The 67,691-nt window shown below is 38.6% G+C and overlaps 4 protein-coding genes across 4 annotated transcripts in view; all 4 read left to right on the plus strand.

Moving 5' to 3' along the window:
* Positions 1-5,463, plus strand: part of LOC124620131 — a 250,344-nt gene extending 244,881 nt beyond the window's left edge. Inside the window, exon 16 of the mRNA XM_047146805.1 lies at positions 3,040-5,463. Within this exon, the coding sequence (XP_047002761.1) occupies positions 3,040-5,162 (2,123 nt within the window). The 3' untranslated portion in view covers positions 5,163-5,463. The remainder of the gene's footprint in view (positions 1-3,039) is intronic.
* Positions 5,464-36,061: 30,598 nt separating this feature from the next.
* On the plus strand, positions 36,062-38,150 carry LOC124598727. Its single transcript, XM_047136021.1, has 2 exons — positions 36,062-38,037; positions 38,141-38,150. The coding sequence occupies exons 1-2, from the start codon at positions 36,062-36,064 to the stop codon at positions 38,148-38,150; spliced, it is 1,986 nt and encodes a 661-aa protein (XP_046991977.1).
* On the plus strand, positions 38,139-44,276 carry LOC124620142. The gene is made up of 6 exons (XM_047146816.1): positions 38,139-38,354; positions 38,750-38,848; positions 38,963-39,061; positions 39,175-39,273; positions 39,392-39,491; positions 43,868-44,276. The coding sequence occupies exons 1-5, from the start codon at positions 38,159-38,161 to the stop codon at positions 39,418-39,420; spliced, it is 522 nt and encodes a 173-aa protein (XP_047002772.1). The 5' UTR covers positions 38,139-38,158; the 3' UTR covers positions 39,421-39,491; positions 43,868-44,276.
* A 5,089-nt stretch (positions 44,277-49,365) lies between these two features.
* LOC124598743 (ARL14 effector protein-like) lies at positions 49,366-52,175 on the plus strand. The gene is made up of 2 exons (XM_047136023.1): positions 49,366-50,080; positions 52,111-52,175. Exons 1-2 carry the CDS (start codon positions 49,366-49,368, stop codon positions 52,173-52,175), a joined length of 780 nt encoding a protein of 259 aa, XP_046991979.1.
* Positions 52,176-67,691: the final 15,516 nt, after the last annotated feature.

A 67,691-nucleotide genomic window follows, 5' to 3' on the forward strand; every position in this document is an offset into this window, starting at 1 on the left:
ATAGCGGTTTAGTAGTCTAGACCTGTGTTGGTGCCACATGTAGCTTTTAGGTGGGAGAACTGAGATACACTCAGTAACTATATGACAGTCGAGGAACTGATCAATTAGCTTTTAGGTGGGAGAACTGAGATACACTCAGTAGCTATATGATGACAGTCGAGGAACTAATCAAAGGAGAACTACCATCTAGTGACACCGGGGGCAGAGGATGACACAGTAGCATGTGGTTCGTGATTTTCAGTTGTGATAACAGATGCGCTGGCATGCTAATTTTTTGATCTTGTGGTTTCCTCCTGGTAATTGGTAGTGTGTTGTGTGTTGTGACGTAACCCCCTCTCCCCTTTCCCACCCCTGTCCCATTCCTCAATTAATTGGTGCTTGACCTCCACGTGATATGATGGTTCGATGGTTGCTGGTCATGTCGGTTATGCTCTCACTCTAGGGGACCATTACGAACAACACTCATTGCCGGCTGGCTGCAGCATTTTCACTGCTGAGCTGGTCGCCCTCTTCCGTGCCGTAGAGTATATCAGCTCCTGCTCAGGTGAGTTCTTAGTTATCTGTAGCGACTCCCTGAGCGGTTTACGAGCTATCAACCAGTGTTTCCCTCGCTCTCGTCTGGTGATGGCTGTCCATGAGTTGCTTCATACTCTTGCCCATTGTGGCCGCTCTGTGGTCTTTGTGTGGACACTTGGTCATGTCGGCATCCCGTGCAATGAACTTGTTGACCGCCTGGCCAAACAGGCCACCAGTGAACCAACTCTGGACATTGGCCTCCCAGAGACTGATTTGCGAGCTGTCTTACACCGCAAAGTTTTTACACTTTGGGACGCTGAATGGCACGATCTGACCACACCTAATAAACTCCGTGCTGTCAAGGAGACGACGACTGTGTGGCAGTCATCCATGCGAGCCGTTCGCAGGGACTCAGTTGTCATTTGTTAGCTTCGCATTGGCCACACCCGGCTGACGCACAGATATTTAATGAGCCGTGAGGACCCGCCTCTCTGTCACTGCGGGGCGGCTTTGACGATGGTCCACATTTTGTTGGTCTGTCCGCTTTTAGCTGTGCTCAGGCAGACATTTGCGCTGCCTGATATGCTCCCTGCCCTTTTAACAGATGACACTGCCATGGCAGGCTTAGTTTTGCGTTTTGTTCAGGCAGGGGGTTTTTAATCACTTACTCTGAGTGTTTGTCATTTTTTGTTATGAGTCTGGCCTTTGGCCTACGATTTTAGACTGCGTTATTATTTAGTGTGTTCCTAGGTGGTTGGCTTTTCCTTTTTTGTCTCTATGGTCGGCCAACCACTGTCACACTCTGTGTGATTTTAATTCCTTTTGTCTGGTCTCAGTCTGCGTCTTTCTTGTCTTATGTCGTCTGTTGTTATGTCTGTTGTTCATTTTTATTCCATGTGGTGTTTGAAGTTTTTGAAAAAGGGACCGATGACCGTAGCAATCTGTTCCCTTTAATCCCACAAACCAACCATCCACATGATACACTCAGCAACACAGCCCCACTACAAAGTGGCAATTCAGAAAGATTTAGTGCAGCCTGCGGGGAAAAAACTGTCCTTTTTTCTCCCGACATCTGTGCATTTCAGCAATTACTGACAATCAGTTTTCCATCAGCAGTGTGCAAAGATTAGTCCAAGGAAATTAGAAGTTAGCTATTAGTGAAAGAGGCATTGCTTTATGTGATGTTCACAATATTGTGAAAACACTTTCATCATAAATAAAGAAAGAAACCCTTATAGGATCGTATGACCTAAATACAGCCTACAGGAGTACACTATATATATCTCCAGCAGAGTGGCCACCTAGCTTGCGCAATGTCACCTCGTCTTCCATTTAGGATACTGACATCCTGTCAAAATAATTCTTTGGCTTCACCAAAATTTCTCGTATCTTGTCTAGTTGGACCCATGTTATTGAAAACTATTTTCTTTTCCTAGAGAAAACACTCTCAAAGTGATGTTAGGGAGAACATTCACTCCACTGTATCTTCTAAAATAAAGCTGTAGGAAGTTTGTAAGTTTTACATGGTAGCTTGTGGGTTCTTGCTTACAGATGTAAAAACTCTTTGTTAGCAGATTAATCATTCTACAGAACTCCCAATCCACACGATTGTGAAATTTAGAAGGATGAAAATAGAATGGGTTGTTTATATACCAAAATTCTGACTCTGATTCCAGATCATTGAAAATATTTCAAACTGTTTGCAGGAGCATGTTTGCAATCAAAATATACATCCTGGCTAAATTTGTAGTGGAAGTGGCACATTGAAACCTTACTCATCCCCAGATAACTCGAGAACTATTCCGTGAATTTAGAGAAAAGTTTTATTGGATGCAATTGGATCATTCTTGTTTGTTAAAACAGACTGAAATAACAAAAACCTATGAGTTTTCCTGTCACCCTAAATAACATACGGCTGGAAGTGAAAAAAGATGATGTAGAGTAGCTTACAAGTAACCACCCTAGTAGAAACGGAGATATCATACTACCAATACAAAATTTTTAAAAAAATTGTAGGCTTTCATTAGAACTTTAGAAATTTCTTACCGAGGTGAAACCGTGTACTATCACCCAAAGACCATACTACAGGGCAAAACACAGTAATGTGAAAAAACTGGTAATGCATTGTTTGTTTATACAAAACCTCACTTGTATGATGATGTATTGAGGTGAAATGTTGTTAAATAGTAGTAATGTTAATGATTCTCACCATACGTTATCATTAGCATATGTGGGTCATCCTGAAAGCCATAAGCAACTCAAAGACTAAAAATTCATTTACACAAAAATTTATTTATCTAAATGGTGCCATTCAATCAGCTGGAGTTTGCTTTTAGGTTTATAAAGATGGAGCCAGGTTTCATTCACAGAGTGTTCCCCCCTCCCCCTACACACACACACACACACACACACACACACACACACACACACAAAAAGTTAATATCCTATGCAAGATCAATATGTCAATTATTAATCATATATTTTAAAAGTGGACAAATTGTAATGACTTTTTCTTTGTTCTAGATTCGAGTCGAAGTAGTACACGTCGAAAGAGACGTGGAAGAAATGCCATGTCATCTGTTGTGCGAAAATCGAAAAAAGAGGTAAGAACTGAGGTAGCATCATACGATGACAATGTGTCTGATGATTCCATTGGATCTGCAAGTGACCTTCGTGCAATGAATGAAGATGATGCAATTGGAGATATCAGTGATGATAAGAAATATGTCAGGGAGAAGATGAAGAAAAATGATGAAACAATATCTGAAAGCATAATGACATGCGGTTCTTCTGCATACCATGCAGAATGTGAAAGTGTCACAACTCATGAAGATGACGAAAGGAAGAGGTGCAAGATATTTATCAAAACGAGAGAGTTACAGCAACCGACTATAGAGCAAGAAGACGACGAAGGCAGTGCTTGTGCTGATGACATGCTTTTTGTCGGCCACCAGTACGGTGACAAGCCACTGTTAGCCGACGATGAACTTGATACGGAAGATGAGAATTGTGGAGAAAAAAGCCCCACCCCTCCAGAAACTGAGAGCAAAAGTGACTTGTGGAAAGATGCTGCCGAAATGAGTGTGCCACCAAAATCAAAACTTGTGAAAGATACCAGCTGTGATGTCTTTGCCTTAGCTCCTTTTCAGAAACCCGCATCAGTACGATCGCTGACTAGAACGACTGGGAGGAAGTCTTCTCATTATCAAAGTCGCAGCCAGCCGACGAGTCAGGCAGTTTCCCCAATGGACATCGTATGCGGAGGTCGAAAATCTTCACTCCTCTTTACGTCTTCTTCACCAGTTCCTCATCTTGTGACTCCACCAGAAGAGAGAGCTCCTGTTACATTACCCACAGAATCTTGCTTGGTTGACCTTGGAGGGACAGACACTAAGGAAGGTATTACAAGGGAGAATTCAATCTATGGAAGTAAAGGTGATGACAGTGTTGATCACATGAAAAAGATTCGCTGTCATAAAAATGAAAATGTAGGGGATATAGTCGGCTCATGTTTCAAGGACAGTATTGTTTCAGATGTCATTTCTAGATTTGAAACTCCAGCAGCACACTTTGCTACAACTGTGCCTCCAATTGCAGAACAGGATGAGACCTCAGATGGGCTTTCCAATGGGAAGGATCTCTTTGGTTCATCTCCATTTAATTCTGATTGCTTTTCAAATCCATTTAGCCATGGACATGGAGATGATAACTCAATTATTGAACATTCACCATTTCAGGCAGCTTCAGTGAGTCCTATGGTCTCACCAAATATTAGTAGAGATGTGACTCATTTCAGTAATCCAAATTACTTTGCTGTTCCTCAGAACTATAATGTTGGTGCTGCTGAACTATTATCTGTCGAGTTTGAGTCTGCTGAAAGTTCCCGAATGGTGGAATCTCATAACGTGAAATTGCCAGAGTCCAATCCTGTCAGCCAAACTGTACAGAATCCTGTCAGACCAGATGGTCATGAGGAAGATTTGTTTGGGGCAATTCCATTTTGTGAAATGACATCCCAGATGCTGTTAAAACCGCAAGCTGCCAGACCAAACTCCTTAAGGCTGATCGAAACTACAACAGTGCCCGAATCCGGAAGAACAGACAATGAGTTCAAGCGACACCAGCACCACTCGTCAGTTATAAAAAGTGTAGCTTCAGGTTTCCTGTATCTCGCGCAGCCTGAAGTGTGCCAGACTCAACATTCCTATCCTGCCGAACCTACTCTCAGCCTCGATAGTGTCAGGACCAAAGCTGAACACCCAGAGTCACCAAAGCACTTGACAAAAAAAGAACGGTCTAAAAATAGTGATAAATCAAAATATCATCTCATAGAAAATTCGGGTCCAGAAGATAAATTTGACGACATTCTATCGAAACAGTCACACAAAAGTTCTAAGACAACATCGACAGCTTTACACAAGAAAACTTCTAAATCTTCGAAGAAAATTGGTAGCGATAAGGCTCATAAAGTGGCACCAGTTGGTTTCAGTAATATGAGTTTTGAGGATTTTTCAAGCGATGGTGCTGAGGACGGTGTGCAAGAGGCAGTGACTGTGCCATTCGAAGTTTTGCGAAATGATAAACAACTTTATGAGGCTGAGAAGAAGTTCGGTTCACTGAAGAGGCGTAGCAACCCTTTTTCGTGAGGGAGGTTTTGCATGAACCACGTGTACTATTTCCTGTCAAAAACATACATGTGGAAGCAATATTCTAGTTGATATATTTTATGAAATAGTATACTGTTGTATTGTTATGAGCAAATCAGTATTTTTTCAGCAAAGAGCTATACATAGTTGTACAGACTGAGACTTATGTTTATTAAATCCTTTTTACATATCTGTCGTATTACTAGCTTATAATAAGAAAGTTGTTTGTGTATTGATGTATGTAAATGTTCTTGTTGTTTGTTGAAATCTGAGAAGTGGTTGAAAAAGACGTTGTTGTTAAAACACTGTTAAAGGTATACATGTTTATTTACTGCCTATTGCACCCCAGCATGAAGGCTAGTTATTTTTAGTAGCATTTATTACCTTACATTTGAATTCTTGTTCTGGGAAAATTTTCAGGAACACACTTACTTTCTTGTGTGTATTGATGAATGTTTCTTTGAGGTGACCAATTAATACGCTAGCTAAGTACTTTGAATTTCAAATCGAGAAAGCTACTCCATTTTTTGGCAAGTTTTGCCACATCATAATAGTATGCATGTAAATTCATTGTGTACAAAGTGAAAGAGAATGTAACTTAATAATTTATTTGATTTTTATGCATGATACCAAAGTTAAATCATAGTATATAAGCATTTATTTATTGTTTCACAGGTTGTTGCGTAGGTATGAATGATTGATTTGTTGGGGTGCAGTGAACTGATACAATGATGTTATGTTGGGGAATCAATACTCCATTTTAAATGAAGCACTAAACTTTATGTATGCAGCAGCACATAACTATTTATGTGTGGGGACACACACACACCACACACACACACACACACACACACACACACACACACACACACACACCTTGTCAATTACAATTTCCTAGATAGCATTCCAAAGTAGAAACTTTATTTTGTACTTTATATGGACCAAGGATGTTTGTCTCCTTAAGATGTTGTGACTTCTGTTTAATATTAGCTTTTCTGTGTCTTTGATTAGAATTCTGTGTAACATCCATTTATTTGCCACTGCTTACTGCAACTTGAGGCCTGCTAAAGTGTTTTCAGAATTTAGAATTACAACCGAGTAAAATGTGTGGTTAAATACCTACCTACAATCACCCCCCCCCCCCCCCCCCAAAAACAAACACACACACACACACACACACACACACACACACACCATTTATATCTTGGTAGACTTTCAGGGTAATAATACTGATCTGTATCCCTGGAAGTGGAGAGGTTCATAAAGAGAAAGTAGAAGGTAGGAATTTAAGTCTGTGCCACATACCCATAACAGCAGCAAGAGGAATTCAAATATTAGTCGAGTCAAGGACCACTTGCTAGTTGGTAAGAGGACAGAAAGAGAAGTCATGTGGATGGAGACGACCTTTATTCTGATTTCTTTCACGTTTTTCTTTATTCCCTATTACGGTGTTTTTCACACCGCAACAATATCATTTCTGCATATTCTGTCCATCGAACATGTTTCACATCTCGGTCTTACTTTTGTCTTGCTGCATTCTTTCTGTATATTTCTACTCGATGCACACCATCATTTTCTCAAATGGCAGCTGCGGTTTTCTGCGATTCCCCCCCTCTTAACTTTATGAACTTTCTGTAATCCACAGATTCTGAATTTTTTTGGCTCTGTTTTTTGTCGCTTATTTTTCTAGTTACTTTCAATTTTGTTATCTCATATTTTTGAGATGATGCTCACATACAAACAGTTCAATTTCTACATCAGTATGAAATGCACTACATCCAAATGTCATAAGACCAAACAAACATTAAATAAAATACATTTCAAATAAAATAATTTTTGTAATGAGGATAATCTATTGTAGTTCTGCTAAAGAAATATATATTAATGGCACTGAAGTGCATTCAGCATATAAGGCTTCTGATATTTTGAGGTACTTTGAATTTCGCCATAGGCAAAACTTTTTAGTATTGCTGGAGACACATTTTCTTTTCACCTCAATTCGCAAATGTCATATTGGTGGAAACTGAATGACTGATAACAAACAGGACATCTGTGTCACCAACTCGTAACTATTGTCGTTTAAAAACACTTCAGCATAAGGGGAGCCATATCGGCGTTAATCAGTTTTTTATCTCTAGACTTGGGGTTGTGTGAAACCTAATACATTTTGATGTAGTAATGTATAAAATGTTATTTATTTTACAACACAATTTCTACTTAATTGCTTGATATATTTAAATATTTATTACCTTTTCATACCATTCCTGTCATTTATAATACTACATTAGGGAAGCATATCCCACTCCATCTTTGGTGCTCCTCTCCTTGTAGCTCTCTCTCTCTCTCTCTCTCTCTCTCTCTCTCTCTCTCTCTCTCTCTCTCTCTCTCGTTGCTGTTGAAAGGAGGAGAATGAATTAGTATTAAAAGTAGTTCCTCACAGCTGTCAACAGTTTTCTTCTTCATTTTTATATTGTGATAGTGTTTGTTTTAACTATTTGTATCCATAAACAGCAAGACATTACTTTTTGTCCTTGCATAAAAAAGACGCAATATATTGGAAATTCCAGTCAACATAATATTTTTGTATAGTACATTGATATATTTGCACCATCACTGAAGTGACCTCTTGCATTGCACTGGAGCTCTCCAGTTTCTTACAAGAGTTTTTTTTTTTACTTTACCTTTGTCCTCAAGTCTCTTAAAGAGAAAGAGAATAAATAGCACAGTGTAATCCAAGTTCTTTGGTTCATCTGTTTTGCAGTTTTATGAACGTGTCACAGGAGAGATACTGTATTCACTCATTCAAAATATCTTCAGCATTATCTGCTGACGGTGTAAACAGTTGTCATTCTGTGATTATATGCTCCTGTTGCAGATAGTCTACTTGTTAAAATGTGAAATGTTCATGGAAGTGAAAACAGAAAGGGATGATCTATTGAAATTTTGGTGTTGATTGTATGTTGGGTGATACAGACAATTCAGAGGAAACAAATGACAATGAAAGTATGTTACATTGAGGAAGGGGAAAAAGTCAGTGTTGTGAGAAGTACAAGTAACAGGAAGAGGGACTGTAGTAGTTATGCTCACATTTCTGAGTTAATAATGATCTGCAGATAGTTGATTAGTCAAAACAAGTTTATAGAAAATTGGATCTTAGGAAAACTGTTTTGGTCCATTGCTACTGCCAAATACTGTTCTGGACCACATTTGTATGACTAACTCTTCTTTTCCTACACCATTTGCACATCTTTTACCTCAGCCTTCTGTCTTTTTTTTTCCTTCTCTCTCTCTCTCTCTCTTTCTCTGTTTTACAGAAATTGGCTCCTGCCATGGTAGTGTGACCCCATGTATATTTTAATTGCTAATATCTTCCTCAGTTGCTAGTTCAGCACTATTTATCTTATAGTGAAGAATATCATAGTACATTTATTTTTTGAAACATGCCCAGTAACCAGTCTTCTTCTGCAATGTGCTGTCCTATTTGATTTACTGGCCTTTATGATGTTGTGTGATATCACCTTCATATTCCAGACAATATTACATTTGTAATTGTCATGTGTAACAGAAATGCTTGAGGTCCATCAGGTTTTATAACTTAAACACTGCCAAAGCCAACTTTCAGTATTAAGGCCATAATGCCTCGTAGTGTTAAAGACATTTTGCATGTCATTGTCTTTGATGACTTTCATACAGAAAGACAATCTGTGTTACACAAAATAGTAGCCATTAAACAACTTTTGTATAATGTGAAGTATCATATGCTCAGCAACAACAATAACAGAAACCAATTTGTCCAGCTAAAATGTCTTGCTGACAGTATAGAAAGTAGTCTTCAACAGTAAAGTTCATATGGTTCTAGTCTGTCTGGCTGATATGTTATGTGTAAAACTTTGTGCTGAGGTCCACTAAGGGAAAGACAGAAAGTTCTGGAAACCATAAAACAATGCAAGTACTAAGTGAAATGTGAAGTCTTTTTTATTAACTATATGTTTCCTTAAAGACTGAGTTCCGCAACTGTAATATTAAGAAAATAAGTGTAATTATGCGTAGATCTGTGGTGAAGCCAGCATCATTTCCAGCTGCTGCTTTCACTAGCTTTTGAAAAAGTGAAATAAGCATGAAAGCTACTCTTATGTAACAGTTTTTGCTAAGAGTGTTGATAATGTGAAATGAATATTCTGCTCATTATTAGTAGCAATCACATTTTTTTGTCATTTCTTTCAAGCACATGTAACATCAGAGTGGCCATAGGCACATAACAGGGCAGTGTCAAATAAATCTTCATTTCAGAATTCTGAAACAGTGACTGACAGTTTAGTGAAAAGTTTCAACATACTGATTTTCTTGACAAGTTCATTCTTCAGTAAATTAAAACTTCACACCTGTCAATTTTTGAATAATTGCTGTGAGCAAAATGCAAAGTTGCTTGGTTTCCACAATATGAAACTAGTTTAATAAAAGGATTTGACAGGTATACATTTCAAATGCAATATATCATGTAACAACTAAGGCAGATGAATAATATTTGGACAATACTTTTATGTTATTTGTGGAGCAAGTCATTTAGTGATTCAATATTGTTGGTTCCCTGGTTCACTCTTTATCAAAAGCTTTTGAGTCAACTTCACGAACACATTTGTTAGAAAAACCAGTGTGATCTACACTCAGCACCTTGCCCTTGCTTTGAAATCCCTGTTCTTCAGTCTTTTGGATGGGAATAAAGTTAAGGCTTGTGACATGTCTTTTTTCGTAGCCTTGCACGAGTAAATGCTATGCATTTTATACTGTCAGTTATTTTATATGTTCCTGTGTGAACAAACCATACTTACATTCAATAGTACACATCGCATTGTTTAGGCTCACAGTGTATTTACGTACTGCTTAAAGACAAAAAAATTGATTACTTACATTTGCTGACATTTACTCAACCAGATTGCAGGAATTAGAATGGCTTGGAGTCAGTCAGAGATATGTAACTGCTAATCAATTTCCTCAAGTGGCCGTAGTAGATTGAGATAAGATATACTTATGATGTAACTGCTGCTTGTGAAGTCTCAAATATCTGCAGATGTATGGTACGTATGGTACGTATTTGATTATGGTGTTGAAGATGAAATTATTATTCTTTTTTCAGTTCATAAGTTAATAAATACCATGAGCCCAAAAATGTGTTCCTTAAGAAATTTTTTTGCAATTAAGATCTCTCTTAATGCACTGCAACATTCCTTTAGTTAGAATAAATACCCAGACATACAAAAATGCTAAAAAAAGTACACCTTCTAATTTTATTGGAAGGTCTTCATCCTACTTTATAGCTCCATTGCTATTCCTACAGTTATTTTCAGTGATGATTTTTTCATGTGTTCCCAGTTCTGCATTTTTATGATATAAGCATTCCTGTATTCTTAATGGGAACATTACTTAAAATATTATTTCTCCTCCTGGCTTAGTATGGTAAAATTGAGCCTATTACTTATCATCAATTATGGTTTTCAAAGTCAGCCAATGTTTGTGAGAATTAAATTTTGCATTGTGTCATTCACAGTTGTTAAGACAGTAACTTACGAATTGGTTACTTTGGTGTGTGGATGTAGATGATTAGTCTCTCCTGCAACGAAATGAAACTAGCTATTGTTAAATGATCCAATATTTATCATATTAGGGGCATTTTTTTAAAGTGGTTTATTTTTCAGTTGTTATTAAATTCTTTCATTAAAATATTAAGAAATATGATAGCATAAGTAAAATTGTGTAAAAGGACATTGCAAGTGATTTATCACAACACAATGTGGCACCAAGTAAGACAGTGACAGTTGCAGGAGCAAGTAGCAGCATGCAGCATGATACTTTTGATAATGATTGTGTGATTCTTAAGAATCAAACACACAGTTTTGCTTGCTAGGAAATGAATAATTTCAGTTTTCTGAAATGATTCTTACCTCTCGTTATTAAACTGGAAGAGGTGTGCAAACCTGTTAACTTGCTTGCGCTACCGATACCTACAAAGGGAAAAAATACGTAGTTTCACCTGCACTGCAGTTATGTAAATAAAGCTTTCTTCTGTTCTACGTAACTGATTCTTTTGCCAAAATTTGTGGGACACATCATCTTTCTTTGTGTCACATATAAATGAGATGGCTGCTAGTCCTCTGCAGGTTTCTTCAGTTTAACTTAAAATACTGTCGTAAACAGCCAAATTGAAAATTGATTTGTCATGTAAGGGATTTTGAAGGAATGGCAGTTACTGTACTGATTGTTGATGTGGTCTTCAGTCCGAAGACTGGTTTGATGCAGCTCTCCATGCTATTCTATCCTGTGCAAGCCTCATCTCCGAGTAAATACTGCAACCTACATCCCTCTGAATCTACTTAACAGTATTCATCTCTTGGTCTCCCTCTACAATTTTTACTCCACACACTTCCCTCTGGTACTAAATTGGTGATCGCTTGATGTCCCAGAATGTGTCCTGCCAACAGATCTCTTCTATTGGTCAGGTTGTATAACACATTTGTCTTCTCCTCAATTGCATTCAGTATCTACTCATTAGTTACATGATCCACCCATCTAATCTTCAGCATTCTTCTATAGCACCACATCTCAAAAGCTTGTATTCTCTTCTTGTCTAAACTATTGACCATCCATGTTTTACTTCCATACAAGGCTACACTGCACACTAATGCTTTCAGAAAGGACTTTCTGACACTTAAATCTCTACTCATAACAAATTTATCTTCTTCAGAAACACGTTTCTTGCTATTGCCAGTCTGCATTTTATATCCTCCCTGCCTCAACCATCAACATCTATTTTGCTCCCCAAATAGCAAAAATTATTTACTACTTTGTCTCATTTGCTAATCTAATTCCCCCAGTATCACTTCATTTAATTCAACTACATTCCATTATCCTCATTTTGCTTTTGTTGATAGTCTTATATCCTCGTTTCAAGATACTGTCCATTCCATTCAACTGTTCTTCTGAGTCCTGTGCTGTCTCTGCCAAAGTTCCAAAATCATCAGCAAACCTCACAGTTTTTGTTTCTTCTCCCTGTACTTTAATTCCTACTCCAAAGTTTACTTTTGTTTCCTTTACTGCTGCTCACTATACAGATTGAATAACAACGGGGATAGGCTAGAACCCTGCCTCACTCCCTTCCCAACCACTGCTTCCCTTTTGTGCCCCTCAACTCTGATAACTGGCCTCTGGTTTCTGTGCAAATTGTAAATAGCCTTTTGCTCCTTGTACTTTACTGCTGCCACCTTTAGAATTTGAAAGGCAGTATTCCAGTCGCTGAATTGAACAGATTCCGTATAAACAGACACAAAAGTTGATGATTTCCAGTTCTATTTGCTCATTCACTAGGAGCCAGAGTAGCAACAAATGTGTAAGTTGGTGCAGTCAGTACTGTTAGTATATGTTAAATAGTAATTTGTAGATTTTATTTATTCTTACTCCTTCCCTCGTTTTTAACCCCTCCTCCCTCTCTCTGCCTCCGTCTCTTCAAATTAATACGTGTCATAGACAGTAATAACATTTGAGGATTGCTGCTCATGTTTTCTTGGTTGCTCTGTTGTACAAGTTTCAGAGGGGCATATATATTCTCTTTCAGTGACTGTATAATCTTTTGATTCTGTGATGTGTACAGGATTAACCAATTTATAGAATGTGATGTGAACAGCGGAATTTTTAAAACTGTAAACAAAAATATCATACAAAAGGCTATGTTTATCTGCCCTGTTAAATATTTGAACTGTTTTAATGTTATACTACACTGACTGGCTTAATCCACAGTGTAAATTTTTATGTCATATTTGAGCTATTGCTGCTGTTGAAGAAATGTTGGTATTTAAACCAAGTGCCTGTTGGAAGGACATAGTTTTTTACAGAGTAAATTTTAAATGATAATTTACAATGTTCTATATCTGCAACTTCATAGTGTACATGTTTATTCTTTTATCACAGTAAAGACTTATGAATATGATTTTAATCTGATAAATTATTAATTCAGTAATAGTTCATAGAACATTTATTTACAAGACGACAATTGTTACCTAAATTTTATGCATATATAATGGTGTCTACCATAGACAAGCTCACCAGCTCCACAAGTTTTAGCAAATCAGTTATTAAACACATTTTGAGAAGCAGAATGCATCCAACCATGTAAAATTTCTGTTATTTTTCCATATGTGATGTTACTGAAAGAGGATTTTTTCCCTTTTTTTCTTACAAGAAATTGTCTGCCTATATTTCTTGTAGATGTCTCAATTGTCTGCTAATATCCTGAAATCATTTGACATTTGTTTTTCATGTTATATTCAACCTTTGCATTTAATTGCAGATGAGAAGAAAGTCAGTGCCTATCATTTCATAATTTATTTCTATCATTAATTTTGTTTCACAGAAAGATTGAAATATGTATGTTATTTATTGTGCAGCTCTTCCATATGTAGCAAGAACTGCCAAGACAATATGTATAACTACACATGCATTAAGAAAATAAATATTCATTCATTAAATTATTGGTTTCATTTTATCGACCTTATTAAGTTGTAGGCTGATACTTTCCAGCTTGTGTGCAGCACACATGTAGATACTGTGCTAATATGCAGAAGAAATGTAAAGAGCCATAAGGTTATAAGAAGAATTGACATTTTTCTATACTTAATGGATTTAGTATATGAATTACTTCTCCTCACTTACACCTGTCATCTACATTCATGTTTCTGTGGGCCATGACTTGGAGTATGATGGGAGATAACTTGAATATCAATAAAGCTTCGCTTGCTCCCAATTATATTAATAGAACCACGAAGAACAACTGCCTGCTTGCTTTTGCATTTGCTACAGTGTCTGTGCAGAAACCTGATCATCACCACTTCACTCAAATGAATGTTGTTACAGTCTTATCCATGAAATATTCTCAAAATATTGTGTTATGTCATTACATTATGTTAGTTTTAGTCCATGGATCCTGTGGGGGTGGTCTCTGGGATGTGGGGTCATGGGTGTACATTTTATTTAATTGCAATATGATTAAATGACTTAACATTATAAAATGATGCTATTATTAATGTCCACCATGAAATGAAAAATTTCTTGTTTCTGTAAAAATGTATGAGTAAAGTTGATAACATTGTGCCTCTGAGTTAATGACATTTTAAGTTATTTGTGTAAGTGGAACATTTCCCCAATGACTGAAATATGCTGGAATTAAGCCTTTGTATAAGAAAGGAGATAAAGAAATACCATCGAATTTCCATCCAGTTTCACTATCACTCACATTCTGAAAAAATTTAGGAAATATAATGTACAGTCATCTACAAATAAAATATCCTCCAAGTTGCAGCTCGGATTTCTGAAGGGTTCCTATATTGCGAAGGGTGCCTACACATACAGTGAGAATGTACTTAATTCATAAATTTTGACGGCATAGTCTATGGAGAGCAGTAACCTGACGTTATATTTACGTCCAAAGAACAATCGAGATCACAATAATATTTCTTTATTGACCAGTTTCGGATTATATACAAGCCATCCTCAGAATTTAAGTGTACGATCGTGGTACCGCGAGAAATTCGAGGAGCCGTCAGCACCAGTGATAGGGGGCCAAGAAATTCTGAAGATGGCTTGTATATATGCTGAAACCGGTCAATAAAGAAATATTATTGCAATCTCGACTGTTATTTTAACGTAAATGTGCTTAATTGATTAGACAATAAATTATAGGCTGCTGGAATATTCTGTGACCTGTGAAAGACATTTGACTGTGTAAATCACAATATCCTTTTAAGTAAATTAGGATATTGCAGTGTAACAGGAAATGCTGCAAAATTGTTCAAATCCTGTATCACTGATGGAAAACAAAGGGTGTTAATAGGAAAGAGACATGTATTAAGGTATCGGGCATCATCTAACTGGGAACCAACAACACTTCGTGTCCCCCCAACATTCCATCGTAGGGCCCTTACTTTTCCACGTGTATATCAATGACCTTTCACCAGTAGTGTTACCAGATGCCAAGTTTGTTTTGTTTGCAGGGGATTTAAACATTGCAATAAATAGTAAATGAAGTATAGCTTTAGAAAAACTGCCCGATGAAATTTTCATGAACATTAATTAATGGTCCCGACCCAATTCTCTGTCCCTAAACCTTGAAAAAACGTACTATATGCAGTTCAGAACCTGTAAATGGTTTCCTGCATGCCTAAAATATGATTAAAAGCATATAGAAGCAGTTGATAGTGTTAAATTCTTCAGATTACAGCTTGATAATAAATTTAACTGGGAGGAGCATACCACAGGACTGCTGAAGCACCTAAACGACTCTCTATTTGCTATGCGAATGTTGTCAGACATAGGTGATGTAAAAAAGTTAGCAGACTGTGCTACCTTTCATTTCATATGGTCATATGGGATTATTTTCAGGGGTAACTTATCAAGCCAAGCTACAGTTTTCTGAGTTCAAAGATGTGTAGTACAAATTATTTGTGATGTGAACTCGAGAAAACTCGTGCAGAGGGCTGTTTAAGGAACTGTGGGTGTTAACCACTGCTTCCCAATATATTTATTCCTTAATGAAATTTATCATTAGAAACACATCTTTTTTCCAACCAACAGCTCTATTCATGGAATCTGCACTATAATTAAGAATAATTTCCACAAAGTCACTTACTTTAGTTCAGAAAGGCGTCCATTATTCAGCAGTACACATTGACAATAACATGCCAGCAGCCGTAAAAAACTTAACTGGCAATAAAATTCAGTTTAAGAAGAGTCTTAAGGACTTACTGATGGCTAACCCCTTCTACTCCATTGATGAATTTCTTAGTAGAACCAATTGTTGCATGTGTACAATCTGACTTCTGCACAAATTTTGTGCAGTAATGCAAGCGTTTCTGAATAAGAGAAATTTGTTAACATCGAGTATTGATTTAAGTGTCAGGAAGTCGTTTCTGAAAGTATTTGTATGGAGTGTAGCCATGTATGGAAGTGAAACATGGACAATAAATAGTTTGGACAAGAAGAGAATAGAAGCTTTCGAAATGTGGTGCTACAGAAGAATGCTAAAGATTAGATGGGTAGATCACATAACTAATGAGGTATTGAATAGAATTGGGGAGAAGAGGAGTTTATGGCGCAACTTGACAAGAAGAAGGGACCGGTTGGCAGGACATGTTCTGAGGCATCAAGGGATCTTTTTCAGGCTTTTCTTCCAGGTCCTGTTTCCTCCTGGATAAGCATATTCAAGCTCCTGAGTCACTCTATTAAACAGTGTTCTCCCAGGGTTGTTGCTTTATGTCTTTTGCATCACACACTCCAAGGCGACATTAAACAGAACAGTAGAAAGCACATCACCCTGCTGCAGGCTGCATGATGTGCAACTTCACTCCCGATGTCCATGGTGAGGTGCATCTTTGCAACAACAACATCGTGCAGCACTGTACAGATGGGCCCAACAATATGCCAAATGGACCGCTCAGGATTGACATAACGTTCTCTTCACCGACGAGTGTCGCATATGCTTTCGACCTAACAATCGTCGGAGGTGTGTTTGGAGGCAACTTGGTCAGGCTGAACGCTTTACACACACTGTCCAGCAAATGCAACAAGGTGGACGTTTCCTGATGTTTTGGGGTGGCATTATGTGGGGCCGATGTATGCCACTGGTGGTCAGGGAAGGCACTATAACGGCTGTACGGTATGTGAATGCCATCCTCCAACCGATAGTGCAACCATTTTGGCAGCATATTGGCGAGTCATTAGTCTTTGTCAACGACAATTCGTGCCCCCTTCATGCACATCTTGCGAATGACTTCCTTTAGGACAACGACATGGCTCAACTAGAGTGACCAGCATGTTCTCCAGACATGAACTCTATCAAACATGCCTGGGATAGATTGAAAAGGGCTGTTTATGGACGACGTGACCCACCAACCACTATGAAGGATCTACGCCGAATCGCCGTTGAGAAGTGGGACAATCTGGATCGACAGTGTCTTGATGAACTTGTGGATAGTATGCCATATCAAATACAGGCATGCATCAATGCAAGAGGACATGCTACTGGGTAACAGAGGTACATCTACATCTACATCTACATGACTACTCTGCAATTCACATTTAAGTGCTTGGCAGAGGGTTCACTGAACCACAATCATACTATCTCTCTACCATTTCACTCCCGAACAGCGCGCGGGAAAAACGAAAAACTAAACGTTTCTGTTCGAGCTCTGCTTTCTCTTATTTTATTTTGGTGATCATTCCTACCTATGTAGGTTGGGCTCAACAAAATATTTTCACATTCGGAAGAGAAAGTTTGTGGCTGAAATTTCGTAGAGCTCACCGCGACGAAAAACGTCTTTGCTTTAATGACTTCCATCCCAACTCACGTATCATATCTGCCACACTCTCTCCCCTATTACGTGATAATACAAAACGAGCTGCCCTTTTTTGCACCCTTTCGATGTCCCCCCGTCAATCCCACCTGGTAAGGATCCCACACCGCGCAACAATATTCTAACAGAGGACGAGCGAGTGTAGTGTAAACTGTCTCTTTAGTGGACTTGTTGCATCTTCTAAGTGTCCTGCGAATGAAACTCAACCTTTGGCTCGCCTTCCCCACAATATTATCTATGTGGTCTTTCCAACTGAAGTTGTTCATAATTTTAACACCCAGGTACTAAGTTGAATTGACAGCCATGAGAATTGTACTATTTATCGAGTAATCGAATTCCAACAGATTTCTTTTGGAACTCATGTGGATCACCTCACACTTTCCGTTATTTAGCGTCAACTGCTACCTCCCACACCATACAGCAATCTTTTCTAAATCGCTTTGCAACTGATACTGGTCTTCGTATGACCTTACTAGACGGTAAATTACAGCATCATCTGCAAACAACCTAAGAGAACTGCTCAGATTGTCACCCAGGTCATTTATATAGATCAGGAACAGCAGAGGTCCCAGGACGCTTCCCTGGGGAACACCTGATATCACTTCAGTTTTACTTGATGATTTGCCGTCTATTACTACGAACTGCGACCTTCCTGACAGGAAATGACGGATCCAGTCACACAACTGAGATGATACCCCATAGGCTCGCAGCTTGATTAGAAGTCGCTTGTGAGGAACGGTGTCAAAAACTTTCCAGAAATCTAGAAATACGGAATCAACTTGAGATTCCCTGTCGACAGTGGCCATTACTTCGTGTGAATAAAGAGCTAGCTGCGTTGCACAAGAATGATGTTTTCTGAAACCATGCTGATTATGTATCAATAGATCGTTCCCTTTGAGGTGATTCATAATGTTTGATTACAGTATATGCTCCAAAACCCTACTGCAAACCGACGTCAATGATATAGGTCTGTGTGTACAGCAATCTGGACCACCACCTCAAGGTCTCGCTGTATGGTGGTACAACATGCAATGTGTGGTTTTCATGAGCAGTAAAAATGGCAGGAATGATGTTTATGATGATCTCTATTCCAATTCTTTATACAGGTTCGGAACCGAGGTGATGCAAACCTTTTTTTGATGTGTGTACAACCAACTGTAAGAAAGAAAATGCTGTGCTATTTTGTGTGCGAAAAACTGCATTTTCCTTTTCTTTCTAGCAGTGAGTTTTAAGAAAAAAGTTGTATTTATGGCTTATTGGCTTAGGAATAGAATATTACTACAGAATTTAAGTCGTCCAAAACTTCATAATCCTACGTGTTTGCTGATTAAAACTATTTACATCTACATACATACTCCACAATCCACCACACGGTGCGTGGCGGAGGGTACCTCATACCACAACTAGCATCTTCTCTCCCTGTTCCACTCCCGAATAGAACGAGGGAAAAATGACTGCCTATATACCTCTGTACGAGCCCTAATCTCTCTTATCTTATCTCTGTCGTCTTTCCGCGAAATATAAGTTGGCGGCAGTAAAATTGTATGGCAGTCGGCCTCAAATGCTGGTTCTCTAAATTTCCTGAGTAGCGATTCATGAAAAGAACGCCTCCTTTCCTCCAGAGACTCCCACCCGAGTTCCTGAAGCATTTCCGTAACACTCGCGTGATGATCAAACCTACCAGTAACAAATCTAGCAGCCCGCCTCTGAATTGCTTCGATGTCCTCCCTCAATCCGACCTGATAGGGATCGCAAACGCTCGAGTAGTATTCAAGAATAGCTCTTATTAGTGTTTTATAAATGGTCTCCTTTACAGATGAACCACATCTTTCCAAAATTCTACCAATGAACTGAAGACGACTATCCGCCTTGCCCACAACTGCCATTACACGCTTGTCCCACTTCATTGTCATTGAAGTAACGCACAGATCGAGCACTGTAGAGGTCTCTCGTACACCGTATACCAATGATCCAAACCAATTTGACCATCTATTTTAAACGATTTCAGATCCCATTCAAGGTTCCATTGGCTGTAACAATAAACAAAGCACAAAGACAGCCAAATTGGAAAAGTGGAAATGGACAGAGAGGAGGTGACGCTGGACATAGAGAGAGGGAAGGAGAAGATTGGCAGAGAGAGGAGGGGGAGGAGGAGACTGATATGGAAGGAGATGATGGCAGAGAGAGTGGGATGATGATGAGGAGGAGGAGGAGGAGGAGGAGGAGGAGATTAACAAAGAGAGGGAAGAGGAAGTGATGGATATAGAGAGAGAGAGAGAATCTGGACATATATCCCATACCCTTACTGTATTTAGCAATTGCAAAACCTGCCGGGCTCACTAGTAAAATATACATTGTAAGACAAAAGAAAAGATGCACCATGAGGGATTATCTGTATAGGATGGAAATGCGTAGATGTGCCGCAGATGTACATACAAACAAATGATCACAATTTCATAAAAATTTGATGATTTATTCAAGAGCAAGAGCTTCACAAATTAAGCAAGTCGATAATGTTTTGGTCCAGCTCTGACCCTTATGGAAGCAGTTATTCAGCTTGGCACTGATTTATAGTTATTGGATGTCCTCTTGAGGGATATCATGCTAAATTCTGTCAAGCTGACATGTTAGATGGTCAAAATGCCAAGATGATTGGAGGGCCCTGCCCGTAATGCTCCGAAAGCTCTCAGTTGGGGAGAGATCTGACGATCTTGTTGACCAAGACAGGGTTTGGCAAGCCTGAAGAGCCGGCCGCAATGGCCGAGCGGCTCTAGGCGCTTCAGTCCGGAACCGCGCGACTGCTACGGTCGCAGGTTCGAATCCTGCCTCGGGCTTGGATGTGTGTGATGTCCTTAGGTTAGTTAGGTTTAAGTAGTTCTAAGTTCTAGGGGACTGATGACCTCAGATGTTAAGTCCCATAGTGCTCAGAGCCATTTGAACCAAACCTGAAGACAGGTAGTGGAAACTCTCGCTGTGTGAGATTGGGCGTTATCTTGCTGAAATGTAAGAGCAGGAAAGCTGCAAAAATGTTGCTGACTTATTTGCAAACAATGTTGCGAACAAACACTCAATGTAAATGCAGCTTAACATTGTCAAAGCGATGAAATGATCATGACCGATGGCTGCAGTTTGAGACAAATGGGTAACCAGCACTTCTGGAGTGTCTAACGGTGTTTCGCACAACAAACGCTTCATCTCATCCCCACAAAAAGAAATCCATACGAGGCCCCACCACACTTTATGTTAGTGGCCGAGAACATTTAGAATCCAACTGTTGGATTGGGAGTCGTGGGGCAGTATCGTAGCCATCATGTTCTCCTGACTCACCCCTGTAGACTTCTTTTTTCGTAAGGGAGATGAAGTGTTTGGTGTACAAAACACCAATAGACAACTGAGAAGAACTGGTTGCCCTTTTTGCTGACGCTGCAACCTTTATTTGTGAATCACTTGGTTGTTTTGAACGTGTTAGACAAACATAAGCATGTAGATGCCTTTGTTTACTTAACATTTTTAGCAACATTTCTGAAACAATATTCATGACATGGCAGTTCAAAAGTTGTCTCTGAACATCACTAATGTCAAAACATTCATGAACCTGTAGCAGGAAAATGGTGCACCTGTCACATATTGGTCACATAAACATTTGTTTCTTTTTACACTGAAGAGCCATAGAAACTGGTGCACGTGCCTAATAATGTGTAGCGCCCCTGCAAGCACGCAGAGATGCCGCAATATGACATGGCATGGACTCGACTAATGTCTGAAGTAGTGCTGGAGGGTATTGGCACCATGAATCCTGCAGGGCTGTCCATAAATCCATGAGTACAATGGGGTGGAGATCTCTTCTGAACAGCACGTTGCAGTGCATCCCAGATATGCCCAATAATGTTCGCGTCTAGGGAGTTTGGCGGCCAGCGGAAGTGTTTAAGCTCAGAAGAGTGTTCCTGGAGACTTCTGTAGCAATTCTGGACGTGTCGCATTGTCCTGCTGGAATTGCCCAGGTCCGTCGAATGCACAGTGGATATGAATGGATGCAGCTGATCAGATAGGATGCTTACGTACATGTCACCTGTCAGAGTCGTATCTAGACGTATCAGGGATCCTTTATCACTCCAGCTGCACACAATCCACAGCATTACAGAGCCTCCATCAGCTTGAACAGTCCTCTGCTGACATGCAGAGTCCATGGATTCATGATGTTGTCTCATACCGTACGTGTCCATCCGCTTGATACAATTTGAAATGAGACCCAGACCCGTCTGACCAGGCAGTATGTTTCCAGTCATCAATAGTTCAATGTCAGCGTTGACAGGCCCAGGCAAAGCAGAAAGGTTTGTGTCGTGCAGTCATCAAGGGTACACGAGTGGACCTTCTGCTCTGAAAGCCCATACCAATGATGTTTCATTGAATCGTTTGCACACTGACACTTGGCCCAGCATTTAAATCTGCAGCAATTTGTGCAGTGTTGCACTGCTGTCATGATGAATGATTCTCTTCAGTTGTAATTGGTCCTGTTCTTGCAAGATCTTTTTCCAGACAGAGCGATGTCAGAGATTTGATGTTTTACCGGATTCCTGAAATTCACGGTAGACTCATGAATCGGTCTTATGGAAAAATTGCCACTTCATTGCTACCTCGGAGATGCTTGTTCCATTGCTCAAGCACCGACTATAACACCACGTTCAAATTCACTAAAATTTTGATAATCTGCCATTGTAGCAGCAGTGACCAATCTAACAACTGTTGCTGACTGTTGTTGTCTTGTATAGGCATTGCCAACGGCAGTACCGTACTCTCCCTGTTCACATATCTCTGTATTTGAATATGCGTGCCTATACCAGTTTCTTTGGTGCATCAGTGTATCTCCTCTAAAAAGTAGAAAATTTTGTAAATGTAGTTTTTTACACCATGTTTACAAGCACTTATGTACTTAAAAAAACTAGTTTGACAAGGATGGAACAGGTAGCCAGCAGTGGCTTCCTAGAAGGAACCATCCCTGCATTTACCTGAAGTGAACTGTTGTGAAATACTGTGGCGTGAAATAATGTGAACTATATGAAAAACTTATGACAAAATGTTCGAAAATGGTGAACAGTAGAGTTATGTGACTGGACACTTCCAGGTTTTCTTGTCAGTAAGGTCTAAAAAAGTTCCCTACATGTGCTTTAGCAATCTTATGGAGATTGTTATCTGTACATCATTTCTTGCTATTGGATTTTACAGCGCACTTTTTGTACCTTGAGAATGTTATAAACACAAATAATATGACAGGTAATTATAGTAAAACCTTTATTTACAACCCCAGATTTTTTCTGCCATTTGCATTATTTTCTGTTGGTCCCATTCATAAGCCCTCCTCTCTCAGTTAATTATTTTCCCGATATTAGAAGTTTGGGTGGATAACATGTCACATTTTGAGCTTTTAAACCACTACCACAAGCTTCAACATAGACTTTTAAATCAATTTACATGTAAACTACATTGTGTTCATGCTCATGCACAAGCTGTAGGATAATTCATAGCATAAATTGTCAGTTTCTTTCAGCACCTAAATAATTTTAGATTTTGTGAGGGACATAGGTGACACTTTATGGGGGACTCTAAAATGTTTCAGCCAAGTAATATCACCTGACTGCATTCTAAACTACAAAAAATAATCAAAATTAACATTAGAACTTATTTTTCCTCTTAAAGGAAGGTGATGTTAATGCACAAAACAAAAACAAAAAACATTTGATTGCAATTTAGCACAATTAGATTGTACTGATTTCATAAGATTCTCACTGATGAGTTGTTCTACACTATTAGTTTTGTTTGTCATAAAATTAACAAAACTACCTGGCTTTTCAAGTACATCTTTATTCCATTTGGGTTTTACATGCATTTTAGTACATTCATCAAACTGTTTGAAATTTGTGAATGGACAGGTTATTAATTCATTATGAGGAATGCCATGCGTTATGCATGCCTAAAAAAGCACCCACAGGGCCACCTAGAAACCACTTTTCCATGCAAGTGATATATCATTTGGCATTCCCTCCTTGTTGCATCCTTCCCCCCCACCCCCCCACCCCCCACCCCACTCCCTTCCACAATTGGTTGAAGAAACAATTTATTTCCATTTAAGGTAGTTCCAGGGATCTTTAAAAGCCCTTACTTGAAACTGAAAGAATCCTCTGTAACATAAATACAGTATTGAATTTTTTTCCAGTTCTAAATATTGATTGAAGAGACAGCTGCTAATAGTGCTGTCATTTATCATCTAGTAAAGTCATTAGAAGATCAAAACCATTTCCAAAATGATTTAGTCAAGATATCTGGATGGGGCAAAAAGTTGCTATTGACCTTAAGTAATGAAAAGTGTGAGGTCATCCACATGGGTACGGAAAGGGATACACTATATTTTGGTTACATGATAAATCACATGGATCTAAAAGTGATCAGTTCTAATAAATACTTACAAATTAAAGTTACAAAGAATTTAAACTGAAACTGTCACATAACTAATACTGTGGATGAGGCGAACCAGAGACTTTATTTTACAGTCAGAACACTTAGAAGACACAACATATCCATTAAATAGACTGCCTACGCTATGCTTGTCCATCCTCTATAGAGTATTGCTGTGCAGTGTGGAAACCTTAAGAGGTAGGATTGAGGGAGGGTACTGAAAATTTTCAAGAAGGGCAGCTTGTTTTATACTATTACAAAATAGGAGAGAGATTGTTACCGATGTGATATGCAAGTTTGGATGGCAATCATTCAAAAAAAGGTATTTTTCACTGTGATATCTTTTCACAAAATTACAATAAGCAACTTTCTCCTCCGAATGTGAATATATTCTGTTGTCTCTAACCTTCACAGGGAGAAATGGCCGTAGTGATAAAATAAGAGAAATTAGAGTTTGCACAGAAAGATATAAGAGTTTATTATTCAAGCATAATGTTCGAGTGTGTAAGGTAGACAAACAGAGTAAAAGTGTTTTGATGTACCCTTCGCTAGACAGCCGAGTCTGAATTGCAGAGTAGTCATGTAGACATTCCCATTAGAGATAGTATCTCAGATCTTTAAAAGCTCATATAGTCTAAGATCCCGACTTAAATCATCCTTCCCTCACTAAAAAAAAAAATGGCTCTGAGCACTATGGGACGCAACTGCTGAGGTCATTAGTCCCCTAGAACTTAGAACTAGTTAAACCTAACTAACCTAAGGACATCACACACATCCATGCCCGAGGCAGGAATCGAACCTGCGACCGTAGCGGTCTCGCGGTTCCAGACTGCAGCGCCAGAACCGCGCAGCCACTTCTTCCCTCACTAAGTTTTGTCATAATAACCGGTAAGTGTGTGGAGTAAACCACCCACAATGACTTGCCTTAGCAAAAGTTGGCATATCTTGGGGTTGCCAAGATGTTAAGTTTCAACAGATTAGATTAGAGATTAGATTAGATTAGATTAATACTGGTTCCATGGATCATGAATACGATATTTCCTAATGATGTGGAACGAGTCATATTTTCCAATACATGACATAATTAAGTTAATTTAACAACATAATTAAGTTAATATAATAACCTTTTTATTTTTTTGTTTTTTTTTAATTTTTTTGTTTGGTCTTTTTTTCTTAATTTATATCTAAAAATTCCTCTATGGAGTAGAAGGAGTTGTCATTCAGAAATTCTTTTAATTTCTTCTTAAATACTTGTTGCTAATCTGTCAGGCTTTTGATACTATTTGGTAAGTTACCAAAGACTTTAGTGGCAGTATAATTCATCCCTTTCTGTGCCAAAGTTAGATTTAATCTTGAATAGTGAAGATCATCCTTTCTCCTAGTATTGTAGTTATGCACACTGCTATTACTTTTGAATTGGGTTTGGTTGTTAATAACAAATTTCATAAGAGAGTATATATACTGAGAAGCTACTGTGAATATCCCTAGATCCTTACATAAATGCCTGCAGGATGATCTTGGGTACACTCCAGCTATTGTTCTGATTACACACTTTTGTGCAGGTCAGTATGAGAGTGTGGCATGGATTGGGCGTGCTCATTTCTCCCTGTAATAGAGGAAGACAAGTTGAAGCAGACCAAACGCTGTATCATGTGTGAGATACAGAGGCGAGCAAGTGCGCCGGGACTTACCCCAGTTCACTGCTAGTAGCGCCACGTCACCTTAACGCGTCTGCATGTAGCGCACAAGTATTGCACCACAATTTAGTATGAAATTAAAAATAGAAATTTATGTTTAAAACTGTTAAATTATAGTTTAGTATAATAATGTTCCAAATACCAAGTCTTGATGTCCTAAACTTAATAGTTTGCGGAAAAATGTCGTTTTAAGAAAAAAATCAGAGGCGCTAAATAATGACGCTAGGAAGACAGAATTTGGTCAGAAGGTGCAGTTAGAAGTTATAAATAAGCGATGCTGGTTTCCAAAACCATAAAACAAAAATTAACGCCAGAATCCACGTTTTTCGGAAATATCAGAGGTGCTAAATAATGGACTTAGAAACTTGAAAATTTGTTTTATGCTTCAGTACACCCCAAAAATAATAACAGAGTGTCCACGTTAATCTGCCTCTTATAGTTTTTGAGTAATAAAATAAAAACTAATTTTGTAACTAAAATGTACCTAAGTGTTGAAGATTAAGTACTTGAAATTTTAATGATAGAGGATTTTGGTTAAACCAGATGATCAAATATATCAAATAATAGAGCTACTCCAAGTTTAAGACTTGTAACATAAATAGCAACTGATATAAGTCTTAGCAAAGGTATGGTTCAGAGGTAACAATCTACCGTTAGTTCCACTAAATAAATTCTGTTAAGCAAAGTTTTCATTCTAGCGAGCTGAAACTTCCTACGTGTTTTCAAACTGCTTATCTGCATACCAGCAAAAATTAAGAAGTTTCTGAAGTAATTGGTAACTATATTATTAAAGATTTTGTGTCCGAGATAGCGGTCGTTTGTAGACTGCCGCCGTATGCAAATAGACAGAGACAACAGATGTTTTCTCGGCAGTCCGCAGTGGCACCTTATAAATACAGTCCCTGAACCCCAACTCATTCCTCACCTCCAGTCTGGCTTCCAAAAACTCCACTCCACCAATGATCCCCTTCTCAGACTCACTTCAGATATAACAAGACATCAGAACCTTGGACAGTGCACGCTCGCTGTCTTTCTGGACATCGAGCGGGCATTCGACAAAATCTGGCATGATGGACTTCTATACAAGCTGCTTAAGACAGGCTTCCCACCGCAGACAGTACGACTAATCCAAACCCTATTAAACGACAGACGCTGCCAAATCCACATCAACCAAACCACCTCATCCCCTTTCCGCCCCGAAGCAGGAGTAGCTCAGGGCGGGATTATCTCCCCCCTGCTCTACTCCCTTTACACCATTGACATCCCCACCCCGACAAGAACTAACGAACAACTCCAATTATACGCAGACGACACAGCATACTGGAATTCTGGTCCCTCGACAAACACCATCAACAACCAGACAGCAACCTACCTGACAAAACTAGAAGACTGGATGCGACAATGGCGCATCAAACCCAACCCCACCAAAACCCAACTCATCCTATTCAAACACCGTAACATCCACAAAAAGACAAACCAAAATCCCGACCACATCTCCCTCACGCTGTGGGGCACCCAGCTCCTCCCCTCCCCCAATGCAAAATACCTGGGCGTCCACCTCGACAAGTATCTCAACCTGAGCAACCACATTAAGGAGACCCTCAGCAAAGTACGTCAACGCCAACACCTCATACGACGTGTTCAAGGAAAATTTACAGGCTGCAGCGACAAGACAGCTGTAAACACCTACAAAACGTTCGTCCGCCCACTATTTGAATACGCGGCAGCGCCTCTCGCCTGCATCTCCAAAACCCAAGCAGAAAGAATCTTCCACACCGAGAGACGAATACTACGAAGCATCCTACGCCTCCCACCCTCCACCCCCAGACAAGAGGTCTTTGAGGAAGCAAAAGTCACCCCTGTTCAAACAAGACTAGCCATCCTGAGAGCCCGCTATGGGAAAACCATCCTCACCTCCCGTCCTGACCTACACACAATATACACACACAGAACCAGACACAGAAACAAACCCAAACACAAATACACCTACCCACCAAGAACAATCATAAACAACACCCTCCACATCTTCCCTGACACAATACACCAACACGAACACGCAAGACAATTACACATACAGAACAACGACAGTCCCACCTCCAGGCGCTGAACCCCAACCGCCCGCCACCATAAACACGACCTTATCGATTGCAACAAAACGGTCAAGTGCAACAAAACGGCACATAAATCCGCCTCCACTGTCACCCCTATCTCCATATCCAATTCTATTTCTACCTCTATTGCTTGAAAAATTGTAATTAGTTCTTAAGATAACAAAACAATTATATATGGTCAAACAATATTTTAAGAAAATTGTAATTAGCAATAAGTACAAAATAAATAAAGAAAACGAAAATGTAATACCCTCATCTCTGGCCCCAATAGAGCAACAAGCTCTCCAGCGGCCCATCCACCTCCCATTGGGAGCGGAAATGAATAGTTAAAAAAAAAAAAAGTAGGAAGGTTCACTTCGCTCTCAGACACTGTGAGGTCCACGCCAGGTAAACGTGTGGTCGCGCTCTGCCTCGGATGACGTCAGAGCCGAGTTGTGACAAGCACGTATTTGGCAGTGAAAACGGATAGTGAACTCGCGAGGACTGTACACCATCCTGGATCGTTTAGAATTCGGTAAAATAACTGTTAGTGTGCCGTCCGTGTGAAATTCAATTCGGCATGGCAAGTGGTGAATTTATTTCCACTTTTATGGCGAGCATTAATTTTTGAACATTTATTGTGAACTTTCGATTGAGTGATGTTAGTCAGGGCGAAAAAACAAGCTGGTAGGAAGTTACCTTAGAGGTCGCCTCTGAACTGATAAAGGTGCTGTTAGATTAGAAAGACTTGTGTCCAATTGAACATAACGCAATTTTAAGTGTTGTTTGTAAGAAACTTTAATTAAATTAAATCTTGATTGGAACTTAAAACTTTTACTGAAGTCATAGTCCTGATCCCGCAAAGCAATGGGAAAAAGACACTTTTCTTTCAGTGGGCTGGACCGGAATGTGGCTGTGCAGACTGGAAACTAAGGTCAGTATGTCTCCCTTCGCTTTCTGGCTGATCACCAAATTAGTTGCCAGGCTCACGTGATTAAAGACCGCATCAAAACTTTAAACCAGCGAAGAAACTTCCTCGCCGCCCCACAAAGTCTACGAAAGCCAGTTTGGAGTAAATTATATTGATATCAATAACAGCAACAATTATAGTTTAAATAGAAGTAATATGATGATGATGGTGCCAATAATAATAATAATAAGCCCCATGGAGGCCCGGGAAAAGAATAGGCCTCCCGTATGTTCTGCCACTCGCAAAAGGCGACGAAAAGAACAAACCATTAATAGGGCTAACCCCCCTTTTAGTGTGATTAGTTGGTTCAGGACAGAACTAAAGGAGCCTCAGACAAGCGCCGTCATGGTTGGGGACGACGTTTGAACCCTATGCCCATCCACAATGGTAACGACACTGCTAGCCAACTGGAAAATGATTTAAATCCAAATAGAGGTGTTTTGCAGGATACGCTTCCTGCAACCACCCTAGAAGGAAAACAAAGACAGAGGATGAGATGGACAGATGAAGTTAATCGACACCTCATGTTCTGTTATTACCAAGCAACAAACCTAGGAACCAACACAACTGGATACAGATCACAAGTATACACAACATTTATTATCAGATACCCGGAATTAAAATTTTTAACAGAACAACGACTAGCTGATCAGATCCGTGTAATAATCAAAAATAACAGGATACCCCAGTCAGAATTAAAAAACATCAAACAACAAATACTGGAACAAAATAATGTGCAATCAGAAGAAGAAGAAAATACAGTAATGGACTCAAACATCCCAGAGCAAACAAACAAAGAAAAACACGCATCAATTAAACAATCAGAGGAAAACGAAATCTTAAGACAGCCACCAGAACAAGCACAAATAGAACTCAAAGTAACACACATGTTAGATATAGAAGAAAAATTTCAGCTGACATACATAGAATACAAAGACACAAATACAGACATTAGACCATTCTTGCATAGACCGCCAAATAACCCACAAGTCGAAACAACAATAAAAACTATCAACACAATCATACACAACAAAATAAATGAAAACACAACTATGGAAGAGTTACAACTAGTGGTTTATATAGGAGCACTCACTACACTAAATATACACACTAAGCAGAGATCAGAACCAACCAACACACAGAAGAAACCCACAAAACCAGCATGGCAACACAGGCTACAGATCAGAATAGAAAAACTGAGAAAAGACATCGGAAAGCTAACACAATTTATAAGAAATGAAATGTCAGAAAAAAAACGAAAAAGGTTAAGTAAAATCTCACAAGAAGAAGCGATAGAGCAATTAGATGAAAAGAAGCAGAAATTACAAGCATTGGCCAAACGACTTAGAAGATACAAAAAAAGTGAAAATAGAAGGAAACAAAACCAAACATTCAATACAAACCAAAAGAAATTTTACAAGACAATAGATAACACACACATTAAAATAGACAATCCACCAAACATAACAGACATGGAACACTTCTGGAGCAACATATGGTCAAACCCGGTACAACATAACAGGCATGCATGGTGGATACAAGCAGAAACAGATACATACAAGATGATACCACAAATGCCTGAAGTGATAATTTTGCAACATGAAGTCACCCAAGCAATTAATTCTACTCACAATTGGAAAGCCCCTGGAAAAGATGAAATAGCAAATTTCTGGCTAAAGAAGTTCACCTCAACACATTCACATCTAACTAAATTATTTAACAATATAATGGAAGGAAACATTCCACGTGGGAAAAATTATATATAAATTATTTAACAGTTACATTGCAGACCCATACACATTCCCTGATACACTTAAACATGGAATAACTTATCTGAATCCTAAAGATCAAGCAGACACAGCAAACCCAGCTAAATATCGCTCCATAACATGCCTACCAACAATATACAAAATATTGACTTCAGTCATTACACAGAAATTAACACATACAACACAGAACAACACAGAAGAAAATTATAAATGAAGAACAAAAAGGCTGTTGCAAAGGAGCAGGAGGATGTAAAGAGCAACTGATAATACATGCAGAGGTGACATATCAAGCTAAAACTTAACAAAGGTCGCTACACTATGCATACATTGATTACCAAAAAGCTTTTGATAGTGTACCCCACTCATGGTTACTACAAATATTGGAAATATACAAAGTAGATCCTAAATTGATACAGTTCCTAAACATAGTAATGAAAAATTGGAAAACCACAAACAAATTCAAATAATATCACATCACAGCCAATATAGATTAAGCATGTAGTATACCAAAGAGACTCATTAAGTCCTTTCTGGTTCTGCCTTACTCTGAACCCACTATCCAACATGCTAAACAATACAAATTATAGATACAATATTACTGGAACATACCCATACAAAATCACACATTTGCTATACATGGATGATCTAAAACTACTGGCAGCAACAAATCAACAACTCAACCAATTACTAAAGGTAACAGAAGTATTCAGCAATGATATAAATATGGCTTTTGGAACAGACAAATGTAAGAAAAATAGCATAGTCAAGGGAAAACACACTAAACAGAAAGATTGCATATTGGACAACCACAGCGACGGCATAGAAGCGATGGGAAAAACAGATGTCAATAAATATCTAGGATACAGACAAAAAATAGGAATAGATAATACAAATATTAAAGAAGAACTAAAAGAAAAATATAGACAAAGACAAACAAAAATACTGAAAACAGACAAAAGCTATAAATACTTATGCTATACCAATATTGACCTACTCATTTGGAGTAGTGAAATGGAGTAACACAGGCCTAGAAGCACTCAATACACTTACACGATCACAATGCCACAAATATAGAATACATCACATACATTCAGCAACTGAAAGATTCACATTAAGCAGAAAGGAAGGAGGAAGAGGATTTATCAACATAAAAAAACCTACATTATGGACAGGTAGACAATTTAAGAAAATTCTTTATAGAACGAGCAGAAACTAGCAAAATACACAAAGCAATCCCTCATATAAATACATCGGCTACACCAATGCAATTTCATAACCACTTCTACAACCCTTTAGATCACATAACATCAACAGATACAAAGAAAGTAAATTGGAAAAAGAAAACACTACATGGCAAGCACCCGTATCATCTAACACAGCCACACATCGATCAAGATGCATCCAACACATGGCTAACAAAAGGCAATATATACAGTGAGATGGAAGGATTCATGATTGCAATACAGGATCAAACAATAAACACCAGATATTACAGCAAGCATATCATTAAAGATCCCAATACCACAACAGATAAATGCAGACTTTGCAAACAACAAATAGAAACAGTAGATCACATCACAAGCAGGTGTACAATACTAGTAAATACAGAATACCCCAGAAGGCATCACAATGTGGCAAAAATAATACATCAACAGCTTGCCTTACAACATAAAATTATAAAACAACACGTTCCCACATACAAGTATGCACCACAAAATGTACTGGAGAATGATGAATACAAATTATACTGGAACAGAACTATTATAACAGATAAAATAACACCACATAACAAACCTGACATCATACTCACCAATAAAAAGAATAAATTAACACAGCTAATCGAAATATCCATACCCAATACAACAAATATACGAAAGAAAACAGGAGAAAAAATTGAAAAATACATCCAACTGGCTGAGGAAGTCAAGGACATGTGGCATCAGGATAAAGCTGACATTATACTGTCAACTACAGGAGCCATACCACACAATATCCACCAGTACATCAATGCAATACAGCTACATCCAAACTTATATATACAACTACAGAAATCCGTAATTATTGATACATGTTCAATTACCTGAAAGTTCCTAAATGCAATATAACATATACTGTACAGTTAAAAGGAAGTCACACTTGATCACGGTCCGTGTCACTTTCCATTTTTGACCAGACATAACGTCTGAGAAAAGAAAGAAATAATAATAATAATAACAATAATGTTAAACTATAGTGCTGCTCAAACATTAATTTAAAAAAAAACTACAGCCTTATCACAAATAATCTGATTTGGAGCAAACAAGATAAATTACAAAAATTACAATTGAATTTATAAATATGAAAAACGTTTTGCAGCATTTGTAATCTACACTCAGTGTTTCGCATTTTGAAGCATGTAAAAATTTCCAGTATGCAAATGTACAATATAGCAATAATAACTAATATTCATATATCTTTCTGATTTTGTGTATTTGTTTGCAAAATAGGTTTAATAAATGACGAAAATAAATCAACATTCTAAAAATCAATGAACACATTTGTTGTAACTGAAACAATTTAATTTTTTGTACAGTTTAAAATACATTGAGTGCAAATGTTAATAGTTACTCAGAATCTGATGCATGAGGAACTACAGTATGGAAATCAAATTTTGAGGGACTGTCAACATTACTGTCACTGTCTGTAACTCTTCAAAGTTTTATCAAATTGTAAGGATGTTGAGACCATGAGGGACCATGTTGGCCTTCGATAGCCATCCATGGACCATCTGCCAGATTCAGGCCATAGTTTAACACAAGGGTCAGTAACATTAAGCCATATAGAATTTACACACATTCTGCATAATTATTTTTTTTATTTTTGTTTTGAGCCTCTATGGACTGAATGGTAGCAACCAATTTTATTTTAGTGTCTAGGACTTTTCTTGTTCCTTTTCCAGCTTTGACTTCCTGCCAGTATCTTCTGAGCCCACCAAGAAGTGCCTGTTTATGGTCTTCGGATAATGGTCCTCTCTGTCTTTTGGACATTGATGCCAATTTAAAACCTTGGTAGTCGTTAAATCTGCCTAAGAACTTTTTCACATTCTTCGAACCATCTTGGCCTTGTTTTCTTAGGTGGGTGGAACTCCATATTCTTTTTGATAGTCTGTCATCGTCCATCCTCATGAGAGGACCGTAAAATAACAATTGTCTCTTCTTAATGGATGCTGTGATAGGTCCTGTCCTGCTGCAAGAGTCCTCATTTGCCATTGTCCATCAACCAATCTGTTACCTAGGATTTTCCGTAATATCCTATGCTCTCACTTTTCCAGCCGCTCAGCTTCACCTTGTCTATTCATGGTCAAAGTTTCAGATGCATATAAGCCCTGAGGTTTTACAACTGTATTATAATGTTGGAACTTGGCTCCTATACTCATAGACTTTTTGTTATATGTATTCTTTGTCAGTTGGCATGATTGGTCTAACTTCCTCATCCTGACATTAATTGCTTCTTCTTCTAATCCATTCTCCTGGGTGACTTCACCGAGATGCCTGAAATTCTTAACTCGTCCGATTTTTTCCCAGATTGGTGATCATCTATTCAGGTCATCACAGATGTTCGTCATATGTTTTGTCTTTCGAATAAAGAACTGGAGTCCAACTTTTTCAGCTATTTCTGACAGCCTGTTGATGTTGTTGATTGTTGACTCTATGTTGTTAGAAAAAATGGCCAGGTCATCCGCAAAGGCCAAGCAGTCAATGTACACACCTCTTGTCCTTAGGATCAAGTCTGAACAACTCTTCATTTGTTTCTTCTTGGGCTAACAAATTTCTCCACTACCGAATGACCTTTTCCAAGATGCAGTTGGAAAGGAGTGGACATAGTCCATCTCCTTGTCTTACACCCGTTCTGATTGTAAAGGGTTCTGATATTTCACCTATAAATTTTATTTTCGACACTGCGTTAGTGAGAGTTCGTTTGGTCAGCTTTCTTGATGTATCATCCACCCCCAAACTCTTCGAAAATATTCATTAATGCCTGTTGGTCAATGGAGTCATATGCCTTCTGAAAATCAACAAACACGACCACGTAGTTATTTCCTCCACTTTTTTTGTACCTGATGATGTTCTTCAGGTTAAAGATCTGTTCTGGGCAAGAACGGCCCTTTCGGAAACCAGCTTGATATTCCCCAATCAGTAGGTCAAGATGACCTTCTATTCTGTTCTGTATCGCTTTGGAGAGAATCTTATATGGAACAGATACTAATGAGATGCCCCTATAGTTATTGACATTCTTTTTATCGCCAGCTGCCTTATTATTCTTAAGTGTGTCGATGATCTCTTTTATCTGGTCTTTTCTAGGTGGAGATGAGTTGGGTAGGTTGTGAATCGGGGCACATACAGGGAATCTTTCCTTTGGTTCATCACAATTAAGTAGGATTTCAAAATAACGAGACATGATGGTGCAGTATTCTTTGTTGCTGAGGCCGAGCTTTCCATATTCGTGTCTAAAACAAAGACTAAGGGCTTGGTATCCTTTCAAATCCGATTTGAACGTCTGATAGAAGTCTCTGTCGTTGGATTCCCGGAAATCCTGATCGATCTGTTCTAACTGCTGTTTCTCATGCAGTCACTTAGCCCTTCATAGAGTTCTGGCTGCATAATTTCGAACTTCACCGAATACATCATAATCTTCAGGTCTCGTTAGAATAATATTTCTCATACATTTCTTATTAAATTTTCTGATGAATTTTTCGTTAGGAAAATACGAAATATCATGTCCTTAACACTTTTGCACTGCTTTATGCCACAGATATTAACAGTAAACTCTTGAATCTCCTCAAGCTTTTCATCGATGGGAACGTCAGCATAATCTGTTACTCACGCAAAAGATTTTTTTGTGGGTTTCGTTTTGTGCAGAAATTTGAAGAGGTCTAACTTCCCCTTCACTGTAGAAAGCAGCTGTGTAACTGCAGACTGAGTATGGGTTGAAATGCTGCTAGACGTATTGATGCTAATTCTGTGCAACAGATGCAGGTAAGGTCTTTATTATTTTTGCTCTTAGTTTCTGAAACTGGCAACCAAATTTCAGATTCAAAAACTTTTTTATTTATTTTATTTATTATTATTGGTCCTGTAGATCATACAATTTGTACAGAAAAGCACATCATGATATAGGAAAGTCAATTTGATAATTATGTTGAGACCGTGTATGATGAGAGATGACGGTAATGGTACATAACTCACATAGCAGAATACATATAGGATATATAGACAAAATATAAAAAGGTGGTGTGTGACGAGAGACGACAATAGAGAAACCTTTAGGGAGAGCTCGGCTCGAAACGAAAATAACCAATAGCATTTCAGGGTAGCGATATCCAATAGGATTGCTCGTTTCGAAAGAGCCGTGGCGCAGACATTTTTCTCATTCGAAAGTTACACACACGTGCGGTTTTGTCAGCAGATACGTATGGAATAAGTGTATTTTGCCCTGTTACTTTGTGCTGTGGAGTTGTCCGTGTAAGCAGTGAAATTTTTGTGTCCAACATGATTTTTCAGTGTCATGTGTGCGATAAAGTCTATCCTAAAAAAGGAAATTTGAATAGACACCTGTTAGAGGTTCATGGACTGCAAATAGAGCAGAAAAAATTGTTTGTGTGCGCCCTGTGTAATGAAAGAAGTACTTCTGAAAAGTGCCTGTTTGAACATTTACGGTCGGCACATGAGGTAGATGTGAAATCTGAAATATTACATTTCAGCACCGCTGATGAATTTCAGAAGTGGAAGGAGGAAACTGAGCAGACAACGCTCTCAAAGTTCGTCAAACGTCGTGGTTCCCATGCTAAGGTTGATTCAGAAGTTGTTTCTTATATTTGTCACCGGTCTGGTAAGTTTGTGTCTAGAGGAAAAAACGTGCGATGTCTTAAATTGCAAGGTAGTAGTAAGATTGATGCACTGTGCCCTGCTAAGATGAGAGTAGATATGAAAAAGAATGGAACCTGCTGTGTGAAATATGTTTCAACCCATGTTGGCCACAAATCCGAGTTATGCCATCTGCAACTAACAAAAAGAGAAAGGGAAAGTATTGCTGCAGATATAGCAAGTGGCATACCATTCTCTGTCATATTAGACAAAATTCGAGATACAGTTGTAGATTCGAACTTGGAAAGGATACATTTGATTACGAGACAGGATCTACATAATATAGATCAGTCTTATAATTTGTCCTTCAAGTCAATAAGACACCATAATGATGCAATAAGTGTAGAAGCATGGGTAAATGAAGTAAATGGTGGAGACAGTCCTTGTGTGCTTTTCTATAAACCACAGGATGTAGTCCTTGATTCGTACCCACAATTAAAGCGCTCTGATTTTGCATTGATAATTATGAACAATGCTCAAGGCGAGATATTAAAGAAATATGGGAACGACTGCGTTTGTGTTGATGGGACACATGGTCTTAATGGATATAATTTTGAACTTATAACTCTACTAGTGCTAGACGATCTAAGACAAGGGTTTCCATGCGCGTTTCTAATATCTAACAGGAATGACTCCCAGATGCTGTCCATATTTTTCCAGCACATAAAGAGGCAGGTTGGATCAATTTCGCCAAATGTTTTTATGTCGGATTTGGCCGAGTCTTTCTTTATTGCATGGAATGATGTCATGGCAGCTCCATCTATGCGACTTTATTGTACATGGCATGTTGATAGATGTTGGAGGAAGAATATCAAATGTAAGATTCAAGGTGTAGAAAAACAAGGTGAAGTATACAAGCAAATCAGAACTTTGATGCATGAGCAGGATGTAGATTCATTTGATGAGATGTTAAATATTGTGCTAGAGAGATTGGAATGTGATCCTGATACAGTTCAATTTGCCACATACTTCCGAGACAACTATGTTGGGAATGCAAATTCTTGGTCATATTGCCATAGATTGAATGCTGGAATCAATACCAACATGCATATAGAAAGAATGCATCGCACTATTAAATATATATATCTAGGTAGTAAATGTGTCAAGCGTTTGGACAAAGCTATTTTTGCATTGATGTCATTTGTGAAGCACAAGCTGTTTGACAGGCTTATTGTGCTAAATAAAGGTAAACTGACGAGTAAACTTAAGGACATTCGGCTTCGGCATAAATCAGGGAATAATATTAAGGAGGACTTCATTACTATGGAGTTTTCTGGTTGGAAAGTGCGTTCTTCTTCAAGAAGGTCAACAGATTATTTTGTATATGATAATGACTTTCAGTGCAACTGCAGATTGATGTGCATTAAATGCAGGGCTTGTATTCATAGGTATTCTTGTACATGTATTGACTATACCATCAAATGGAATATGTGCAAGCACATACATAGTGTTTGCCAGATTCAGTTAAAGCAGCAACCTTCTGAACACCTAAGAAATAGTGAAGTTACACTTACTGAGAGTGAAGATATTTCTGTTGTAGACGAGAAAACAGAAATACTAGCGGAGGTAACGAAAAAAAGTGTTAATGATTCAGTACCTTTGTCAGTCCAAAGAAGGGAACTTATTGCAGAGTTTTCTGGTATTGTATCTGAGCTGACCTCAAATGACTTAGAAACTGCTAAAAAAATGTTATTGTCACTAAAGGCAACTGTAGCTGTCGGAATGTTGCAGCAAAAACAGGCACCGCTGCAGATAGAAAGGAAACAATCACAAAAGATTTTACCTCAACGTAGACTGTACTCTACAAAGAAAAACAAAAGGAGTAATAATGCATCCCTGGTGCTACCAAATTCAGAAGAATCCAGTTTGATCAAATTATCTCTACTGGCAGACAAAGAAGATGCACTTGTGGGAAAAGGTATGTTACTAGTGCCCCCGCCCCCTTCCCCTCCCAACAACGTACATCCCTGCAGCAAAAAATGCTTGTAATGAAGCAGTCTGGTAAAATTCTACGTATGACTCAAGTGGCATAGTGTGCTGCTGATGGCAATGATCAATTATGAAGTAAATAATTAATGCTGTTCCTGTTCTCTAGTTGTCAGGTTCTCGTATGTACCCTTGTTTGCTCAGTAATTTAATTATCCTTGTAAAGCAAACATTTAGAACAAGTATTTACAAGAAACAAAACATACAGAATAAATAAACGGTCATTGCCAGTATCACAGCACCACGCCGCCTGAGCTATAAGTAAAACTTAACCAGTGCTCTATTATCTGTTAATGTCAGCAATCTAATATAATATACTGTTTGCAGGTTCAGCTGTTAAAAAGCAACCAACAATAAAAAATACAGAGGGTGTAGCAGGTCCATTCCCCATTACAGCATGTGCCCTACAGCACAGCCCGACGAATCGTGAGTATTATAAATCCAGGTATTAATGTACCTTTTTGTTATAAAATATCATTCTAGTTTTATGCCATAGTTCCTTGTAAGTTACAGCAATCCGGTTTGCTATTCTGCTTGCAGGCTCAACTCCCATGATTCAGCCAATAGCAAAACAGGCTGAGGTGGTATCTAGTCCGTCTCTCGCTACATCGTATGTGCTGAAACACAGCCCGAGGAATAGTGAGTACTATGAATCAAGATATTAGTGCACCTCTGTGTTATGCCATTGTTTATTTTTGTCACAGCTCCTTATAAATTACTTACTGTAACTTAGTTTGCATTTCTGCCTGCAGGCTCAACTTCCACAATTCAACCAATACCAAAACAGGCTGTGGTGGTACCACATCCATCCATCGGTACAGTGCGTGTGTTGCTACACAGCTCAACAAATGGTGATTTTTCTATGAATTCAGGCATTAGTGCATCTCTTTATTATAAAATGTTATTCCAGCTTTATGCTAGTCCCTTGTAAGTTATTTATAGCAATTTGGTTTTAAATGCTGATTGCAGGTGCTGTTCTCCCACATTTAAACCAGTGACAGGGCAGGATAAGATGGTATCAGTGCCTTCCCTTACTACAGCGCATGTTCTGCAACACGGCTATGGAATGGTATTATAAATTCAGGCAGTATTTGTGGATCCTTTCTGATCTGAAATTTTGCTTGTCAACTACAACCTTCCTTATGACATTTCATTTCTGATTTATACCAAAGACAAGTGTCCTTTTGTTTAATTGAAATTTTTTTACCACTTGTCGGACTGGTTTTTCTTCACAAAATATATTAGTACAAATATAGCTATATAATAGTGTGATACATTCTTTCTGTATTGATGATGTTATGGCCAATATTTCACATTACAGGCATAGGCAATTGTCTTGGTTACGAATTAAACTGTATCAGGATCACATACATCCTTGTTGTGAATCATGTTGTCTGCACTGGCGATTTGTTCACGTGTCCCAGTACACCTCGCACATGAAGTACACTTCACTAGGAAAATTAAAAAATGCTGTAACTTTTGAATCACTGCAGATAGGACGTAAACTCTTTCACCTTAATCCATAAGAAACACTACAGTTTACATCCTTAATGGACATTACATGCAAGTTACACCAAGAATTATATTTAGCAATAGTTTTTAAATGAGGCTAAATTTCACTCCGTAGTCTTCCTTATAATAATATCATACACACTTTATTTTACTCCTCACTAAACTTAAATTCAGAGAATCTTACCTTGCTCACTGAGGAGAAAGTGTCAGATGCAGTGAACACCAAATGAAAAGGCTAAATAAGACAATGCAGTGTGGTAGTCAGCACTCAGTATGATATAACCACCACTAGATATTGACATCTTCAGCCTTTAGAGCAGAATTTCAAAAGTTTGATTAGTTGAACAATCTTTTTAGCTTGAAGTAAATGAAGTTGTCAACATAGAAAATACCCAACATTTTTATAATTTTCATTCAAGTTATGACTCACTATAAATAGATTTTTAAAACACAGGTTGGTTGTGAGACAGCATGGCTGTGATAGATGGAATGTGCCATACGGTATATAGGCAAGATTGTGAACTCACTTTGTATGAGTGTTTTTCTCCATAATTCTCTCCCATGCCGCTCAGATGTCTAAAAATGTACTCTTTGTGAAGACTGTCTCTGTAAGTTGAAGCAGTGACCAGCAACACAATATTCTGTTTACTCTTGATTCAATGCTTAACATATTCTGCAATTGACACTTATTACAAGTTAATAGCACATGCATAAGCCAACAGCGAATGTGTTAATTGCTAATATTTGAAACTTGTGAGTAGCTAAATGACATAATGCTAGTTTAATGGCTTCCTACTGCCCTCACAAATTATAAACATTAGTTTTTGAAATTTTTTTCCCCTTCACACCACTTTTCAGCACCTGATATGTGCTCGCAACATTTTTGCTGTTTGGAAAGGTTTTAAAAAAATTTATTTCAACACAGTTAGCCAAGATATTTTTAGCCAAAATAATCAAAGTTTAGTTCTGCTAGCTGCAAAGGTATGCAGTGAACTCTTTAAATGCTATTAGTAGACCTTACATGAGGATTGATTGTTGGGGGATATGGTAGTTACTTTATGCATTGATTATCTCTTTGTTCTGTGTTCAGGAGTGTAACAGGCTCATACTGTATGTGATGAGACTAAAAGTTTTCCAATGAGAGTGTGGATGTGCAGTTCTTTACATACTAGACTTCCATTCGTTGGTGTGACAGTCAATTCCCAATCTAACAACACAGGTTCATTTTTTCACTATTTTTGAAACTCCCTCCAGACTAATAGCCAGAATACTTCTTTTGAGAATTTAGGGATTTTTCCTCCTAACTTTGGATGCCTGTTTCGTTGTTAGCCGTTTCACCCTTTCAGTTACATATAATGGTAAAATTTTACTTGCGGTTCAGGTGGCGTGCTGTGCTGATGTCAACAGCGACCAACCATGAAATAAATAATTAATCCTGTTCCTACTCTATGGTTGACGTGTTCTTGCATGTACCCGCATCTGCTCAGTAAATTAATTATCTTAGTAAAGCGAACATTTAGAAAAAGTGCTTACAAGAAATGAAATATTAGAGAATAATTTCCAGCACTGCACGGTCGTTGCCAACATCACCACACGAGGGCGCCTAAGCCGTAAGTAAAGTTTAACCCATATAAATGTGATATCTTCTTGTTTCCTCATTGTCATGCCACAAGGAGCATGAGTGCACCAGCTAATGCGCAGCAATAAGTTAATAAGTTACTTGTCCTGTGACGAGTCGGAGAATTAAAGTGCCATAAGATTACACCAAGCTTCCTGGTACGACAGTGGCCACCAATAGACACTGTAGTATTCGTGAAGATGAGTGTGTCAAGTTGACAGATTCTCAGTATGTCCTACAAATAATTATTTGATAGTGTGCACACTTGATATTATTTGGGTCTAACTTTTTGTTCTTAGTATTGGTTACGTTGAGGCTTCTGTGCATCTCATCTCTACTGTGATTTTCAGAGCAACTGTATTACCTAAATTTCTAATCCAAAGGTCCATTAATGTGGTTGCTCTTGAATCCTGTAGTCTAAGATTATCTTTTCACACAATTTCTTATGGTATTTCCAGTACTTGAGAAGGAACTCACAAATTGTTCATTGTTTTGAACACATATTATCCACTGCCCACTTACTGTTCCATATTGAAGCATAACTACTGTTTTGTAATAAGATTAGTTACATTTGGCTTGTAAATGTCATGTGACGTTACACATTGTGCCACAATAATCTTTACTAATCGTTAATTGTGTCTAAAATTAATAAAGTCTTAGCCCAACATTCCTTACTAGTTCCAAACTGTTTGCAGTTTTCACCACTGGCTTGTGAAATATACTTGATTACACTTTCAATACACATAAGGTACTAGAGCTACCATTGTGTGTCTGTGCCCAGTGCATGTCAGGAGAGCACCAAACTGGGCAGTGACTTTTAAGTATTTTATTTACTGCCAAAAATATGTCAATAAATGTGATCTTTAAAAACAAATAAATCACCAAAGTAAAAACTGAGATTAACCCATCTGGAACTGACAAACTTCCATTGCTCGACTGATTGCTGTGGGATGTTGACAGTTGGATAAAATGGTGTCTTTTTTTTCCTTCGCAACATATAGTGTAAACCATCATCCCATCCCCTGTGTTAGTCTCACCTGCAAAGTTAACAAACATCCAAAGGTTATACTTGACAGTATTACATTTCCAGATCAGGATGATCAGTATTTAAATTATGGTTTTCTCTACATTTGAGGTGCAATGAGTCTTATGTCTTATGCTGATTTCTCTTAGACAGGTAACTTTTGAAACTGAATAAGCTCACTGCACTGTTCATGGTAACAACTTATTTATAGTTTCCATCAGATAATACTAACCTTACAAGAATTCTTGAGGTATAGTTTATGGGTTGAAAGGCTGTGGTCAGTGTATAAAACTACTACTCCAAGTGCGGGAGACATCTTCAGAGGTACAATTGTAGCTTCCATTCTACCTCGGAAGATGTCTCCCGCAGTTAGAGATGAAACGTCAGGAAGAAGTAATTTTATACATCAACCATGGCCTTTTAACCTGGAAATTTTGACTCAAGAAAATGTTGGTCGTGAAAGTCTACATTGTATGACTTTACAAAAATTGTCACCTGCTGTGTCCCATAGAAGTAAATAGTTAATAGTAGTAATGTTTAAGCACATACTAAATAAATCAATTATATTCAGCAACATGTTCAAGCATATTATTTAAGGATGTTTCATTCAAAATTAAGCACAATTTGCTTGTTTTCACTGAGAAAGAAATAGAACTGCACAAACAATGTATTCTACGCTATGCTAATTTTTATTTTACCTCTTTGTGATGCTGTGGATTGGAAATAATACCTGGCAGAAGAGATATGGTGTGATTTGGATCCATTGTCTGAATGGAAATGTTGGTATACTTAAAAGCTTTATAGAAGAGGTCAGGACATGTCAAATTAGCAACAGATAAAATATTTGCGCACCGTTATTTCTAGATACTATTTTTCTACTACAATATGCTAAGAGGGCAAATTCTCTATATTGATCTGTTTCACCTTGTTCAAGTACTTAACACTATGTTGCCTACTATGTAGCCTTTTGACATTGCATACAGCTAAACAAAAGGGCACTTTCATTTTGGGAACTGCTTTTCAACAATGAAATTATTTCAGAGATAGTACTCGGAACCATTGAAAAAAGACTACATCATTGCCAGATAAGTAAAGCAAAATTCTGTCTCAAAAGTAACTGACAATACGTAAATCAAGATAATTGTTGGTTTTTGTTATTTTTGGGGGGCTTTTAGATAAGCGTGTGAAGAACTGGATTGATTGTATGCTATAAACGGCACTGGTAGACTGAATTTTGGAGCAACTATACCCTTGAAATGTCTATTATTTTGCCCTCGATTTGATGTTTCAGCAACCTGTGATGCCAGGAAACTCACAGATAAACTAAATCATGTGCCAGATGTCGAGCACCATTGTGTTTGGAAGTTCCATTGTTCTGTGTGCGAACAGTTTTGGAAGTTTGGATGAATCAAGTTTCTGAAACTGACTGGAAAGAAACTTAATTTTCAAAAACTAAGATTTTATTGCAATTCATGATACTGTGAAATATTTTTATAATTGCTGTACATTCAGCTAAAAGTTACAGTAAAATTTTCTTGTAAGTTATGCCTGCAGAAACTTTTGTACTGAATTTAATCTTTTCTTTTGGTTTATAATTTTGATTTAAAATCTATTTTCTGTTTATATATGAAGTTTCAATTGTGTATCTTAATATTTGTAGCTGATGTGTAGAATATTTGAAAACTTTTTTTTCACGTTCTGTATGTTTTGTACGTCACTGTATTACTTCATAAAGTCTATAAGATAAGATATGATGACAAATTATGAATGTAGTCTTAAAATTGTATTAATCATAATTAAAAATTTAATATTTAAATTCCAATCAACTGTTTAATTTTTTCCCATAACATACTCAAAATGTAAATGTGTCCTGATGACCCTGGTGTATCTTAAGTGTTGCAATGTTTAAGTGTGCCAAGTAACAGGTAATAATGAGAGACAATTCGTATGAGTGATTGCATTGGCAGTGTAAGCTGTGAACGCAATTTCATGTTAGCAAAAGCAAGCATCATCTGCAGGGAACCAGCGACTGTTGGATATTGAAATTGTAGACCAGCCACAAGTTACATATAATTTTTCTTTATTTTGAGTAGTTTCATTCAACAAACGTGAGCAGCTTCATAAAATTATGTGGCCAACAGCCACACATTACTTATGTCAGACTGTATACAGCACCGACGTCATACAAAAATAAAACAACAAATGAATGGACATCCATGTTAGTTTTTGGAATTTGAAATAAGTTGCTGATCTCGACCTGATACTTTGGCATTGAATAAAGACAGAATCAAAGAGCCTATGCTTTGAAAGGACCTTTTAATTTGCAGAATATTTCTAAAATTTTCCATCTTGGAAGTTTTTGAATAATGAAGCAAAATAAATTTCTGGTAACATGAAACTCTTGCAGTTAGGTGGTTGTAACATGCATATAGTTCATTGCACTTTTAAAACTGGAGTGTCACAAACAAATTAGGAAAGACCACTATTTTCAGAGCCTTGTATTGTGTGTTTCACGATTTGCCTACGCGAAGGTGTCAATATACAGAATATATAGTGTCTTCAGGTTTTCCTTTGCAATTCTGTGGCACAAAATGGATTGTAAATGTGGCCCAACTAGCTTTTAAATTCTCCCACATCTATGAACTTATATTTCTCAATTGGCTTAGAATTAAACTCTTACCTGATTCAGAGTGTTTGAAAACTCTTATCTTAACAGTTTGGAGACAAATTCTTAGGTCAAAAATTGGCTTTTTTTCACTGACAGCACATCCTTTCAAAAAATTTTATGTGATTTTCTAACTGATGTACCTATGGCTTATTTTTTGTGTAATGAGTTGTTCACTTGTACCACCTGATCAATGCAGCAAGTTGTCAGTTCAGACATTTAGCATAATCGGAAAATCCCTCGTGTAGGCTGACATGAAGAATGTTAAGAATCTGATCACTGCACAATGCTTCATGTATTTTGGATTTCACTGCAAAGGTACCAAAAGAAAGTTAAGGACTTGACTGACTGACATCTTGAGGCTAAAAGAAGAAATGTATTCCTGTATTATTGCTATAATACAAAAGCTACTTGAAGGCGAACCACTGAAATATAAACCTACTCATGCAATTTCATGTTTGAACCTATCAGCAGCATTAAATCAAGAAACAGCTGTATAAAGATTGACATTATGACTTTAAATTCTCTTTCTGGTGAAAATTTGTGTTTGTGTCAAACAACAATTTGTCAATATTTGTAACGATGCTCATATTCAAAAAGAAAAAAAATTGGCATTTTTCAAAATAAGTGAAACTTGGTTGGATGAACCTCATTACATTGCCACAAAAGAATGTTGTAATTTTGTAGAATTTCTTAAAATGTCAGTACTTTGCCTGGAAATGCTGTTGTAGAAAGAGGTTTTTCAATAAACTGAATGTATTTCCAGAATTGATGCTCACTCTGTAGCAGCGTGTGCGCTGATATAAAACTTCCTGTCAGATTGAGAATGTGTGCCAGAGCTAGACTCAAACTTGAGTAGGCAGTGATGTACTGGCAGAAATGAGGTTGGGGTTTGAGTTGTACACGGGTAGTTCAGATAAGAGAGCACTTGCCCGAGTTCGAGTCTTGGTCTGGCACACAGTTTTAATCTGTCAGGAAGTTTCTGAGTGTATTGTTGAGAGTTAGAGTGAAAAGTATTCTTGCTCATAATGCTTGCACAGTGTTGACAATTTTAAAATCAACAGAAGTTTAATTCTGTCTATGTGTAATCCAAGTTGCTTGTACATAGATGACAAAAGAAGCAACTAAGTGAAACTGAAAAACAACAAGGACAAAAATTATCCAGAAAAGGAATGAAATCTAAAATTAATGTGTTACAATCCCTGAAAACAAAAGTGTCAGCTGAAGCACCTAAAATTATGTCAGAAATTGATGTTTGAGAAAGTATACATTGGTAAGTGTGCTACAGAATGGTCGGTCAAAGTCAAACATGCAGGGAAGCTAATGCAGATGGGCAGGGATATGCAGGGTGTATGTTGTACCTGTTACACACACTTTATCACTTGTCTCAACAGGCTTGATGGGATGAAAAATCAGCTTTCCTGAGAAACATTCAAACTGTCACATCACCAAGTAATCATTGATGAGTCGCCACAGTTTATTCAAATATAGCTAATACACAGTTGTGTAACTTCATATTGCATAGTGTAGGTGTAATGACAATTTGCTGCAAAAGGAATTTTTTTTGTAAACAAATCAATGTAAGATTATGAATACCTTAAGAAAATTCAATGAGAAACTTCAAGTTTTCTTTCAAGATTAACTGTAACATTCTACCATCATTAATCCATGAGATGTGACTGTGGATTTTAATCTCTCTGTTCTGTGTCACTATTTTCATGTACTGGCCATTTAACCCTTCAGTTGACCCTAATATGTCTGGCTTAAACAAACAGACAGTGTTGCATAAATGCAGCCATGTGACATTTTGATGTGCACTATCCTTCAGATGATCACTCCACTTGGTCCGTCATGCTGTATGTGGTGTACATCTTGACATGGTTCATATCGGACATCATATAATTTTAAAACAAACAATTAGTTCTTTCCAGTGTAGTATGTATGCCTAAACCCATACAGTAAATATAATACATGACAACATTGAATTTGAAAATTCAAATTTGGTGGCCACCCTGATGTTTGTACAAAGAATAAATTACTTTTCTGCAAATAGATTCTGAAATTATGTAAAGCCTCAGTTTCATTATAATAGGTAGCGGCCAAAAGCAAGGAAATGTCTGGCCATGTGAGGTTTAACATGGCAAAAATTGGGGAAATGTGCCATTTCATTTTCAATATTTTCATTTGCTTTTGTTATATAATTTAGAACACTCGCTCCCCACAGAATTTGAAACTATAGAATTACTGAAGTAATCTGTAAACTAATTTGTATAGCAATTGTCCTTAATCGGGCCGTCAGTGGTGCCTCGACCCTACTTATGTTAACCTACCATGGAACATGCCATATCCCAGTCAGTTTGCTGCACTAATTGTAACACTTACAGAACAAAAGCCACTAAATATTACATGCAGTACATGTGTGTGACGCTACAGTTAGGGAACGGGACAACTTTGCTTTACACCCTTTACGTGTAAAATCTTAACCACTTTCACTAGGCCCAAATATAATGAGAATTAAAACATGTCTAAAGTGCAAAAATTACTGAACAAACCAGAGTCAAACACCTTAATCTCAAAGTCCATTCTCTGTTGTGTACAAAATTGTTTCTTGTGATACGTGCTGACACTGCATACAACATAATGAGTTTAAGTTTGTCACAGGAATAACTTTATTACCAATCTAGAGGGATATCGAAAAAGTTGCAGAAGTGGATGGCTTTGAATAAATCCACATGAAACTAAACTGAAACGTTCAAAGGAATTTTACATTGCAATGTTACAAATTATTTTTCTACCAGCTTTATGTGATTTTTTCGCGGCATATACACTGCCATTTTTTTGTTATAAGATAAATGATCATTTAATAACAAAATAAACACATAATTGTAGCAAGCAACAAAGTTCGTCAAGACAGATATTCATTAAACTAAGGGCTACAAGTTACAAAAATATCAGTGGATCTAAACAATACGTGAATGTTCCAGCACAATAAGCACACGTATATTAACAGAAGAATGTTGAAGATTAGGTGGGTGGATCACGTAACTAATGAGGAGGTATTGAATAGGATTGGGGAGAAGTTTGTGGCACAACTTGACTAGAAGAAGGGATCGGTTGGTAGGACATGTTCTGAGGCATCAAGGGATCACCAATTTAGCATTGGAGGGTAAAAATCGTAGAGGGAGACCAAGAGAGAGGGAGACCAAGAGATGAATACGCTAAGCAGATTCAGAAGGATGTAGGTTGCAGTAGGTACTGGGAGATGAAGGAGCTTGCACAGGGGTCATTCCACACCAAGTGGTCAAAAACTGAAAAAAGTTCCCACCATCATGGTCTCCAATTTTCGTCAAATTTTAACTGTAGCTTTAGTCAAGTGTTGAAGTAAGTTTCCCAAGATTTCAGGCCTCTAGCTGCAATAGCTGCTGATCTAGACCCCCTTGTCTGAAGTGTACTTAGTCCGTGTGCATGCAACATAAAAAAAATGTCATATTTGGAGTCTAATAAAATCGAAACTAATTCATAAGAATGGTTAGTAAGATGCGACCCTGTACAGTTTTTTTTGCTGATTCCAACGAAATTATGTATAACATTACTCATGCAAACCCCGGTCAAATAACTCGACTCAAAGTATACTTCAAAATTTGTCGTGACACAACGCGACAAATTTTGACCAATATTAAGACTGCAATGATTTCCTTGCAGTTGAAGATATGGACTTGAACTTTTGGCCAAGCTTCATGCTTGTGCTAGACATAATGCAGCCGGATTTGCAATGATCCAGGCCATATGGTCGCCCTGCAGTATCTCTTCAAATTAGGCAGTGTCAGCACAAACGGTAAAATTTACCAAAGTTTCAAGCCAATTACTAAAAAATAGTTGGCCTGAATCTGCTTGTGAATAGTATCACCTAAAAGAGAAACTCTTGCTCTACAAGACTGACATTTGTTTTTTTTGCAACGCGACCATTAAGTACTCATTAACTCACATCAAAGTTGTTATATTTTGTATGCGCGATGCACTAATTTTTCTTCATTTCTAGGAATTTGAATCTTAATAGTCGCTTAGAATTACTGATATAATTGGATATTTCATTCGTGTTTTATTCAGTGATTGGCCAGTGAGAGATGTCAGAAGTTAATGAAGAAGAAGAATCGTTGGCCCCCTGTTCAATTGGAAAAGATGCTGCTGCATCGAAGTGCCATGTTATCTTCTATGCTAAGAAGACTGGATTCAAAGCGTTTAGTGATTTCACAGAATGTGACCAGAAATTGCTTGTTTCGCGTTCAGAAGCCAAACTTGACGAAAATTCCATCATTTGCTTCCACCATGAAGCCCTCTTCCTACATGAATATCAAGCGATGCAAAAGAAATGTTGCAATCCATTCAAGAAGAGGAATCACAATGTAAAAGCTGGACTTAGACTGCTTGATAATGAAACAGCTGCCAAACTTTGCCTGTTAAAGAAAAAAGAAGTGATTGATATAAAACCTGGTCAGAAGCTTTGCCCTCGCTGCATGTCGGCACTGAACCAAAAGCTAGAAGATTCATCATCACTATCAACCCAATCTGAACAAGATTTCACAACGGATGAAACTGAACCAGCCATCAACAAAAGTTTATCATTTATTGGTGCTTCACCATTGAAAAGAAGACAACTAAGTAAAAGAGATAAGCAAAGCTATGCAAAAAGAAAGATCTTGGATGCACAAAGTTTAATTGGGAATCAAATTGCTGCTGCTGTAGGAATCAATTACGATGAACAGCCAAGTTCAAGTACAAGTCGCCCATGCAATAATTGTGCAGATCTTGATAATCTTATAGAAGAGTTGAAAGAAAAATGTAAAGTGTCAAATCGTAGGACAAAAGTTCAAATATTGACCTTGGTTCCAAGAAGCTGGACAATTAAAGATACGACAACAGCATTTAATGTATCAGAAAGAATGGTAAAGCAAGCGAGAAAACTGAAGAATGAGCAAGGTGTTCTAGCTTTTCCAGCAAATCGGCAAGGAAGGAAGCTTTCAGATGAAGTTGTTCAGAAAGTACATGACTTTTTTCAAGATGACGAATTCAGCAGACTTTGTCCAGGGAAGAAAGACTGTGTGCCTGTGAGAATTTCAGGAACAAAGGTGTACAAGCAAAAGCGGTTGTTGCTTTGCAATTTGAAGGAAATGTACGTGTCTTATCAGAAGCAAAATGGACCAGAAATTGGCTTCTCAAAGTTTTGCGAGCTTAGACCAAAATGGTGTGTTACAGTTGGCTCTGCTGGAATGCACTCAGTTTGTGTCTGTACAATACACCAAAATGTCAAGCTTATGCTCACTGGTGCATCAATCAATGAAGACTACAAGGAAATTCTTAGCAAAGCTGTTTGCAGCTTGGAAAACAAGGATTGTATGCTTCATCGTTGTGAAAACTGCCCTGGTCCAGAAGGTGTAGAAGCAGTTATTGCAACATATTTTGAAGATAATGACCCTGAAGAACTGATTGAGTACAAACAATGGATTCATACCGACAGGGATACTTTAGAAACAAAGCAGCTTTCAACAGAAGAGTATGTTGAAGATATTGCAGCAAAAATTTGGAACCTGTCTTGTCATCACTACATTGCCAAGCATCAAAGCCAGCACCTGAAAGCTCTCAAAACTGATTTGAAAGAAGGCGAATTCATAATACTAATGGATTTTGCTGAAAACTATTCATTTATTGTTCAAGATGCAGTGCAAGGCTTTCACTGGGAAAACAGTCAAGCAACAGTTCATCCATTTGTAGTCTACTACTGTGAAAACGAAGAGGTGCAATGTGTGAAGCTTTGTGTTATTAGTGACTGCCTTCGACACGATACGATTACTGTCCATGTTTACATTGGAAAAGTAATCAATTACCTGAAGATGCAATTTTCCAAAATAAGCCACATCCACTACTTCAGTGATGGTTCAGCTGCACAATATAAGAATTTCAAGAATTTTCTCAACTTATGCTATCACAAAGAAGATTTTGAAATAACAGCAGAATGGAATTTCTTTGGAACAAGCCATGGAAAGTCGCCTTGTGATGGCATTGGAGGCACAACAAAACGGTTGGCAGCAAGAGCAAGTTTGCAACGTCCATATGAAAACCAGATTCTAACACCCAAAGATCTTTTCAACTTCTGCAATGATAATATCAATGGAATCAAATTCTTTTTCATCAGCAAAGAGGAAGTTGAAGAAGAAAAAGCTTCTCAAGAAGAAAGATTCCTGCAAGGGCACACTCTAGCTGGCACAAGAGAAAACCACCATTTTTTGCCCATTGATATGACGACAATTAAGGTCAGTAGAGTTTCTAATGATGCGACATCTTTTTTGGCCAAAATTAGTGCTGCTGAAGTAGTAGTTCAAGTCATGGATCTTCAGCCTGGGCAGTATGTTGCTTGCATTTATGAAAAGAAATGGTGGATTGGAAACATCGTTGAAATCTCAGTCGAACAGAAAGATGCTTTCATAAGCTTTATGCATCCTCATGGTCCTGCAAGTTCATTTTATTGGCCCTTAAGACGTGATACTTGCTGGATTCCAGAACAACTTATCATTGGTGTTATTCCAGCTCCATCAGTGACATCATCTGGTCGGCAATACAGTTTTCCTGAAAGCATTCTCTTGCAAATCAACGATGCTTCCAGAATGATGAAGTAACTGAGGAAGACAGGCTTGGGAACCTGCATAAAGAAACCCACAATCAGGCTTGGGATCCTGTGGTAAAGACACCCTGTAATCAGGCTTGGGAACCTGCAGTAAAGATACCCACCCGTGGCTGTTACTGCATGGCTATCGGGCGTGGCCCCTATGGCGATGGGGATGCTGGTTTTATTGTGATAACCAGTAATGGCTCAGCCATCATGGACCAACGCAGGGCACTGCGCACACAAAATATAAGATACTTTGACCTGAGTAAATAAGCACTTAATGGAAGCGTTGCAAAAGAAAAATATATCCATCTCGTAGAGCAAGAGTTTCTCTTTCAGATGATACTATGCACAATTAAATCCAGGCTGACTATTTTGTAGTAATGGGCTTTGAACTTTGGTAAATAAAGCCATTTGCGCTGACACTGCCAAATTTGAAGAGATTTTGCAAGGCGACTATAAAGCCTGGGTAGTTGGAAATCCAGCTGTATTATGTCCAGCACAAAGAGAAGACTTGGTAAAAAGTTCAAGTCCATATCTTTATCTGCAAGGAAATTATTGCAGTCTGAATATTGGTCAAAATTTGTCGCATTAAGTCACGACAGAATTAGGGGTACACTTTGAGTCGACTTGTTTGACCGGATTTTGCATCAGTAATCTTATAATTAATTTCGTTTGAATCAGCACAAAAAACTGTACAGGGTCTCATCTTACTAACCATTCTTATGAATTGGTTTCAATTTTATGAGACCCCAAAAATGGCATTTTGTCTGATGTCGCGCGCATGCGAACTTACTACCCTTCAGACAAGGGGGTGTAGATCAGCAAGTATTGCAGCTAGAGGCTTGAAATCTTGAGAAACTTAATTTAGCACTTGACTAGTGCTACAGATAAAATTTGAAGAAAATTGGAGACATGATGGTGGGAAGGTTTAGACCACTTGGCATGGAATGACCCACAGGATAGATTAGCGTGGAGAGCTGCATCAAACCAATCTCAGGACTGAAGACCACAACAACATTGACAATATGAACCACGTTATGTTTACCTCCCTTTTTTCACAAAAATAACAGCAGTGACAAAATACACCATTGCACTTCTTATAAAAAAGTAACGAAACATTTCACTAGTATAGTTGAAAAATCGTCAAAAAGCTGTTGCCAAACAGGTATTTTGTCTTCCTCTCCTAAGTAATCGTACCACTAAAAGACTGTCAGTGCAAGGAAAACAGGTATTTACTGATGATGCGTAATTTTGTTGCTGGTAAAAAGAGTTGTCAACACGTTTCACTTGGCCGCATGTAAAAACGGTAACTATCGTACTAACATAAGGAATTTCGCAGTAACTATGTTAACTGTCCATCTACATGTGAAAAGGCAACATGACAAGACTATTTATTGTTAAAATTAATGCCAAATTTCAGCTATAAATGAGAAAACGAATAACTATCTCAAAAGATTGGCGCGTATGCAGTCCATGTTATTGAAGATGACATGTAAACACCAAAGATAAAGTTGTTCACGCCAGGTTCATCCAAAGCGAAGCAATCCTATTGGCTCTAGCCACCTTGAAATTCTATTGGTTGGTCTCGTTTCGAGCCGAGCTGTCCCCAACGGCAAGTCGACAATAGTGGTACATACTACACATAGCAAAGTACATATAAGAGATACAGTCAGAAATCAATAACATACAATAATTAAATTACTGAAGTTGGCAGCCCTGCAGCCAGGTGACGGCGCGAGTTTTGGTGTTCGCGTAAAAATAATTAATTTTAGATTATAAAACATATAGTTTAGTATTTATTACGTGGTAAATAGGTGTATTAGTGTACCATTAAAGGTTCCATTTTTCTTTACGCAGTATGGCAGTAAACGCGAAAAGATCGTACCGTCGTATTTTCTGTTTACGTTTTGCTGCAGCAAATCTATAGAATTTCGTTTAGTTGTTCTTTGCTCTCTACAGCAATTTAATTGTAGCGTACCTCTTCATTATTTAACTAGCATTTCTGGAAAGCAGCGTAAAGTTTAAGTTGTTGTTTCAGAAACTTTGCACTGTTGTTTTTGTTTACATACAGCAGTGTATAGGCCAAATTTGTGGAGGCATATTTTCGTGTTTATCTGTAATTTAACTGATTTATTCTTAATAAACTCTTACGTTTATCATGAGTGAAAAGTGCTTGACTTGCCGTAGAATTGTTAGGTCGCGGCTTTGGTGTGAGAGGTGCTGTAGTTTTTCCATGTGTGTGACTGTAGTGGCGTGGGAATAGGGGAAGTAAATGAGACTCATCAGTGGTTTTGTAGGATATGTAGTAGAGATAGGAAGATACTAGAACAGGAGAGGAAAACTGCCGCCCTTCAGGCTGAGTTAGACAAGGGCAGGGGAGATCTTGACAGGTTAAGGAGAGAGAAGGGTAAAGAGAGGTGGGAAGCGGCAACAAACTATAGGAGGAACAGGCCTAGAACTTTATCTGATAGCTTCACAGTGAATGTGGAAAATAGATTTGACCTGTTGCTTCAGTTAGAAACTGGTGAGCCTCAAGCAGTTGCAAGTGTAGACAGGGCACAACAAACTTTCAGCAGCAAATTGGAAAGTAAGGAAGTAGGGAAATCAGTAAAGAGAAAGAAAGTGTTGTTGTTAGGTAGTTCCCACGGAAGAGGTGTTGCCCAACTTTTGCAGGATGAACTAGAATCAGAATACCAGGTCACCAATTTTTTTTTAAACCTAGTGCTGGTCAGTAGCAGGTGACAGACGATTTAGGATCACTTTGCAAAGATTTCACTAAGGAAGACACCTTGGTTATAGTGGGTGGGGCAGGTAATAGTATTGATAGAGATCATGGGTACAGTATAGAGTGTGACCTTGCAAAGACCTCATCAGCATTGAAGCACACTAGTGTTGAGTTTGCATCTGTTCTTGGGCACCATGACTGACCTCATTTGAATTCTTCTGTCACGAGAGTTAATTTGGAGTTGGAACGGTTGCTTATGTCTGGTGCAGTGTCACACATTGGTGTGGTTCCTGTTGATTCTCTCAATAGGTGGGATTATACTAGTCCTGGCCTTCACCTCAACAGGAAGGGGAAGAAACTGGCTGGGAAAATAGCATGAAAGTTAAAGGGGAAGGCACTGTCATGAGTGATAAAATGCCAGTGGTTATAGGGTTCAGAAAAGACCCTTTTTAGGGTAGTGAGGGCAGAAAGAAACCAAATTTTAAGAGAGGTTAGGACTGAGACATACCTTCAGTTTGAGAAAGGAACCAAAAAATCTGATTCTAGCCTATTACATCAGCATAAACAGTTATTGGTTAAGAATTTTCAACAGTCAGCAGATATTTTAACTCTGCCCAATTTTAACTCAGTCAATGAGAAATGTCAGCTATCTTTATTGCATCAAAACATTCGAGGACTGAGAAATAAAATTAATGAATTAATTATCTGCATAGATGAATTAGAGTCTTCAAACCCAGCTGACATAATCTGCCTCTCTGAACATCAAGTGACCACTGGTATAGAACTTTTAAGTGTTACAGGGTTTAGGGTAGCATCTCACTTTTGTAGATCAGAAATGGAGAAAGGAGGAGTTGCCACATTCATCAGGAACTGTCATAAATTTAAGAATAGAGACATTCATAAATTTTGCCTAGAACAGCATATGGAAGCATGTGCAACATAAGTAGAATTTCACAAAAAAAAAACCTTCATAATATTAAATGTATATTGAGCACCTGCAGGTACCTTTAATCAGTTTGTCAACCACCTTGAAGCTGTACTGGCCCATTTAACACCAAAAAACAAAGAAATAGTGGTTGCTGGTGATTTCAATGTAGATTTCCTTAAAGACTCTCCCAATAAGAACTGATTTGAGTTAGTAACACTATCATTCAACTTAATTCCCACTGTAAAGTTCCCCCCTAGGGTAGCCAACTACTCACAAACAGCCATTGAGAATATCTTTATAGAAAAGTCCAATGAACAAAATTATATTACAAAACCAATAGTCAATGGCCTCTCAGATTATGAGTTGCAGTTCCTTCTGTTAAATGTTAACACTGAACAGGACATAAAATCTGTTAAATCTGAGTTCAAGAGGGTAATCAATAAGCCAAAATTGTTTATTTTAGGACACTCCTCACAGACATTCAGTGGACTGATGTTTACAGTGCTCATGGCATGATGAAAAATATAACACTTTCGCTAATAAAGTGCTTACCTTATTTGTACACTGTTTTCCCCCAAAGCTAACCAAGGTTATAGCAAAGTCAACAAAGAAGCCATGGATCACTCAAGGAATAGGGGTATCTTGTAAAACAAAAAGAAAACTCTACCTGTCAATCCGAAACAGTTCTGATGTTGCTGCTATATAGCACATTACAAGGTATACTGCAAAATATTAAAGACTGTAGTACGGACATCAAACCAAATATATTACAAGGAAAAGATAGTCATATCAGATAACAAAGTAAAGACAATATGGGATATAGTGAAGGTAGAGACCAGTAGAACCAGACATGAAGAGGGACAAATAGCACTAAGAGTAAATGATACATTGGTGACAGATGTATATACTGTTGCAGGTCTTTTTAACAAATATTTTATAACTGTTACTGAAAGGTGGGGTTGTCAGGTTCTGTAGATGCTGCTGTGGAACACCTCAGACCAGACATTTTAAGTAACTTCCATAATATGAATTTGACTCTCACTACCCCAGCAGAAATAATGTCCATCACAAAATCTTTAAAATCAAAAATATCTAGTGGGTATGATGAAATATCAACAAAGTTAATTAAAAGAATGTGATTCTGAATTAAGTAACATATTAAGCTATCTGTGTCACCAGTCGTTTATCAGTGGAATATTTCCTTAATGGTTAAAATATGCTGAAGTTAAGCCACTGTTTAAGAAGGGAGATAAAGAAATAGCATCAAATTTCCGTCCAATTTCACTTTTGCCAGCATTCTCATAAATTTTAGAAAAAGTAATGTACAATAGGATTTATAACCATCTTATCACAAATAACATACTGTCAAAGTTACAGTTCGGATTACTAAAGGTTTCTGATATTTTGAAGGCTATCTACACTTACAGTGAAATTGTGCTTAATTCATTAGATAAAAATTGCAGGCAACTGGTATATTTTGCGATCTGTCAAAGGCATTTGACTGTGTAAATCACAATACCCTTTTAAGTAAATTAGGATGTTATAGTGTAACAGGAAATGCTGCAAAATGGTTCAAATCTTGTATCTCTGGCAGGAAACAAAGGGTGTCATTAGGAAAGAGACATGTATCAAGCAATCAGGCATCATCCAACTGGGAACTAATTACATGTTGGGTCCCACAAGGTTCCATTTTAGGGCCCTTAGTATTTCTTGTGTATATCAATGACCTTTCTACCAGATGCCAGGTTCCTTTTGTTTGCCGATGATACAAACATTGCAATAAATAGCAAATCAAGTATAGTCTTAGAAAGATCGGCTAATAAAATATTTTTGGACATTAATCACTGGTTCCTAGCCAATTCCTTGTCACTAAACATTGAAAAAACACACTACATGCAGTTCAGAACTTGTAAGGGGTGTCCCATGAGTATATGTCTAACATACGATGACTAGCAGATGGAAGACAGTGGACAGTGTTAAATTCTTGGGATTACAGCTTGATAATAAATTCAACTAGGAAAAGTACACCACAGAACTGCTGAAGCGTCTTAACAAATCTCTATTTGCAATGCGAATTGTGAAACTTCCTGGCAGATTAAAACAATGTGCCGGACGTTTCTTTCAGGAGTGCTAGTTCTGCAAGCTTCGCGGGAGAGCTTCTGTAAAGTTTGGAAGGTGGGAGACGAGGTACTGGCGGAATTAAAGCTGTGAGGACGGGTCGTGAGTCGTGCTTGGGATACTCAGTCGGTAGAGCACTTGCCCGTGAAAGGCAAAGCTCCAGAGTTCGAGTCTCGGTCCAGCACACCTTTTTAATCTGCCAGGAAGTTTCATATCAGCGCACACTCCGCTGTAGAGTAAAAATTTCATTCTAAATGCGAATTGTGTCAGGCATAGGGGATATAAAAATGAAAAAACTAGCATACTATGCTTACTTTCATTCTATAATGTCATATGGAATTATTTTTTTGGGTAATTCATCAAGCCAAGCTTAAGTTTTCCGGGCACAAAAACGTGCATTAAGAGTTATATGTGGTGTGAACTCAAGAACATCCTGGAGAAGCCTGTTTAGGGAACTAGGGATACTAACTACTGCTTCCCAATATATTTATTCTTTAATGAAATTTGTCATTAAAAATATATCACTTTTTCAAACCAACAGCTCAATCCATGGAATCAATACTAGAAACAAGAATAATCTTCACAAGGATTTAAAGTCACTTAGTCTTGTAGGAAATTATCTTTGGTTGATAAAAACTTAAGCAAGTGCGCATTATAACTTTATTAATCTGATTTGAGAGAATATCAGGGTAATAACTGTTACTGAAATATTCGTTATTTAAAACATTCTAAAAGATTCAGTGTAATGAGTGCTTAATTTCGAGGCCATTATGCATTTAATTTGAAAATTGGATATTTTATACGAGAGACGATATCATTCAACTGCACAGAGGTTGTTATGATCACTGGTGAAAACAAATTATGCAGATGTTCCAAGTTTCATGATATTATTTAATGAAAAGACACTTTTAGTGTGTGGCTTCGTGACTTACTGGGGAAGTGCTAGACTATTAATGTAAAGATCTTGGGTTTGATCCTTTGCCAGTCCTAGTATTTTTATGTCTCACCTATCTCTTCTTTCATCTCTGGTAGTGGTTGTTAATGTGAAAACGTCAAGATGCACTGTGGTTCAGAATCCATGTCAAACTTTAGGTCCTCCTAAAAGTGGCTAGGTAAAGTTGTGATTCCTAATATGTGGCTGGCTGCTGTGGCCATTGGAGTGTGGCTGATGTATGTAATAGGTGCATTAACGAGCAAGTCCCTTGGATCAGTTGTGGCTTGTGGCTTATAACAGTATATGAGAAAATGAGTTTTCATTTCAAAGGTTATAGGAAGGCAACATACAGGGTGAGTCACCTAACATTACCGCTGGATATATTCCGTAAACCACATCAAATACTGACGAATCGATTCCACAGACCGAACTTGAGGAGAGGGGCTAGTGTAATTGGTTAATACAAACCATAAAAGATGCACAGAATGTTTTTTAACACAAACCTACGTTTTTTAAAATGGAACCCCATTAGTTTTGTTAGCACATCCGAACATATAAACAAATACGTAATCAGTGCCGTTTGTTACATTGCAAAATGTTAATTACATCCAGAGATATAGTAACCTAAAGTTGATGCTTGAGTACCACTCCTCCGCTGTTCGATCGTGTGTATCGGAGAGCACCGAATTACGTAGGGATCCAAAGGGAATGGTGATGGACCTTAGGTACAGAAGAGACTGGAACAGCACATTACGTCCACATGCTAACACCTTTTTATTGGTCTTTTTCACTGACGCACATGTACATTACCATAAGGGGTGAGGTACACGTACACATGTGGTTTCTGTTTCCAATTACGGAGTGGAATAGAGTGTGTTCCGACATGTCAGGCCAATAGATGTTCAATGTGGTGGCCATCATTTGCTGCACACAATTGCAATCTCTGGCGTAATGAATGTCGTACACGCCGCAGTACATCTGGTGTAATGTCGCCGCAGGCTGCCACAATACGTTGTTTCATATCCTCTGTGGTTGTAGTCACATCACGGTACACATTCTCCTTTAACGTACCCCACAGAAAGAAGTCCAGAGGTGTAAGATCAGGAGAATGGGCTGGCCAATTTATGCGTCCTCCACGTCCTAAGAAACGCCCGTCGAACATCCTGTCAAGGGTCAGCCTAGTGTTAATTGCGGAATGTGCAGGTGCACCATCATGCTGATACCACATACGTCGACGCGTTTCCAGTGGGACATTTTCGAGCAACGTTGGCAGATCATTCTGTAGAAACGCGATGTATGGCTCTGAGCACTATGGGACTCAACTGCTGTGGTTATCAGTCCCCTAGAACTTAGAACTACTTAAACCTAACTAACCTAAGGACATCACACACAGCCATGCCCAAGGCAGGATTCGAACCTGCGACCGTAGCAGTTGCACGGTTCCGGACTGCGCGCCTAGAATCGCGAGACCACCGCGGACGGCACGCGATGTATGTTGCAGCTGTTTGGGCCCTTGCAATGAAGTGAGGACCAATGAGGTGGTCGCCAATGATTCCGCACCGTACATTTACAGTCCACGGTCGCTGTCGCTCTACCTGTCTGAGCCAGCGAGGATTGTCCACGGATCAGTAATGCATGTTCCGTAGATTCACTGCCCCGTGGTTTGTGAAACCCGCTTCATCGGTAAACAGGTAGAACTGCAACGCATTCTCTGTTAATGCCCATTGACAGAATTGCACTTGATGATTAAAGTCATCACCATGTAATTGCTGATGTAGCGACACATGAAACGGGTGAAAGTGGTGACGATGCAGTATGCGCATGACACTACTTTGACTCAGTCCACCGGCTCTCGCAATGTCCTGTGTACTCATGAGTGGGTTCATGGCAACAGCAGCTAACACACCAACTGTACCCGCTTCTCCTGTGACGGGCCTGTTACGGACCCGTTTGCGTGCTACGACCATACGGTGTACTACAGTTGGTCTGCGTGCGGAGACGAATGCAGAAAAACAATAGCAGCAAGCGCTACATGCGGACACTGCGACAGCTAGACCAAACCACAACAGTGCACTACAGCCACACTCGTATAAACACGGTCGTCATCGTAAACATGTCCCTGCAGATGCTGCTCGCCGATCGTGGCCTGTGATTGTTACAACACGCAACTGAACGTCGGAGGTTTCAATCGTCAACTTTAGGTTACAATATCTCCGGATGTAATTAACATTTTACAATGCAACAAACGGCACTGATTGCGTTTCTGTTTATATGTTCAGAAGGGCTAACAAAACTAACGTGGTTCCATTTAAAAAAAACGTAGGTTTGTGTTAAAAAACATACTTCCGTGCATTTTTGTATAGTTTGTAGTAAACAATTACACTAGCCCCTCTCCTCACGTTCGGTCTGTGGAATCGGTTCGTCAGTATTTGATGTGGTTTACGAAATACATCCAGCGGTAACGTTAGGTGACTCACGCTGTATATCACCTCCAGCAGGGCCATGCCTAGTAAAGCACTGTGGTGTTCAAGAAATCTTCTGATTTATCACTGCTTTTCTTTTACATCTTCTGCAAGTAAAGAATCTTTCAGATTAAATATTCTGTGCTTACAAAGAAACTGACACTACATTTTTAGAGACCAAATATATTGTGACCAGCCAAGTAGATGGCCCATAAAATATTGTGTGATATCCTTGTTGAGCAAGTAACGGAAAATCAGTGAACCTGCTGGTGGCTGATTAAAAAACTGTTTTCGAAAATAACGCTATTTGTTTGCTATCTTAAAAAACTAATTATGCCCACGTTCAGATTGTGAGAGCATAGAAGAATCTGTCTGTAATTATTGGACTTTCTTTGGATGCATGGGAGATACAGTCTTCCTGGCAGCAGCTCACGATGTGACAAAGAGTAGGTACATTGTTTTAAATACATAGGAGGAGGAGGATATTGGTGTTTTACGTCCCGTCGACAACGAGGTCATTAGAGACGGAGCACAAGCTCGGATTAGGGAAGGATGGGGAAGGAAGTCGGCCATGCCCTTTCAAAGGAACCATCCCGGCATTTGCCTGGAGTGATCTAGGGAAATCACGGAAAACCTAAATCAGGATGGCCAGATGCGGGATTGTACCGTCGTCCTCCCGAATGCGAGTCCAGTGTGCTAACCACTGCACCACCTCGCTCGGTGTTTAAATACATAGTGCCGACTGAATAACGAGGTTACCCCACATTAAAAGGCCATGCCACTGCATATGTAGTCATATCGCCTCAGCTGTCTTCTTTTGGCTAGTGCCTTAATGCATACGCTCCCAAACCAAATCTTCTTTCCTTGACTTTCTTTCTTATTTCTTGTGCTAGAAAGTTTTCGCTTCTAAACTCTGCACTCCATCTCTCTTTACACCACTCATGCAATTTTTTGCTCTGATATCATCGGAATGTGACCTAGCTAATTATGTGTTTCACCATCCGGTAACACTCAAGTTCCTTAACGTATATCTTTCAGTTTGAAATTTGTGCTATTAATAAACATCCCTTTCGGAATTGCAAAGGTTATTGAACCCACTGCTTTTGTCATTGCTTAGTTCATGTAAACTGTGTCTTCCAGTTGTTGAATAGAATATGTACTCTCTTTCCTGTTTAACATCTGTTGTTAATACTGCTATTCTGTGGCTCACTGACGAAAACTGAATTAGCAGCTACCGCCTTATTCACACAAAATCCCATACTTAATTTGTGTCTTGACTCACAGCTTCCACAAAATAGTGTAGAGTTTTCGATATCAAGGGTATTGGTATCTCAGAGCCAACTTCTTGCAAACCGACTAAACCTATCTTATATCTTTCGATCTCCTTAACTAGACTTAGGCACCTGTCTTATATAAACTATGAATATTCCATATACGAAATTGTATACCTTGTTCTTGCACTTTTCATCTATTTTGCATTATGATATTACGAGGCTTCCTTGTAGCCCGTTTATTGTTAACAAATTTTCTGTGAAAAGTGGTAACCCATCGCCAACTCCCAACCAAAAGGATTAGGATTTTAGATTTTGGAGTAACCCTACCATAGATTAATCACTTTACTACAGCTGTCCCCTTTCGTTAAAAATGTGAAAAGTTGAAGGATAGGGAGTGGGAAGATGGGCGCTGTGAGACACACTTCATCTGGTTCATTGACAAAGTTATTTCTGGCTTGGTAGGACCTACTGGCAGATATGTATCTCCTGGCAGTGTCTCATAGAGAGGTCGCATCTCACCATAGGAATTTTGTTATTAGTATCGACCAAGCTGTAACGCCGGAAATGCATATCCTCCTATTTCCATCTATTCTACTATAATTTTTTTTTCCTTTATTTGTTACCTGAAGATATGACATTTCTGTGTCTTTATATATTGTAATTCTTTTACTATTTATGCATTTATGTCGATGTATAATTGGTTTGTTTTGTAAATGTTAATTGTATTTTTGCACTGGGTCTGGCCTAGGGAAAACTATGCTATCGAACGACTACATCGATAGGTCGTGTGGAGAACCAAATTGTTTAGGATCTTTGGTAGTGTTAACTTGCCGCATGGAGCGTGGGCAGAGAGAGTCTGGCGGGAGTAGGGCAGTGGAGCAGAGGTGTGTTGAGTGATGCTCCCGCGAGTTGCCGTACTTCCAGGGTCTGGCAGAATGTAATTGCACTCGACTTGCTAAGATAGTTTCTGACACGGTGTTGCGGACGGGAAGCATTAGCTGGCGCACATCAAGAGCCTGTTTCGCCTGGTGACCGTGTCGAGAAGAAGGCGCGCCAACATCCAGCTTCTGCAACAGCGATGGCCGACAATGAGTGACTGTCGCCACCTCCTCAATCGATGACTTCAAACCTTTAATCAACCAACAAGGAAGACTGGAAGCACGTAAAGTTTTAGAACTGTATGGCAGACCTCAGCTTTTCAAACTGTTTCAAAATTACAGCAACGTAGCATGAACCTTTGTTGCTCATTGTCCCAATTGCATTACCAAGCAGGGTCCCTTCCCTTTCCAGAATGAACCCGGGTGTCGTTGAAATTCAAACGCCAGCATTAAAGTAATATCATTCCATTTCACTGCTTTAATTTCAACATTCAGTTAAAGTATTCATAGCTGGCTACAATAAGTTTTGTTACCATATTTTAGCTTACCTGTGACTGCAGCTCAGCTTGATACGTACTAAATTTTACTATTGTTAATTGTTCAGAATCATTTAATTCAAGTTAACTCTCTTATTTCTAAATTGCGTAGACTCAAGTAGCTTTTGAAATGATTGTTGGGGTAGCCCAAGACTAACCTTATTTTATTGAATTTCGTAGTGCTTCAGAAACGAAGTTCACTATTAATTTCAGTCACTAAATTAACTTTCAATTTTCTGGTTCTATTAATTCTTTTGCTAAATTAAGTCAGAGTGTAGCGAAAATTTATTACTTCTGACAAACATTCAGTTTTCACACAATACGTGTCAACCTGCAGTTGCCACACCTTTTAGAGCTAATTATATGTGCATTTATCTTTCATTTCCAGTTATTATAGTAGTTGTCCGTAGGACTGGCGACCATAATCAAATCTCAAATATCTAATTAACGACAATTAATTGTTAACGTAATGACCACACATTTACTTTCTTTTTTTTTAATTTTACCCTTTTCTCAAAATTAATTTCCACCAATTTCATTTGCATTTTCCTTTCATTTAGATGTAACCCTTTCCTCCCTCTTTACCGACAGATTAACTTCGGTGACGATTGCTTTTCCCAAATTTCCATTAGGTGCACACGGTTTAATTTTTCACTGTCATTAAGGTCGATAAGTGAGTGGGAGGTTACACGTGGCTATCTGGTGACAGGGCAATCTTCGGATTTGATGTTGTTCTGGACACGAATTTTGCATTGTGCAAATCTCGTAACAAAGTACTGGTTACGAAATGGTCGATACGTCAGCGAGAATAAGTAGTGTGAGGAATCCTAATTAGATTTGAGATTTGGCATTTATATTGAAAAATTGGTCAAATGAGTGAAGGCAACAATTACCAGAATTTGGTAGACTTGGATACGGAACAATCGGTCGAACAGTGGGAAACGAGCACGGCGGAACCCATTGTTCAGGGGCAGGCGGCTAGCATGAAAGACGCGACCGCCGAAACGCAACAAAGAGCAGAAATGGAATTCCAAACTTTAGAAAATGTTTCGGAATTGGAAGTGAAAATCAAATCTGAACCCCTTGATGACGAATACGGGGGGACAATTAAAGAGGAAGCCGCTACGGAAGTAAAACCGGTAGTTTCCGGAATTTAACTGATTTATTGAATGTTTTGATTAACGAAATAAAGAGTCAATCGGCAGAAATTAAAGCTCAGTCTGCCAAGCAAGAAGCTCAGTCTGAAAAAATTGACAGGAAGCTAGACAATCAGAACAAAGCTATTAATGTTGTTAACAACAATGTTGGAGTTGTTAACACGAAAGTTGATAAAATCAAAGATGATATTGTTGTGATTAATACCGAAATCGGTAATCTAAAACAGGAAATGATAGGCGTTCAGGCGGAAATTGCGTGCATAAATACTCGTTTTTATTCCGAAATTAGCAGAATCGAGAAAAGTGTAGGAGAAGCAGTTGCTCCGATCATCGAGAATAAGGTGACGGACAAATTTAATTAGTGAAGAAAGAGGATCAACAGAAGTTGGAAACTTTGAAGGCTTTAGTATCCGAAGTAGATACTAAAGTGAGGAAGCAGCCTAATACCTGCTAAGAGAAAAAGAGGGAAGTGAAAACGCTTGTGACAACCACTTGCCAAGTAATTACGAGAGTGTCGGAATTAGAAAAGAAACTTGCAAAACAGAGCTATGTGCCAATCTGTTCACATAGTTCGGAATTGTTGACGAAAGAGGAGCGGTTCGACCCCTTGAAAAAAGGCGTATACACGCGACGGATTTCATTAAGAATTGTGAAAGAGTTTTACCCAGATCATGGACTAATGAGAGAGAAATTAATGCGGTTATTGACGTGTTGGCTGGTGATGCCAAGCGTTGGGGCTTTAACCCCAACATCACGAACCTGACTTTCGACGAGTTTAAAAATTTGTTTCTGGCTGAATACTGGTCAGAGCAAAAACAACAAAGTGTCTGGCGTGAATTTGTCGTATAGAGTCCTTTCGATGCGAATTCGCGTGGCTCGATGAAGGAGTTTTGTGAGGGCTGGATCCGCAAGTTGGAATATTTGCGTGATCGCCGCACGGAATCCGAAATAGTCTGGGAACTCTACAAGAAGCTTCCAGATGATACTAAAAGCTACGTAGGAAGCAATTACAAGACAATCAATGATTTCCTGGAAAGAGTTGAGGACGAGGACAATTGGCGCAATAATCGCGACAGTGGTAGATACCGTGGTATCAACAACGGGTACCACAACAACGATAACCAAGGGGGGGGTCGCCTCCGCCACACACCGTTGGGCGGCTTGCGGAGTATAAATGTAGATGTAGAATAATGCATACTGCAACCATGGCAGCAATAACAATAATGGTTCGGACCGTAATAACAATCGGTACAATGTAAATAATAACAGGAATGACGGAAACCAGTATCATACTAACGTGATACGGGCTTCACAGAACAGTAATAACGCCAGAGAGTGTGATCAGCCGCCTCATCAGCATCCTGGGAGCAGATCTGCTGGGACGAGACTGGAAAACCATTCTCCGCGCCGGTGAGGGGCCGACCGGGCGTGGAGAAATTTTGGCGGCCCAATAACAGGAGAAAACCTAGGTGTCGTCGTTATGAAAATTCCGTATGGAATAATCAATGGCGGGAGAGTGTGCCAGTGTTAGGAGAAAGGAGTGCGCCCACAAGTAGTAGGTCAGCTGTATACACGGCAGTAGAAAATACATTCACTGTCAGTGACAACAATTTAAGTAGTGTTCCGGAAATCGGTTATAAAGTGACAGCTGTAACACCCACAGCGGAACTGGAGATTGAGTTGAAGAATGATTCGCAATTGCTGAGAGAAGATCAGATATCGGATAACACGTCCGTCATCGAGCGAGGGGATGCAGAGAGGGATGAGGCCTGGTGAAGGCAGTTCGGTCGCTTATACGACGAACTAAGAGATTATAGTGGCCTGTACTTGAGAAGTGTTTATGGGGAGCGCAGGCAGGATTTGCCGCGTCTCGTCCCGCGGGAAGATAGTGTTTGTGAAGTGATAGAAAGTTCTGGCCCTAACCGGCAGACTTTACCAGAAATAGTTGATGTTAATGGGGAGCACGAGCAAGATTCGTCGTGTTTCGTCGCGCAGCAGTAGGATGTTGAAGTAGTAACGGAAAGTTCTGGCCCTAACCAGCAGACCTTACCGAAAGTTGAAGTGGTAGAAGTAGCCGACCCATCCGACGCAAACCTACAGTTTAAACATTGCGAGAGTATTAAGGAAAAAGATAACGAAAATTTTAGTGATAGCCGGACACGATTGGTAGGAAAGCACGTAGATTACAGCGTGTATGAGGTTAGATCTGACGTTATACGGTCAGACGGTAGCAGTGTGGGTTGCGCAGATCTAGAGGAAGTAATTGCAGATACTACTGGGCACATTCCTCCAGGTAGATTGGCAGATGAGATCAATCTGGCCAAAGAGGAATCAACAAAGGTGACAATTAGTGAATTGATAGCAAAGCAACACTCACTAGTTGACGAGTTATAGGTAAAGGTTTCGGTATTGGAGGCGAATCTACAGACTAAGCCTCAGGACAAACGTGTTGAAATTAAAACTGTATGTGAAAAGAGGCTGAAAAAGCCGCCAGATAAGCCGAATTTAGGATCAAAGCCGGATGGTTTTTTCTGGAATAACCTGGATATAGAAATAAAGAAACAGTCAAGAACAAGTGTAGACAGATAGTAGCGTCTGTTAATATGCACGACCTACAACTAAACGTGTTGATTGACACCGGTGCAGAATTGAGTGCTGTATCTGGGAAAATATTTGACTTACTGAAAGACACACCTGGAATCGTAGTTATGCCAGTAACAGGAGTGAAAATTATCAGTGCTACTGGGAACGCCAGTAAACCGGTCACAAAACAG

This window comes from Schistocerca americana, chromosome 1 (assembly GCF_021461395.2).
Source record: "Schistocerca americana isolate TAMUIC-IGC-003095 chromosome 1, iqSchAmer2.1, whole genome shotgun sequence".
NCBI classification, from domain to species: Eukaryota; Metazoa; Arthropoda; class Insecta; order Orthoptera; family Acrididae; genus Schistocerca; species Schistocerca americana.

Bases quoted from the DNA above. Each gene is read 5' to 3' on its own strand.
- LOC124620142 (XM_047146816.1), top strand. From the start codon at position 38,159: ATGTTGCAGCAAAAACAGGCACCGCTGCAGATAGAAAGGAAACAATCA. The intron at 38,849-38,962 runs GTGAGTATTATA...TTCTGCTTGCAG, and splicing joins ACAGCACAGCCCGACGAATC to GCTCAACTCCCATGATTCAG. The intron at 39,274-39,391 runs GTGATTTTTCTA...TGCTGATTGCAG, and splicing joins GCTACACAGCTCAACAAATG to GTGCTGTTCTCCCACATTTA.
- LOC124598727 (XM_047136021.1), top strand. From the start codon at position 36,062: ATGATTTTTCAGTGTCATGTGTGCGATAAAGTCTATCCTAAAAAAGGA.
- LOC124598743 (XM_047136023.1), top strand. From the start codon at position 49,366: ATGTCAGAAGTTAATGAAGAAGAAGAATCGTTGGCCCCCTGTTCAATT. The intron at 50,081-52,110 runs GTAAAGTGTCAA...GTAATGGCTCAG, and splicing joins AGAAGAGTTGAAAGAAAAAT to CCATCATGGACCAACGCAGG.